Raw genomic sequence first — 70,130 nt, 5'->3', positions numbered from 1 at the left:
TGTACCTCCTGCCCTCCCTTTTATCTCCTAGGCTCCCCAGGAGGGAGGTCTTGCAGTTCCTGGGCAGGGAGCTTGATGGTTCTCCCTGGCTCTGCAGAAATGCACAGGGTCTTAGGGTCTGACTCAAATGTTACCACCATCCAGCAGAATCTGTGTCTCCCTGGCGACAGGGTGGCCACCTGTTTCCTGCTGGCCTAGATTCCTCTGGTGGTGGACCTGCTGGTGTGAGTCATTGTGCTGCCAGGGCAGGCCAGGCCCTGGCTCAGAATGAGGATGAGCATTCCCACAACGGGCGTGGGTCCAGACCCTACTGGTTCCTCCACCTCCTGGCAGATGAGTGAGTTAAGAACCTCAGAGTGGAGCTCGCTGAAGCCCTCATATCCCTTTGCTGTCTCCTTTCTGCTGCTGTCTCGGGAGCAGTCTTGGTGTTCTGCCTGATGTGACCGCAGTCTGTCTGTATCCACTGGTTGCTAGGGATCTCTACCTAATAACATTTTCTTTTTGTTGGTAGAGGGGAAGGAACATAAGACCTTTTGTATGTGAAGCATGTCGTCTATCACTGAGTTACCCCAGTCCTCCCTATAAAAATTGACTTAAAGATAGCCTTTTTCTCTTCCCTTCTCCTCTTCCTTCTTCTCTGCACGGTTTCTTGTAGCCTAGTCTGGCCTTATACTCCTAATCCTCATGCTTCTACCTCCCAAGTACTAGGATTTCAGGTACTTATACCTAGCTGTCTGTCTCCCTTCCCCTTCCCACTTTCTCCTCCCTTCCCCTCTCCTGCTTTCTTTTCTTTTTCCACCCTCTTTCTTCCAAGGATGGATAGCAGGTCCTTTTGAGCTCCACTGAGTCACACTCAAGCCCTTAGCAGCATCCTTTAAGCAGAGCGTTATCTTCACATTCATGGTGGGTACCACTCCTTCCCCCATGGCTTGCACTGAGGGGAAGAGGCCCTCCAAGAATGGCTGGCCTGCCTGAGATAAAGGTATATGGCCTTTTGGAAGACTAAGCCATGTTTGCCCCCAGAGGCTTCCATATACTTCCCAGGAACCTTCCCAGCCCCTATTCAGTGGGTAACAGAGCAGGAGAGAGGAGGCCTGTGTAGGGCCCCACCCTAGTGTAGCTCCTCTGCGGAGGAGGGTGACTGTTGCTGCCCCTTGGACTCATGCAGGACAGAGCTGGCAGAGGATCCATTCCTCCTCTAGTTTCTTGAGTGCACAGATCTAGAGATTTACAATGTGCCCTGTCTGTCTCCTTCCCGGGCACCACCCCAAGCACTGGAAGCTGAGCCTAAGGAAGCAGAAGCCTGACTTAAGAGAAACCGGTGGCAGTGCCCTCTAACCCAGCCAATGCTGCATCATCCTGACCCTCATTCCCAGGGAGCTGAACCAAGAGGAGAAGGCCCAGCCCGAGAACTCTGATTCCTAGTGTTTCCATCATCACCTGCAGTCAGGGCAGCCAGGGCTAACCTTAGACATGGGGAGAACACAAACAGAAACTCAAGAAAACTCAAGAAACAGGCACGCAAAATATTTACTGTTTCCTTAATGTATGCCAAGCATATTTTGAGTGTGTTTCTCTGGGTTAGGAAGTGGGTACATTTATTATATTTTACACACAGGGTACTGAGACACAGAGAAGCACACTTAAGTGGCCCGGGGTGACTCACTTAGCAATCTGTCCAGTGAGGATATGAGCCCTAATGCCCTTAACTCATGAAGTTGTCCTGCCAGAATTATGCTGTCTGCTTCAGAGTACTGCAAACAGCCTGGCACTTGACCCTCTGCTCAGTGACATCTATCTGTGTCCTAGGTCATGACTCTGGTACCTAGCCACTCACGCCACACCCAGCTCTCACTCCCCTCTGCTGGTATTTCCCAAAACATGAGACGTCCCCTGTAGGACTGGAGCCCAGGGACGTTCAGTCAACCAAGGCCACCGAGTGTCCCAGAAGGACGGAAGTGCAGAACTCATGCTATAGGCTGGCTTTTTGACAAACCCACAGCTGCATGCTTTTCTGGGGTGCTGTAGCCTTGGGGTTTATGGGATACTGATTCCTCAGGACCCCAAAGCCATCCCATTCCTGTTTCTCCTTCTCAGGTTTCCACTTTCGTTGGCATTCCAGGGAGAAATCTTAAAGGCGAGCCATCTCCCTCGCCCCAGGAGGAGGGACCAGGGCTGCCTATTTGTAGGGTGCCCTCAAACACTGTGAGGCAGGAGGGTCATGGACACCTGGTTCTGAGAAATCTGTTCCCAGGCCCCCAAGCCCTCTCTCCTGGCAGGAAGTCTGTCAGAAAAACAGAAGCCCCCCCCCCCCATGAGTGAACAACTTGATTTTATTGTGTAGGTGTCGTTCTCACAGGGGGCGGCTAAAATGACCAGTCCTATTTCTGTACTGAGAATGTCTTAATTAGGGTTTGTGCTGGTGTGGTAAACACCATGACCAAAAGCAACTCAGGGAGGAAAGGGTTTATTTCATCTTCCTTAGGCCGGGCTCCAGCACTGGGGCAGGAACCAAAGCAGAAACCACAAGACAATGTACTGGCTCGCTCAGTTTGCTTTCTTAGACACCCAGGACAACCTGCCCGGGGAAGGCACCACCCCAGTGCGCTGGAGCCTCCCCGCCCTTCATCAGTCTCAGAAAGGCCTCTCAGGCCTGCCTGGAAGCCACTCTGATAGGAGGGGGTGTTGAGATTTCCAGTTCCATGGTATGTCTAGGTTTGTGTCAAACTGACACAAACCAACTGGCATGGAGGACCAAACGCTTCTCCTGGGTCACCCTCTCTAGGCAGAGGTCCTGAGGGCTAGCAGCCATCTGGGGTTCTCGTGTTCTCTGACCAGGCCGTGCTTCCTGACCGAGGCCCTAAAGCAGACCCTCAAAATGGTTTCTTAAGCTGTGATGCGGTCACTTCCGAATCATCCCCATGAAGTAAGTGCATGAGATCTCTGCCCTCACCCAGGGCAAGGGCACAGAGCACAGAAGCTTGGCATACAGTGAAGCATCAAAGTATGTCTTATGCACGGGAACTTTGAGTAACTTTGCTTAGGATGTGTGCTTTAGAGTGTCACAGACTTGGGTTCAAATCCCAGCTCTGCCATAGAGTAGTTGTGTGGTCAGAGTTGATTCCTAACCCCCATGAGACTCTATTTCTACATCTCTATAAACTAGGTATTCCTCAAATGTTTTGGTTTTGCTTGTCTTCACAGAGGGACTAATCTCTGTGTGTGTGTGTCTCTGTCTCTATCTCTGTCTCTCTCTTTCTCTCTCCCACACACACAGACACATAGATGGACAGACACACACACACATGACACAGACACACCCAGATCTACACAAACCCTTGCTTGCCTGAAGTGCATGCCTCAGCCTGATAAAGAGAGGCAAAGGCATAAACGCTGTTCTTTCTGGGGGAACAGCTGTGAGCCAGTTACCAGCAGCGCACATTACTCACCCACTGGCAAACACTCCACAACAATTCTAAATTTCCATTTCCTCTGTGATAGATTCAGTGGAGGTTTTGAAGGTGACCAGGTCCTTTCCCATCCTCAGGTGGGAGCCAGCTCAGGTTAGGGGTCAGGAATTGCGAATAAAATACAATGTAACTGTGACTCTTCTGATGTCCCCAGCTGTGTATCTCTATCTGCCCACCAGCTCCCTGCCAGGTGTCCTCTACTTCCCATTCCCAAGCCCCTCGTGGGCTTCAGGCCCAGCCTGGGAGACCTTTGGGGCAAACCCTTAGCTTGTCAAGGTCCTTGGAACCTCCAACTTTGAAGCTGGCCTCCAGGAATTCTGGAGTCTCCTTTGTTGCCCTTCTAGGCTCTAGCAGCCCAGCCAACCCCAAGAAATGGCAGAGCCTGTGAAAGTCTCAGCATTCATAATGGGCCACTCCTCTCCGGAAATGTTCCCTAACTCTGCTGAGAGCCTGCCAGGAGACTTGGTGACGGCGCTCTTGGCACACACAATAGACTGGGGTCAGAACAATGTCGAGGAGAGAAAACATCCGCCTGTCGCCTGTCCATAGGCTACCGTCCTCCTGGGACACCCCTCATCCCATGACCAACTTTAGGCTCCCAGAAGAGGGCGGGGAGTGAACCTCAGGGCGAGAGGCCAGCTGTGGCAGCAAGCAGGGGAGGCGCAGGCTGGATGGGGTGCACAGCTGAAATTCCCCAACTTGACCGCACGCTGAACAGATGTGTGAGTCAGATTAGAAGTCAAATCCGCTTAGTCTGGCTCCCCTGCCAGCCCTGGGACCGCTGCTCACAGCGCCAACACTGGACAGGATTAAAACCCGAGCTAGCACACAAAACAGTCCCGAGTACACGGCTGAGGAAAGCAGGGCTCGGCAGGTGGATACCTGGTGGGCTTGCTTCGTTCACCACGCACGGGGCTCTTGCTCTCGATGGAGTCATTCCGCCTGCCCTTTCTGCCCTGGCAAAGCTCGGGAAGCAAAACTGGGCTACTGTGCATGAGATGCCTCTGTACTTAAAAGGGGCTCCTTGGTCCTCAAGTAGTTGTACCACCCTAACGAAGGCTTCAGGGAAGGGCTTGCCTGAGGAAGAGCACAACCAAATATAGCGCATGCCCTCTTCAGCACAGGAAGATCAGTCCAACAGAGATCCCACAGGTGCCAAAACCCTGGGGACCGGGGGCAGACCACAGTGATAGGGAATTTCGAGATAATCTGGATTCCAGAGCCCTCCTACAGTGTGATTTCTCCCCTAAGTTCTGTGACGTTTAAATTGTGTCGATCTGGGTGGGCTTTGTGATAGTGAGTGGGTCCCATGGCCCTCTGTGCCAGCGTTACTGGAGGATGTACCGCCGAGGAGGGTTTCCTGGTAGAGGGGAGTTTGAGACAAGCTTGAGAGAAAGAGAAGGGGAACGGGCTGAAGCGCTCACTTCACGGCAGCACAGATAGTGAGAATGCAATGGGACGGGGAAGGTTAGTACAGCCAGGGCAAGGACGACATGCAGGGAAAGTGAACATGGCCCCCACACGAGGATGATGTGCAGGGAGGGCGAGCTCGGCCCCCACACGAGAACGACATGCAAACTTACGAAGTAGTCCACATTGTCTTCTAATTCTTTTGTCTGTGTTTGCTGACATAGAAGTGAGTGTAACCAGATGTCACGAAACTAAAAGAAGCCCATGAAGGGTCGGAGGCTGTAAGGTAGAGAAGAGTAAGATGTCATGTGAGCCCTGTGAAAGTGTGAAAGCGAATTCTGGGGTGGAAGGAGAGGAAGTGCAGGGAGCATCTAAAACCAAGGATGCATGAAAATGCCATGGGGCGGGGGGGGGGGGGGCGGGGAGGGGACAGAGAGATGACTCAGCAGTTGAGATCATTGGCCGCTCTTCCAGAGGACCTACATTTGATTCCTAGCACGCACATGGGCGCGCACAACTGTCTCTGACGCCAGGGACTCTGATGGCCTCTTCTCATCTCTGCAGGAACTGCATGCACATGTTACACAGAGATCCTTGCAGGTGAGACATCCACACACATAAAACAAGAGTAACATTTAAAAGAAAGTGCTGTGGGCTTGAGAGGTGGCCCAGTCAGTAAGATGCTGATGGCACAGCATGAAGACCTGAGTTGGAATCCCTAGCACTCAGGTAAAAAGCCAGGATCAGCACTTGGTACTGGGTGGGGTGGACAGCAGATGGGGTAGACACCGGCAGACTCTAGTTCCTAGTTTATTGGCCAGTCAGTGCAGCCAATCAGAGAGCTCCACATCCAGGGAGAGACCCTGCTTCAAAACCAGGTGAGAGCAATTGAGACAATGGTAATGTTGACATCTGGTGAACACATGTGCACCATACACAAACAATATGTGTATGTACATACACACATGCACACACACACACACACATGCAAAGAATATGTCATAAAGAAATCTGTTACTTTGCACGCTAATTAAAAATTAGGTTAAAAGCATTAACATGGGGCTGGCAATGTCGCTCAACGGTAGTATACTTGCCAAGCGTGTGTGAGTCCCTGGGTTCACCCCCAGTACAGGGATAGGTTGGCAGGCTAGTCAAGATGGGAAGGGCATTCTGAAGGGGGGAGCCCAGTTTCGGGAGCCAGGGTTGTATGTTGGTAGAGCTCATTCTTAGCTTGTATAGACCTGGGTTCTATCCTCAGCACTTCCTGGACAACCAGACATCTAGGGCCCATTTTCCTGATAGGGATGTGAGCATTGCGGTCTGGCACACGCAAGGGGCCTGACCAAGGCTCACTGGGTAGGAACTGGGATAGAGGTGCTGCAGAGGGGTGGGCAGGGCATCCAGCAAGGGGTGCAAAGGCTTGAGGAAGGTGGCGCCTTCCGGGTAAGTGGACCATCAGTATGACTGCAAATATGCAAAACAGGACAAGGGCACCTTGCTGAGGAGTGGGTATAGCCCTTACTGATGTTAACAGCTTGCTGAGGAGTGGGTACAGCCCTTACTGATGCTAACAGCTTGCTGAGGAGTGGGCATAGCCCTTACTGATGCTAACAGGCCAGCCAGTAGCGTGTGCTGAAGCTCCCCAAGTCTGTGACTAGGAACACCTGTGGGCATAGACGCACAACGAAGTCTAAAGAGGCAGCACTCAAGGAAGTGGGGTCCCAGCATGCTACCCCACGAGGGGGGCCTGGCTGGCAGGTGGGTTCCAGCAGGTTCCCAGTATAGCAGATGCTTCCTGTTTATGCTAATCCCTTTAGACTTTCAGACACCTTTGAGCCAAGAGGTGTCAAGTCCCATGTAGTTTCAGAGAGTGGAAACACCTGCTATACCACGGGGCTGAGCCCTCTGCAGGAGGGGCTCCGTCTGTATATATCATCTCTGCTCAAACCTGTGGCGCGCACTTGCAGCCATGCTTGTCCTTTCTGAAACAAATGCTTTTCTCCTTGACCGGACTATAAGGAAAGATCCTTCTTTTACTTTTTAACCTCTAGTGTTTTACAGAGCGCTTTGAACCGAGTGGTTTTCTTTTTCAGGTAGGAGTTCACTGTGGTGCCCAAGTTAGTCTCTCTCTCTCTCTCTCTCTCTCTCTCTCTCTCTCTCTCTCTCTCTCTCTCTCTCTCTCTCAGGGTTTCTCTGTGTAACAGCCCTGGTTGTCCTGGAACTCCGTTTATAAACCAGGCTGGTCTCAAACTCATGGAGATCCGCCTGCCTCTGCCTCCTTAGGGCTGGGATAAAGGTGTGCACCACCATGTTGGGCTCTAAAAAGATTTCTAACATTCCTGTTTTAATAAAAATGATTTTGAGCACATGTGGGGGCACACGCCTTTAATCCCAGCCCTGAGGAGACAGAGGCAGGTGGATGTTTGTGAGCTCCGTAGTTTAGGAGGCGCAAGCCTGTTGCTGGCAGACCCAGACTGGCTGGGACTCTGGCCAGAGGATGCCCTCACCAAGCAGGGAATGGGCAGAATGGCAGATGACTGAAGGGGGCCACTTCAGGATGTCTGTCTGAGGTGGGAAGAAAAAGCAGGCCTCAACGTCCTCCCTTCTCCCCCAGCCCTGGCAGCATTCTACTCTCAAGGGGCCTCAGGAACCCCAGAACCTCATGCTAATCTGTGGTCCTCAAAGGCCATCTGGTTGAAAGCCAATACCTGGTCGCATCCTGAAGTCCAGGGAAGAGGGACTTCCACAAGCACAGAAAGCTCACTGGACGTATTCTACCCAGGCTCTGGAGAATGTCTTTCTAGAGAATTCTAGAGAATGTGTCTAACTAGCCAGTTATCCCTGGCTGCCCTGTGAGGCAGCAAATGGGAGAAGCTCAAGCAGCAGGGTCAGGCCAGGCATGGCGGTGCTTGCTTTGGATCCCAGCACTCAGGAGGCTGAGAGATGGATCCCTATGAGTTCCCTGCCAGCCAAGGCTACAGGGTGAGACTCTGTATCAAAATAAAAGGGGGATGGGGGACAGAATCAGAGTAGAAGAGGATCTGCCTGCCTTCCTCAGGACCCTGTTGTGACCCTTTGGGGTCAGTGGTGCCCCCCAAACTCTCAGTCTTTCCACCAGTCTCCATTCTGCTTGGAAGCTCTTAGGGATGGAGCGTTCCCTCCCTCAGAAGGTAGCCAGGCTGCACTGAGGAACCTGTGACCCAATGCTTTTTACTATGAATTTCTTTTCTATGTTTACTTCAGACACATTTAAAGCTCTGGGAAAACAATGCAAAACAAACTAACAAAATCCAGGGCCGTCCAAACGGCTCTGTGGTTAAGAACACGGACTGTCCTTCCGTAGGTTCCAGCTTCATGGCCAGCACCTACAGGGCAGCTCTGCTTCCAGGGATCTGTTGCCCTCTTCTGGCTTCCACAAGAACATGACACGTAAGCACAGCATAGACATACGTGCAGGTAAAACACTCATACACAAAAAATAAAATTTAAATTAAAAGAAACACTCTCAGTCGTCTGGTTTTTAGAATTTTTTGTGTTGTTTTTTGGGGGGTTGGTTTTATTCAAGACGTTTCTCTGTGTGTAGCCCTGGCTGTCCTGGAACTCACTTTGTAGACCAGGCTGGCCTCAAACTTACAAAGATCTGCTTCTGGGATTAAATGTATGTGTCATTACCACCTGGCTCTAAAGTCATCTTTGGAAGCCTCACAATATATTTTAAATAGGTTCTACTAAATACGATCATACCACAGGTAAAGACTGAGAACAGTAAACAAGACTTTCAATTTTAATTCCTGGGCTGGGCTCCCCTGGGAAGAGAGAAAGCTGGAGTTCCTGGTGTAGCCGGGGTAGCAGCATGCAGAGGGAGGGCAGCAAATTTCCCAGAGTTCTCTGGGTGTCGGGCCCCTGTGAAGACTCTGTGAAGGGCACTGGCACGAGCTGTTTACAGAAAAGGAAATGAAGGCTCAGAGCAGTCACAAATCACTCACAGTGATCCAGCATTGGGGATGGTGTGGGACTTGAAGCTGTTGTATCCTAGCAACTCTGTACCCCACAAGCTGGGATGAGTTTGTCCTCGTCAAAGGACCATGCAGACATTGCCACGCGACTCTGTTGCGTCTAAAAGAAGAAACTCTGGCAATTTATTTGTATTACTTATGTGGTGTAAGGGACTGGAACTCAGGGCTTTCCACAGATTAGGTAATTATTCTACCAATGGGCTATACACAGGCTGGGAACTTGTGAAACAGTGACTAATGGACCATTCCTCATCCCTCAAGGCCTGAAGTCTCAGGAGAAGAGGCAAAACCCACATCCTAAAGCCACAGGCTACACAGCTCTTGAGAGTAGGCGGGGCTAAGCCAGAGTGGTGTTTACACAGGGCACTGAGGACAGCCTGGCAGGTGACTGGGCGTGGTGGCAGAGAAGGAGGGAGCTAGGGAGACTTTGGGGGAGGAGGAGGTACTGATGTGATGTTTACAGCCCAGCAGGGAGCAGGGACAGGTGCTCTTGCCTGGTTCTTGCTGTGACATCCACGCCTGCTAAGCCGTGTGCTGACATCACTGGGAAGTGGACAGGGTGCTGAAAGGGTTGATATTTGAGGCTTCTTGGGATTTGAGGGATGGTTACAAAGGTGCAGCTATTAGCTTCTTCCTTGGGGAAGAACCCGGGTTGGGCTATTTATTTATTTTAGAGACAGGCTCTATGCTGTCCAAGCTGGCGCTGAATTTTGCCTCTGCATGCCAAGTAGTTGGCACTGTAACCTGCGCCACTGCGCCCGGGTGGGTCACATGACTGCTATGCTTGGTGTTGTCCTGACACCCTCTAGAACAGTGGCTCTCAACCTGTGGGTCGTGACCCCTTTGGGATTCGACCGACCCTTTCACAGGGGCTGCCTAAGACCATTGGAAAACACAGGTATTTACATTAAGAGTCATAACAGTAGCAAAATTACAGCAAAATTGCTATGGTGTAGCAACAACATAATTTTTTTTTTTTTTTTTTTTTTTTGGATTTTCGAGACAGGGTTTCTCTGTGATTTTTGGAGCCTGTCCTGGAACTAGCTCTTGTAGACCAGGCTGGTCTCGAACTCACAGAGATCCGCCTGTCTCTGCCTCCCGAGTGCTGGGATTAAAGGCGTGCGCCACCACCGCCCGGCGCAACAACATAATTTTGTAGTTGGGGGTCACTGCCACTTGAAGAATGGTATTAAAGGGTCCCAGCACTAGGGAGGTTGAGAACCTCTGCTCTGAACCACTGGGGAGGCAAGCCTCTGGGCACACTTGCAAAGGATTATTTAGCCTCCAGACATGCCTGGATTAGATTACTTGAGGTGTGAGGACCCAGCTCAAAAGTGAGCTTGGGTCCTGGACTGTATAAAAAGGAGACAGCAAGCTGAGCAAAAGCCTCATCACCCTCTGCTTTGTGATGATAGATGGATGAGATGCAACCACCTGCTTTAGGCTTCTTCTGTGTTTTAACTGGTCCTTGAACTAGGGACTGATCTAAATCCTTTCTTCATCGATTTTCCTGTTAGGGCACTTTAAACAAGTATTTATATTATTCTCGTGTGTGAGATGGGGTGTGGGGTTGTGTGCTTGTGTCTTATCCCTGCAATGGGAACGGAAACGAAGACAGAAAATTGATTATCATCACCGTGATGAACCTGACCTTTGGAACTGGTTTGTGGGAGGAATGTGGAACTGTCTGAGAGTTAGGGCTAAAAACGCCCTAGCATGGAGGAAGCAGAGCGTATGGGTCATTCTTGTGGGAGCTTGAGAGACAAGCATGCTAACAGAGACACTGGCAATGGCTCATGAGGTTTCTGAGAGGGACAAAGCTTGTATCAGTGCAGCCGAGGACCACCTGACATTTGGACCCAGAATCTGGTTTCTTTCTACCTGTGTCCTGAGAGTTTGAGTGAAATTGAACTTTAAAAAATGGGCCAATTTGTTTGGCAGAGAACATCTCAGGACAGGTGAGCTCTCAGGCTGGTGCTGAGAAAGCAGCTGTAATTGAGGCCAGCATCACTGAAGAGCAACCTTCTGCGTGGCACTGGAACACTGAGAGAGGTGTCCTGAGAGCAAACCTCACCACCCATGAGAGGTTCCATCCTAAGCTGACGGCAGAGCTTGAAAGGAGTCAAACTCCAAATTCCTCAGACTCCAAAAGGCAGTCCATACATCCGGAAATGAACTGGCAGTTAGATAAAAGCCAAAATTTCTCAGGAGTTCATAAAACCAGTTCCTATCTGCCAAAAGAGGCATTTCCCTTACTTCTGGTAGAAGGGACATGGCTACCCGTGGAGCCTGTCAGAATACCAAAGCTCATGCTGACCAGTATCACAAGTGCTTGTTAACAGATTTCAAAGTTCATGCTAACATCCTAGCCCTTCTCACCTCCCCCCCACCCTAAACTCCCTCCAGCTCACAGGCTTCTCTACCCCTAGCTACTCATTCTTATAGCCTTGCTGTTCTATTATCTATCTATCTCTCTCCCTCCCTCCCTTGTTCTCTTATTCTCTCTCACTATGCTCTAGTCTGCCTCTTGCTATCTCACTATCTCCACTATCCTCTCCCATTTCCCTAGCCCTGGGCCGTGCCCAGTCTACATCTTTCTCAGTTCTGGTCTCTCCAGATGCCTCTGGTTATTTTCTTCAAACCTTAACCTTATCATGGAATGATTGTGATCACGTCAGCAGTTTTTGTTTGTTTTGTTTTGTTTTACTGTGTCCCTTGCATACAAAAGGTACAAAATTGGGGAAGCTACAGGAACTTGCTCCACTGAAGGCCAAAGCAGGGGCAAGAGCAGACATCTAATGTGGAGGGAAGTGGCTGGGGGTGTCTCATCATGTTGCCATACTAAGTGCACCCTGGCCTGTCCATCTGTCTGAGGAAAGTCAGCACACTCACCTGGAGCAAGCCACTGACCATCAGCAATGTCACCACCCAATGTCATAGCAAATGGAACAGGAATAGGGCCTGCTGCCCTTTTAAGTTGATAAGGGGCAGCGGGGCTGGGAACACAGGGGAGGGATGGGTGAGGGTAGGGGCGCCTGATGGAGCAGAGGACAGTGACTTCTGACACTTTGACTTTGCCGCACATCTCCTGGCCATGGCTACTCTCTGTGACAAGTAAGATCCCATCGCTCTGTCCCATTGTTACAGAGAGCAGCTGTGGCCAGATGTGTGGCAGAGTCAAAGTTCCTGCTGGTCAATGTTCCTGTGAAATTGTGAAAGTAAAGCCTAAGTTGCCAGGGAGACGACAGGATATTGGAGATTCGTGAATGTAGGATGTCCACTGAGGAAACCTATATGCAGAGCTGGGCTGACCCAAGAGAGAGATGGAGGGGTGAAGGGCTACCCAATCCTTTAGGAGCCCCATTGATTTCATTAGAAACCCCAAGTGCCAGACACGAAGCTACAGGATTTAGTGTCTGTTGTTTGGGTTTGGGTATTTATTCTGATCATTCCTTGTTAAGTCCTGGTTCTTCCCTTTTAGGATAGGCATGCTAACTCTGCACCATTATGTGTTGGAGGTATGTCACTTATTTCTCATTTTATAGGAACTCACACGGAAGAGATTGCTGTGGGCCTCAGATGAGACTTGGAATTTTAAAGGGCACTAAAATTATTAAAGACTGGGGGTGGCTTTTGAAGTTGAATTAAATAGTGGATTTTTTTGGTGTTATAAATTGGTCATGAGATGGTGGAAGGTTATGATTTAAGTGATGTGTCTGAGCGTCAACTTGACAAAGGGGAGGGTTGTGGTGGTGCCAGCCTGGCATGATCCAGAATCATGTGGGAGGCAAGCCTCCAGGCACACCTGGGATCGATTATTTAGCCTCTGGCATGCCTGATAGTGACTGATAGGTTAATTCAGGAGGGAGGAGCCATTCAAAGTTGGCTTGGGCACGGGACTGCATAAGAGAGAGAAAGTGAAACGGGTCCAGGCACTTATCACCCGGCTTCCTGCTGGTGACATGACTGATATGACCAGCCGCTTCGAGCTCCCATGGCCTTGGCTTTCCCGCCATGGCGGCCCGGGCCACTGAACCGAGAGCTGGAGCTGTGTCTCCTGAGTTACTGTTGTCTGTGTATTTTATCATGGCAACAGGAAGAGAAACTAAGGCAGGGTATGAGTGCTACTCACTGGGTAGGACCTAGCACCACAGGGGGAGAGAGAAAGAAGGTCAAAGCAGGGGCAAGAGCAAACCTCTAATATGGAGGGGAGCGTGGAAGTAGGCTCACTCATTGTGTGGCTGTGGTTGTGCAGGCAGAAGGGTGCCCGAGTCTGTGAGGAGTTGCTTCTGGTTTAGAAGGCTGGCAGGGTCCAGGGAGATGGATCCTTCAGGAGAGGTCTGTGGAAGAATGTGGCAGGGGAGCGCCAACCCTAGGTTCCATCGGTGGGAGCACGGGAGTGTGGGAGCAGCCGCCCAGCTCTGCAGCACTCAACACACAGGATCTTCTCAGCAGCAGCTGGACTTGGGCATGGGGGACCATAGGCCAGATGCGGCCCTGGGCATTCCTGAGCCAGGAATGAGGGCGGTAAATGTGGTACCAGAGGGGACAATGACTCACCAGGGACTCCAGCAAAAGGCTTCTTTTAAGAGTGTCACACAGCATCAGGAAACGACTTCTGGATACCCAGGAAACAGGGCTCCAGGGCCTGGGCTGGGCTGTGGCTCAGCTTTTGGTCCCTTGGGGACCAGCAGAGGCTCCTGCAGGCCACAGCTCTGGCAGCTCATAGCTAGTCACTCGGCCCCGCCTCGCTCCTAGATCCAGCTTCCCTCTCGGAAGCCAACATCTCCCCCAAGTACATGCAAGCCTAGAGTAAGCCTGATCCACAGGGTCTAGGCACACCTCTTCCCCCGTCTGCCTGTTTTTTAGGGTGAAAGTTCCTTGACCCAGACACGCCTCCCTGCACCTTCACAACCACAGCCAAACACAGGGACAGCTGCACAGGAAGGCTCTGGAAGACGCAGGGACTTCCGCACACGCTGGGCCCACAGTGTGGTAAGTGTCCTCCTGCACAGTGGTGCTCTTCCTGGGCCCTTCCTTGTACCTGCTTCGTGCTTCCCTGGCTCACTGTTTACATGACCCCTCTCTTTCCCCTCCCCTCCTTAAAGACCAAGGAGGGCTGAGCCGAACACAGACCCAGGGTTCTAAAATTCTAGGAAGGTTTTTTTTTTTTTTTGTTTTTGTTTTTGTTGTTCCTGAGTTGGTTTTCTCCAGCACTGAGGATGGAACGTGGGGCCCATAGACCTCAAGGGCCTTGTACGTGATAGGCAAAGCCTCTGCCCCTGAGCCACGTCTCTAAGTCTTAACGGATTTGGGATTCTAATTTGTTATGTGACCTGAGGCCAGGCATTTCATCTCAGGGGACTCCAGTGTTTTTGTATGTCATCAGGCAGAAAGAGGTTGTAGCGGCGATTTGGTGAGATGGGTCTAAGCATTGGAGGCGGGCACAGGGAAGGCACCTTAGTATACAGGCTGCACGTTGTGATCTTCTCACGGGAGCTCAGGCTGCGTGTTGCTCGGCCTTTCCCCTACAGAAAGCACTGATTTCTGCCTGAGAGGTTCTGCACGCTGATGCTTTGATGGGGTCTAGTGTGGGAAATGGTGTGTGACCAGGGACCAAGCCCTGGCCTAGCTCAACTTCCATGGTCTTGGTGAGGAAGCAGGAGCCCCCTCAAGTAAAAAAAAAAAAAAAACAACACAGAACAGATAAGGCCAGGAGGCATGCCTTAGGGCATTCTGCATGGGTTTGGAACAAATTTGAGCAGTGAATTGGAAAATAGCTGGATTCTCAGCACTTAAGATCTGTGTGACATGAAGGAGAGCCAGGAAGTGCATTTGAGAGCATCAGGAAGTGCATTCAAGAACTAGTAAGGTCTGCATTTGCCACTGCCCTGGCGTGGCCACCTCAATACCAACTCAGCACTCACTCACAGATTCTCTCTCTCTCTCTCTCTCTCTCTCTCTCTCTCTCTCTCTCTCTCTCTCTCTCTCTCTCCACCTCAATACCAACTCAGCACTCACTCACTCACAGATTCTCTCTCTCTCTCTCCACCTCAATACCAACTCAGCACTCACTCACACATTCTCTCTCTCTCTCTCTCTCTCTCTCTCTCTCTCTCTCTCTCTCTCACACACACACACACACACACACACACACACGGAGAGAGATCCACCTGCTGCTTCCTTAGTGCTAGGGTTAAAGGTATACACTACTACACCTGGCCCAATTCTCTTTTTATCTTTGTGCCTTCCCATCTCATGAAGCCAAGGAGCTGTGTGGTATTGGCAAAGCCGAGTGACCCATGGAAGCCAGACCCCATTTACCTCCTCAGGATTATCTCTGGGTCATCCCCGTTGGTCCCACCTCTCAGGCACACCCTGAGCCAAAGGCAGGACGCAGAATACAGATACCCAGGCCTGTGTGTTTTCTGTCTCACCCATAATCATCAGGTCAGTTGAAATGACCTCGAACATAGCAGGGAGGGTATCAAAGTCCTCCCTCCCCCAGCACGGGGCAGGTTCAGTGATGTCACAGACCAGACTCTTCACTGGTTTGTGTATCTGTACAGGAAGCCCAGACACTTAAGAGTCTTTAGTCCTCTATCTTTGGCATTGTCCTATTAGCCACATTTTCTGAATGAGACTGCTCACTGCTTTCTGTACAACATGAATTAAATATATTCTCTGTTTTTTCTCTGAGTCACAGGACATTCACAGTCAGTGGGGAAGGGGGTTAGGGAGAACCCAGGCTCCAAGGGGTTGGGATGGGCATGGGTCCTGTGGAGAAAACATGGGCTTGACGTCCCCTTGGCCTTTGCCCTTCAAGTTCAGCCAAAGATGGGGAGACTCTGGAACATGAGGTGGGTATGGAGGAAGGGTACCCTCTCCAGCTTACATTGTGGTGCCAGCACCTTTGCTCTCAGGACTACCCTCTTTGGAGGTCGGTGCCAGGATCAGGTAGACAGGACTAGGAAGGAGGTGGGGAAGGCCGCACCAGCCCCAAAGAGCCAAGGCTACCTTGGTACCAGTGTCAGGGTGACCGTGCATATCTGGGTGCCAGCCTCAGGACCCTGAGACAGGGTTGACTTATCATCCCTCAGGGCTGATAACACCCACGGGCGTGGTTTAGGGAGGAAGGGACACAGGGGCTAGGTCAGAGCTCCAGGGACAGTGTACTCTTCCACCTGCCAGTTTAAGGCGACCCTTTCCAGACTGGGGGATGGGCAGGGGGATGGCTGAGGTGGCAGGAGTACAGCTGGGAGTCCCAGATTACCTCCAGGTGCAGCTGGACACGGGCAGCATGCTGTGCTCTTTAGCCTTGGTTCAAGCCAGAGGGCACAGGGCTCTGGCAAGGAGGGGACAACAGCATGGAGGGGTGGTCACAGGAGGGGTCCCTTTTTTCTGATGCTCTAGGGAGGTCTGCCTTGGGGTGGGGTTAGCACACACACTGGCACAATTCCAGGATCCCAGGGCCTTGTTCCTGGAGTAGTCCTTGTTCTTGGAGGGGAAGAAGGTGAAGGAAGAGTGTCCAAAGGCTAAGGAAGGGGTCTGTCAAGCTGATGAGCCAGGCAAACCCAGGCCCCCCCCAACTCCCCCGCACTGCAGCTGGGAAAGGGTCCCAGGTTCCTCCTTGGCCCTCACTTCCTCTCAGGGAAGCAGCTGACGCCCCATCCCACAGTGGGTGACAAAGGGGTTGATGTCCAGGTAGGAACCATCACAGAGGTGCGTGGCAAGCAAGGAAAGGAAGCAACTGCTACCACCAGGGCTGCCAAGTGGTCCTCAGACTGGCCACAGGCGTTCATTGCTCAGCACTCCGACAGCCACACAGGCCCCATACTTCCTGAATTCACGTTCCCTGTGGCCTCCGGTCCCTCGAGTCGCAGCACGGTGGACGCAGCTCAGAAGATGCTCTGTCGCCGGTTCTTCCCTCGCCCTGGAGAATGGAGCAGGACGGGAAGGATTAAAGGGACCTTTGTCCTTCGCACGCTTTGATCCAGGAAGCAAGGGCGTGTACTCGGATTCGGGCCTCCTCCCTGCCGCTTGTGAGCTGTGCGGAATTGGGACTTATCTTCTAGGGGCCTCGGTTTCACTGAAGTGGAAAGCATTTATAGTGCCAGTCCACAGGGTGTTTTAAAGATTACACGAGACCACGCATGGGAAGCACTGTCAGTCCAAGGCCATTGGCTGTGCTAGGGACAAAGTGTGGACTGGCCAGGAGCTCGGGATCTTCAAAGAGAACCCACCAGGGACAGGGTGCACCCCTGTTGGGGCTACTGTAAAAGGCAGTGGGTGAGGGAGGAACCTCGCATAAGGTATGTATGGAGGGGTGTAGACTCCTCATCCCAAGGGTAGACTGCCAGGCCCATCTCTTCCTTAAAGGAGAGTCCTCCCTGGGGAAGGCAGTCTACTTGGTTGCTTCTGACAGAGGGTACAGGGGGAGCCTGTGGCCCTACCTGGGTGCTGGAAGGCCAGGCCACGATAGCCTGGGTCTTTTTGGAGCTGGATCTCTTTCAGGGAGAAGATGGAGGCGGCTGGACAAGAGAAGAGGGAAGGGGAGGTCTCAGGGGAGCCACTCTGCTTGCTCTTGTACCCACTGTCCCCACTTCCACTAAATCCACAGAGCTGAGGCAGCCTCCAGGCAAGACTCAGTTCTCCAAATGAGAATTGGGAAGGGGAAGCCACATGTCCAAGATGACTCGCCTGGACCCAAGGGTCCAGCCCCTGTGACAGCCCCACCCACATCCACTGCCCCTTCCCTTTTTCTGGCCCCGATCCCTTGGGTACTTACTGTCATCAAGCTGGTGTACACGTTCTCCCAGAGACTGGAAGTAGGGGTGACTTAACGCTGCCTCTGCTGACATACGACTCTTGGATTCGTACTGAAAGGCACAGGGTAGGCTCTTGGGCCCTGCTGGAGAACCTTCTAGAAAATGGGCCGAGGTGGGAGAAGCCCCCATCTGACCCAAACCAGGCAGCCTCGGGGCTTAGGATACCAGGATTCAGACATCAGGAAAAAACTAAAATGGGGCTTCACGGGGTGGGAGGGACTGCTTCTTGGGATGGGCATACATGAGCAGACGATGCCAATCATCACCTGAGGGAGTATTGGCACTATTCGCAGATTGCACTGCTAACTACCCTTTACCCTGTGCTTGCTCCCAGGTGGGTGCTGTGCCAGCCCCACAATCTTGGCGTATCCTCAGCATCTTCTAAACCATGAACTGATACCCGCCATGCAGTTGAGAAAACTGAGCCTCCCGTCCCCAGGAAGTGCCCAACCAGGCCTTGAGTACCAAGCACAGGGACCAGTGTCCCTTTGGGGCTTTGGAGCTGCAGGCCTGAGCTACCGGCCGGACTTTCTTTTTTTTTTTTTTTTTTTGTTTTTCGAGACAGGGTTTCTCTGTGGTTTTGGAGCCTGTCCTGGAACTAGCTCTTGTAGACCAGGCTGGTCTCGAACTCACAGAGATCCGCCTGCCTCTGCCTCCCGAGTGCTGGGATTAAAGGCGGGCGCCACCACCGCCCGGCTCGGACTTTCTTTAGTGTCTCTCTCTCTCTGGGTAGGATTGGAGGAGACTCACCAGGAGGAGGCTGGTCAAGAGGTTGATGCCTTCAGTATCCAACCTGCAAGGAGGAGGTGCTGGCACAGGCACAGCCAGGGGCAGGCTGGGGACCCGAACCTCTGGGAGGGAGATCACAGTGGGGAGCCAGGGGCCTGGCAAGGGACTACCTGGGAGCGTTGCTGAGCAGCGGCTGTGGCAGGTACCGGGGGAAGTTGTAGGCTCGAAACTCAGAGAGGGACGTCACACCCGGCCATGTCTCTTCAGTAGGAGTCCCTGGAGAATCGGAATGGTAAGAAGCTTATATTGCAAGGGTTCAACACAGAAGAAGCCAACAAAGAGTAGTTCCCACCCCGCCCAGTCCTCCGTGCTCCTGGGTGGACAGAGTTCTGGTGACCCCTGGTGGCAACGTGGAGGGTACAGAGGGAAACTAACCCAGGAGACGGAAGATGAGGTACAATTCCTCCTTGACAGTAGAGCCTGGGAAGAGGGGCTTCCCGGTGGCCATCTCATAGAGGATGCAGCCCACGCCCCTGGGGAAGCAAGGGCAACAGTGAGGCCAAGAAGCACAACCGTCCCTCCTAAGGCTTCTGTATGAGGGAGTCAATGACACCCTAACACAAGCCTGGGAGGTCACCTCTGGGTCTTGAAAGGCTCCTAGAACCAACCAGACTCCCACTACGATCCCTCTCTGTGAGCCCTTGGTCCCCTAAGTATGCTAGGCAGAAGGACAGGTGCATATTCTCACTCTCTGGGGAGCCTTGGGCTTGGCCAGAAACCTGGGTTGGCTTTCAAGTTGAGCTGGTTTTCATTTTACACTAAATTGCTGTGTGATAATGCTCTTGTACACTGTAAAGATTTGTCACTCATGTTGATTTAATAAAACGCTGATTGGCCAGTAGCCAGGCAGGAAGTAAAGGTGGAGCAACGAAAGTAAGAAAATTCTGGGAAGAGGAAAGGCAGAGACTCAGTCATCAGCCTGATGCAGAGAAAACAAGACGAAAATGTCTTACCAGGAAAAGGTACCAAGCCATGTGGCTAAGCATAGAAAAGAATTATGGGTTAATTTAAGTTGTAAGAGCTAGCTAATAATAAGCCTGAGCTAAGAGACCACACAGTTTGTAATTAATATAAGCCTCTGTGTTTATTTGGAACTGAATGTCTATAGGACCAGGTGGGACAGAAACTTCTGTCTATACCAAACCATACATTTGTCAATTTTAGCAATCAAATAGTATGTCTCTTCCAAATGTTCTGGGAGAAAACTCATCTACCCTCTGGCGATTCCCACCTCTACCCATGGGGAGGCATATCAGAAGTACAGCATTAGAGGGTCTATAAGCTCAGAGACATTGATATATTTCTGATTTAATTTGCTAGCTGTAGCACAGCAGGGAGAAGTGGCACTCTGAGCAAGGTCAGGGTCTTCCTGGACAGGGTCTAAAGTCATGGACAGTCTCTCCTACTCCCCTCTGCTACTCACTCACCACATGTCAATGGGGGTGGAGTACTCTGTGGATCCCAGCAGCACGTCTGGGGGCCTGTACCAGAGAGTCACCACCTCATTGGAATACGTCTTTGTAGGCACTGATTTGGCACGGGCCAGGCCTAGGAACAGACAGGTCGCTGAATCTCTGCTAAAGGGTCCTGAAGAGTCAGGTTCTCAGGCAGCCCTCAGAATCCCTCTGTCCTGAGGAGACTGTGCACCCCAGGGGTCAGACCCACTTGCCAACCCTGAGCCCCGACCCTGGCGTCTGCCTCACCAAAGTCAGCCAGCTTTAGCTCGCCCCTCTCGTTGATGAGCAGGTTCTGGGGCTTCAGGTCCCGGTGCAGGATCTTGCGGCGGTGGCAATAGGCCAGGCCCCGGAGGAGCTGGAACATGAAAATCTGGCGGAGAGAGGGAAACGGGGAAGTGTGATAGGACCAGGTCCTATGTGGGAGACCCTTCGCCTCTGTCTCAGACCGGAGAGGAAGGCTCTAGGAAGGCTCCCTGCTTCTGCTGGCCACCCTGCAGGCCACCTGGGACCTGTGCACACCAGGAGTCACACACGGAGAGGAGGCAGTGAGTGTGAGGGGCTGGCACATGGGAAGCAGGAGAGCAGAGGGAGTGAGGGTCCCCTAGGCGGGGATGGATGTGCTCAATTATTCATCACCAGAGCTGGTCACCCGCCCGCCTCGCTTCTCAGAGGCCTCCCTTACTCTGGCAGGGAGCTCATGCTTGATAGTCAGAGTTAAGAGAGGAATCTGTGCCAGCAGCTAGACAGAAGTGGAGGGCAAGTCAGTTCTCGGCTGGGGTGCTCAGAATGGCTTCTAGACTAGCCGAGTGGCCTTTCCCTCCTTCCTGCGATTGAAGCGCCAAGCAACCTCAGCAGCTGGTGGGAAGAGGAGCACCCCACGCTGGCCTTGATGACAGGTGGCTGCAATGATGAGGTCCCTACCTTAGAGGCCCTCACCTTGACATTGTGCATGCTCATGAGGTTTCCACAGTGGTCTAGATACTGTTTCAGGTCACTGTCCTGGAACAGACAGTCAGGTTCAGTGCTGCCCCCTGCCTGGCCAGTGGTCCAGACCCAGGCTGAAAGGAAGCCCTCTTCAGTCTGGCCCCTGCCTGCTGGCAACACAGGGCCCTGGCTCTGAACCCTTGGCCCTCTTCCGCATGGAACTTCATTGACAAACAAACGCTAGGGTCCTTCCCTTGCCCCACCCTTCCCAGGCCCTCACACCCTCTCTTCCCTACCCACTTCACCCACCACAGGGGAAAAGGCTGCCAGCCCCAGTCCAGCTCACCAGGTACTCAAACACCAGAGTGAGGGACCGATCTGTGTGAATGAGGTCATGCAGGGTCACAATATTGGCGTGTTTCAGGTCCTTCAGCAGAGACACTGGGGAGACAGGCCCACCTGGGTCCCCAGGCCCACCCATACCTCCCCACTATCCCTTCCAGGGGCCAAAGATGGCCCTTCACCCAGGCTCCCACCAGGTGTAGGTTGAGCCCCTCCTCCCAGAGGCCCAGGGTGCAGACCCAGACATTGTACCCTCTCGAATGGCAGTACAGGGTGCTCCCTCCTCATGCTCCAGCCGGATCTCCTTCAGGGCCACAAGGTTCTCTGTCAGCTTGCTGCGCCCCTTGAAGACGGTAGCATAGGTACCCTGGGACAGAGCATCCCTGGTCAGCCCCAGGAGGATCCTGTTCCTGTTCCCAGTTCCACCCTTTAAGTGTCTGCTTGGGTTAGGATTCAAGCTGGGTACCCTACTCCCTCTGTCCAAATGGTCTGCTTTTTCTTAAAGTATCTCAATCAACTCCCCCAGTGGAGTGGGCTGCCCATTCCCCTGCTCCCAGACTGGCTGCCCCTCGGTTATTATAGCCCAGCCTTGCTCTTAGGTCATGATGATATGGCTCTTGAAAGACAGGGCCTTTTCCCCTTCACAAGCCTATACCCACTCCAGTCACAGAGCCTGACACAGTGATGTAGAAGCAGTTTAGTGACAGAGCCCTTGCTGTGTGTCAGACACCAGGAACTTGTACCAGTTTCCTTTGGTAGCCTGCAATCCCCCCAACAATAAAATCACTACTTTCATCCTTTGACAGAGAATGAAACTGAGGTGAGGGGCCATGGGACGTGTCACAGTCATGGGGCTAGCGAGGGTTCAAATCCAGGCCATAACTACTTGACTAGATTCTATCCAGAGACCTCTGTCCTCTAGGCCTCATTCAAGATCAAGGGACATCTCAACAGCTGCTGAAGGCCAGGCCAAGATACTTGGCTGGGACAGTGTGACTCGCAGTGCCAGGAGCCGTGAGGGGCAGAGGAGTCGTCACCAACCCTCCTGCTGCCCAGCCAGAACAACACCGACTCTTACCTCCCCCAGCTTGTCCAGTTTCACATACGTTTCCAGTTTCCCAAAGCCGATATCTGACTGGGAAGGAGACACAGGGGACTATGAGGCTCAAAGCCCCAGCAGATCTTTCTAGTCCATATTCCCTCAGGAGGGAGGGCAGGAAGTGAGACGCCCCCATTGTACAGAGAAGCTCCAAGGCTACAAGCTCCAGGGAGGGCAGCTTCAAAGTCTTCCTTTTCTCCTTATGAGAGTTGAGGGCCCCCTTCGATGGGGCCCCTTCCTCCATGAGTCTGAGATGGACACACCTTGCCGAGCTGCCTTCCCAGCATCCACCTCACTGCCTGCCTGGCTCTCTTGCTCAGGAGGTTACTGGCTCCTCCAGGGCAGGCCTGTCATTCTCTACTTTGTAGAGACACCCTCCCCACACACCCAAAGTCTCTCATCAGTTCATCTCATCTGACTCAGGACAGGACGTATCTTAATAAGACAGGCTCTGAGGCCCACTCATGGGTGAGGCTCCTAGGAGTTCCTCACAGGAAGCTGGGACCTGGAGGCCTGTGATGGGTGTTCTGACAGGCCAGGCTGTCTGTCTGTTTCTTTGTTGTTTTACTGGGGAGGGCTTTCATTGTCATTAAGCATTACATATGTGGGCTATATAAGAGACCGCGTGGCCTTGTAGCAAAAATAGAGGACCATAGTTGAGTGTGTTTGTTTGTTCTTCTCATCAGCAGAAAAATGCTTCCTTAATCCATGTTCTCCAGGCCCCTACGCACAGCACTGACTGACTCCAGAGACGCACCCATCTCTTCCCGTCAAAGGCCACTGGAGAGGAAGTGACAGCTCTCTAGACTTTGCTCCCATTAGTGCATCAGTGAACTTGTGGGTGTGCATATGCCCACGACGGTGAGGCAGGGAGAGTCTCGAACCACATCTCTACACAGCGAAACACCACCTGAACCTTATCTGGCTCCTGGTTTTGTTTTGTTTTTTGAGATATAGTCTTACAGTATACCCTTGACTGTCCTGGAACTGTGCAGCCCAGGCTGACCTTGAATTCTTGTCACCCTGCATCAGCCTCCCAAGGAATGCTGGGAGTACAGATATGACTCACAACACAGGTTTATTGGTCTTAACCTGGGAGACCCTGGAGCCTACCTGTTGTAGGGAGACTATTTATTGGAATCCAGAGAGACCAGCAGGTGGCGCCAGAGGCACAGGACTCTTTCTGCCTCTACCTTGACTGGTGTCTCCCACTCAGCAAACTCTAACCCTCCTTGGACTCACCAGGGAGGCACGACGGGACATTCGGGTAAGTGGCTTGGGCAGCCCTGGGCTCTCCAGTTGTAGCTTCTGCAGGAATTCCTGGGGCAGGCGGATATCCATGGGCAGAGAGAGCCTCTTGTTGAGGTCCTGAGGTGGCAGATGAGAGGGGAATACCACGTTGGCCTCTGGATGTCCCTGCCTTTCACTCTGGATTTATTTGTTCTTATAGAGCAGGGCCAAACCACAGGTTGTGACCTCAGGTTCACGGCTACCTGAAGGATATACATATGTGAACCTACAAGGATTACTGTGTGACCCTTACGAGGTTTCATCCCCTCTCTGGGCCACAGAAGCCGGACTGTAAAGCATGAATCTCACACCCTCACAATGTGATTTCGTAAGCACATTTTTCTATACTTAGCACAGATATGTGGCTCATAACAACAGACAAGCTGTCTAGCCAGGAGTGTTCTAGTCTTTGGCATATATGTGCATGCGGTTCCCTCAATAACCTACTTCGATTTGAGCCCCCAGTGATCGGGGGAACCACTGTGTCATGTCTACGGCTGTGGATGGGCCTGACCTGTGGAGCCTGAAGGGGCTCCCTCACCTCCATGGAGAAGCGGCGCTCACTCTGCCGTTGTTGGTACTGCATGCCAGGGGACAGATGCCCGGGCTCATCCCCGCCATCTGTGGGGGAGAACACGCTCGGTCTCAGTCCACAGCGCTGAGTGGCATGCCTGAGAGGGACAGGCGTCATTCCTACCTCCCACTCCACGGTCTGTGGACAGCCCAGGGCACCTCACCCCCCTCTGGCCCTGATGTACAGCGAATCAGCAGGGCTCACAGGGAGTCTGGGCGGGAAAGAGCGAGGTGGCCTGACCCTTACCCTCGTTCCTCTGGGTGTGCATCTTGTTGAACTGCTCGGTGAACTCAACCAAGGACTCCTCAATGGTCTCTGGGCGGGGCACGGACAGGGAAAGCCTTCGCTTAAAGTTCTTCATCTTGTTCATGGTCAGCAGGGGGTCGTTGTGGATCCTGGGATAGAGAGGAAAGAACAAGGCGATGTGGCCGCTCTATACCCATGGGAGCCAGGCTTTAGGTCATCCTGACCAGAGCCTCAGTTCCATGATGACGGATCTAACCCTGTTCCTTCCTCCATGACTCTCAGCCACCTTCTGTCCATGACTATACCCTCCTCTGCCATTTCAGCATCAACAAGTTCAGCTACAGGTTTGCAAGAGGCCACTTTCGACAGTCAGCCTTCAGCTAGGGTGTCTGGAGATCTCTGAGACAGAATACCATACCTGGATGGCCTTCAGGCCACTGACTCTTCCTAAAAGACCCTAACTGCTTGGTGCCCACTTGTCAATAGTCTTGACACCTGATACTGATGCCAGAATGTCCCCGCTCTCATCCTGGGTCCTCGGGAAGGAGGTCAAGGGAGAGCGAGCACAAAGCCTAACCTCTGCTCCAGCTGCAGTGTGCAAGTCAGGAACAGCGTGGGAAACCCAGGCAGACCAGGAAAAGGGAAGCCTGAACTGCTGGCCCCTCCCTCGCCGCAGTCCTCTGAGCAGGCCTGGGTGCCCTGGGCTGAGGACACAGTGGGGCGGGAGCTGCCCTGTTCTGTTGCCCTCTAAGTTCTGCCCTCCGGAGGGCACCACGAATGTTACTGCTGCTTCCCACAGTGGATGCTCCCCTCCCTCCCTCCCTCCCTCCCTCCCTCCCTCCCTCCCTCCCTCCCTCCCTCCTTCCCTCCCTCCTTTTCTCCCTCCCTCCCTCCCTCCCTCCCTCCCTCCCTCCCTCCCTCCCTCCCTCCTTTATCCCTATTTTGAGACATAGTCTCACTGTGTATTTCTGATGTCTGGCCTGGAACTTATTATATTGACCAGGCTGGCCTCGAACTCACAAAGATTCATCTGCCTCAGCCTCCTGAGTGCTGGGATTAAAAGCCTGTACAACCATGCTTTTCCCACAGGCCCCACCCTCCGTGGGCTTCAAGAGCAGCCATCCACAGCCACATCAACATCCTGCTGGGCCCCATACTGCCTTCAGTTACAGAGGGGCCGCAGGCACCAGAGGCTACACAACCTCCTTAGCTCCCCACCCTGGCCAGGAAGGCATCAGGAGGGCCAACCCTGTGTGAGGGAGCATCTGCACTCCTCCCTGGGCCTACTTATAACCCACTTCTAGAGGATGCTCAGGCTTGTGGCTGGCCAGCACCCAGTTGCCAAGGCAACCAGGCCCCCCCTGAATCATCCTGGTTTAAAGGATTATGGGTCAGTAACATGTTTGCTTTGCTTAACGATCATATCCTCTGTCCTCTGTTAGCCTGGAAAAGGTTCTCTTCCTGGCACTCCATGCTCCTGGCTGCCCCTACCACAACTGAGCTGGGCCCTCAGGCTCTCCTGACCTAAGAGAAGGCTTTGGCCTGCACAGCCCGTTGAGTCCTCCTCTGCTGAGGAGCTTGCAGACCAAGTCAGTCAGGATGGCACACCACCAGTGGGTGGAGCATCTCCTGCATACAGCCTGGCGCCGGACACTCCGTTACAGTAACTAAACAAGATCCCCGCTCCCTCCCGAGGGCTCAGGCTAATGTCAGCGTGCTGCCCAGGGCTCTCCTCAGCTTCCTTGCCTTGCCCACCTGGGCCTACCCCAGCTGGATTCCCACTTATGGCCTCAGCCTGTATGACGTCACAGGCCTGCCCTCTGCAGAACTCAGGGAGCTCCCAGAGGACAGCCGCCCTGCTACATGCTCCCGTGTGTGGCATCTGGCTCAAAGGACCCACAGAGGCTCTGCGATGGTAATGGGACAGACAGGTTCCAGGGACAAGAAGACTCAGTAGTCCTCTGCCTGGTAACCTTCATTCCTAACAAGACCAGAGGGCGGCGAGCACTCCATGTACATGTTCGCTGGTGTGCAGCCGAATGCTGGCGTGACCAGGGTCATCCGAACATATGCTAACTACCAGCTTCTGGAGCTGGAGCCTGGGAAAACGCTTGGGGACTCAGGGCCTTGCTAGTGGTAGGCAAGGAGACTGCTTCCACCTTCTCCTTCAGGGTTCTTAAAGAGTGTGTGTGTCTGTGTGTGTGTGTGTGTGTACGTCACATGTGTACAGGTTCCCCTAGGGGGCAGAAGAGGAAGTTGGATCCTCTGGAGTTGGAATTTCGGGCAGCTGAGAGCTGCCTAAAATGGATTCTGGGAACTGAACCTCTGGGAACCTCTGAAAGAGCAGCAAGCACTCTTAACCACTGAGCCATGGTTCCTACCCACTCTACTGTAGCAATGGGTATTTCAATGTAGTCTTGGCTAGTTTTGCATTTCCAATCTTCCTGCCTCAATCTCTCAAGGGCTAGGATTACAGCCCTGTCTCTCCAAGACAGGCAGAGAAGATGTGTGTTTAAAATAGGGTAGCTGGGCAGTGGTGGCGCACGCCTTTAATCCTAATACTTGGGAGGCAGAGGCAGGTGGATCTTTTGTGAGTTCAAGGCCAGCCTGGTCTAGAGTTAGTTCCAGGACAGCTAGGGCTGTTACAGAGAGAAACCCTGTCTCAAGAAAACAAAAACAAAACAAAAAATAGAGTCCCTGATAATCAGCATGTGTAGACATGGCTGGCAGCATCTGGGGTTCAGGTGAGGTGGGGTTCCAATCTGCCATCTGGGCTAGGAGGGGAGCCCTCAGAGCTGCAGAGGGTCCAGGAAAGAGACAGACACAGCTGCAGGAGCCCCACAGGGAAGCTGCTAGGATTGGGGAACGCACACATATGCTTCATAAGCTCTAGGAGAGAGCTGAGTAGAACAGTGTGTGTGTGTGTGTGTGTGCGTGCGTGCATGTGCGTGTGTGTGTATGTGTGTGTGTGTGTGCATGCACGCACGCTGCCAGAGCTATCTGAGAGGACATGGGGCACAAGGCCAAGGCTGTTCAAGGGATGCAGGGGACACACACACTTGGCTGTTCCTGGTGTCAGCTCTACCAAGAGGGACCAGCTGTGTCTGAAAGCAGCTCTCCCATAAGGCCACCCTACAGTGTGGGCTTACGAGATGGTGGGATGGGTTGCTGGCTAAGTAACTCCCGGTAGCTGCCATGATTTACACCCTGGCTTTTGTTCAGGGCGGATAATTTCTATCAGACAAAGATCAAGCCAAAATCCCATCTGCTCTCTCTAGGGTTCAATTGGGAGTAAAGAGCCTATAGCTGGCCTAGGATGGAGCGGAGGGCAGAGCAGGGAGGAAGAGCTGGAAAAGCGGAACAGAACCGAGGCTCCAGGCTCCAGGCTCGACCTGAGCAGTGTGATGGATGACTGCATAGCAACAGCAACCAGCTGTTCTCTGTACTGGAGAAGTGGCCAAGAGGAAATGGCTGTCACTACAGCATGAGGAACGGAGGTCAGACGTTAGGATGGACTTCCTGATGGTGACATGGGAACAGGCAGCAGGAATGGTGACCAGAGCAGAGAGTGGCTACTTCTCTCTGGTAGGGACAATTAGGGCATTGAACCCAATAGGGTCTTGGGTGTGACAGGGCACCCGGGGCACTGAATGGTTTGTTGTTCCCCGGCTCAAGACACAAGATGCTCTGTCACTCTTGCCTTGGGAGAATCAGCTCCTCAGATTTGGGGGCTGAGGGGGAAGGGAGACAGGAAAAGGGTCTGTCACCTTGGTGCTGTCTGCCTCTCGTCCCCAACTAGAGACAGAAAGGCCCAGTGTGACCCAGTCTGAGGCCCGCCCAGGGCCAGGCACAGTGTGGCCTTTGTCCCCAGGCCAAAGAGCCATCTGGGTCTGTCCCGTGCAACTGGTGCCAGGGTAAGAGACGTGTGGTGTAGGGGTGTCACCCGGCAGGGTGGCATGGGGGAGGTCACGGCAGAGGCCCCTCTGAGACTGTGGGCTGGGTAGGCAGACCCTAGCCAGCTGGCCTCCCGCCTCCTGCCCAGGTAAGCCTCTGTCTCCTCAGCGCGCACCAGCTGCCAGCACTTCCTGTTGGTGCCAGAGACAAGGGTGTCACAGGGGACGGGAGGAGGAGCCAGACCTGGAGGAAAGGGGCCAGACTCCCAGGCCAGCAGGGAGCCAGCGAGGAAGGAGAAGGTGCTTACGGAGAGTTTCAGTCTGCATCATAGATGCCCGCAAGAAGGGACTGTCCTGCTCAAACCAAGTGCACAACAGTGACCACATCACTCCTCTCTGCCAGCTGAGGTTCTCCCCACTCCTGTCCCCTCCCTGAGCCCGGGAGTCACAAATGTTCTTCTCCACCTCAGTCAACAGTCAGGCAGGCAGTCTCCAGCTGAGCCACCCTCCAGCCTGGCCTTGTGCCTTCTGATGGGTAGGGAGATAAACAGTCAGGGAAACAGGCAGGGTTGTAGACGCAAGAAGGGCAAGAAGGGAGGAGGGGTGGGGAAGAGGGATGGGTTTTAAAGGGTGGATGGGAAAGGGCCCCCTGGGGCTGGAGAGATGAGTCAGTAGCTGCTCTTCCAGAGGACCTTAGGCTCAACTCCCAGCACCCACAAGGCAGCTCACCACTGTAACTCCAGTTCCAGAGGATCTGCCACCCTCACACAGACATACATGCAGGCAACACGCCAGTGCACATAAAATAAAAATAATAAATGTTAAAATGAAGATGAAGCCTCAGAAGTAGTTCAGAGTAGAATGTAAGGGAGCAGGTCAGCATGGGGCGGGAGGTCAGTGGGGGAAGTGGGGGCAGTCAGTGAGGATGCGGGGGGGGGGGAGGTAAGTTAGTGAGGGTGAAGGGGGGGAGCAGGTCAGCATGGGGTGGGAGGTCAGTGGGGAAGTGGGGGCAGTCAGCGAGGACAGGGTGGGAGAAGCAGGTCAGCGAGGATGGGGGGAGTAAGTCAGTGAGGGGGGGAGCAGGTCAGCAGGGACTTGGGGGGAGCAGGTCAGCAGGGACTGGGGGGATCAGGTCAGCGGGGGTGGGGGGAGCAGGTGCAAAGGTCCTGAGGCAGACCTGAGCGCTAGCATTTTGAGCAGTCCTATGCAGTCCAGGGAATGCAGAGCAGCTGCTGTGTCGGGAATCTTGGCGTCCTGGAGGGTGCGAACAGAGGAGTGGCAAGATCCCACCCGTGTTTGAATGGACTCCCTCTGGCTGCTATGCTAATAACAGCCCTGTCAGGCAGCTCCAGTAGAGACCCAAGTGAGAGACAGATGACTGGGCCCGTCATGGCAGCCGTGGAGGAGGGAAGCAGTGGCTGGCGGGTAGGTTTTATGTGGGGTGAGAAAGCAGTCAAGGACATGAGGCTGAGCAGTCAGAGTGCGGAGCAGTGGGGGGCAGGGAGAGGCTGGGAACTTAGGTTTGTGTGGAAAGATCAGGAGCTGGATGGAGAGGTAAGGTTTTGGTATCAGATGACCTCGGGTAGCATCAGCACAGCCCACGGTGGCTCTGGCTCTCGGTGCAGCTGCAACCTAACCACACAGCCCCGCCCACTGTCTCCCCAGTGGCCCAGATGCCAGCAGGGAAGAGAGCAGGCACTGGGGGCAAGAAGTTCCGTACCCGGGAAGAGTGGATGCTGAAGTCCCCCTCTTCAGACAGCTCTGCAGGTCACATATGGCAGGGCCAGGGCAAAGCAGGGGAGAGGTCTTAACGCCCCTCTTAAGAGGAAACAAGCGCCACAGAGTAGCTCAGGCCAGCTACAGGGTCCCATGGTCCAGATGGAGGGTACACTTAACCTGCTGTCCCCTAGCTTAGGACAACCTCAGGTATCTCCTATCCCTGTCCTGAGCTTGGAACCCTGGCCAGGAGAACATGGAGGCTGAGGAGGTTTGCAGAACAGACGGGCACTAGGAAGGAGCTAAAGGTAGGGATAAGCATGACTTTTTAACTTCAGAGGCCAGCCCTGAGCTCAGCGGGCCCTCTGGAGCCTCCCACCTAGACAGGACTGCCGATACCCAGCCTGCACCAAGCTCTGTCAGGATCTGGGTCCTCCTGACTGGCCTCCTGTCTCACCAGCCCTGCTCCATGGGCTCTGCCTCCAGCGAGCTTTGCACATGTGCTCTCTGGGTCTCTTGAGTCTTCAGTTTTGTCAACCCAGCCCAGGGCAGCTGGGTGCCCTGCTTCTAATGGGGCCTGACTTACTACTGTCCCACACCAGGGCATGGTGGTTCTTGTGCTTTGCTGGCACAGGACAGTAGGCACGCGTGGACACCTACTCTGTTTGGGGCACCACTCACTGGGAGGGTGAGGCTTTGTTCTGGAGTCAGTTTCTGGGCCTACGGCCAGAGGCTGAAAGATATAACGAGGGGCTACTCCATTCCTAAAGCCCAAGAGGGTCTGACCCTCGGTCTCAAAGGCAGACCAACAACTGGGGACTTCCTGACACCCTCTGCTCCCCTGCCCTGTCCTTATCTCAGGCACCCAGCCACTGTGTGCCTTGGGGAAATTTCAAAGAACCAGAGGCAACAGCTGACCAAGTTTGCAGACGTCATAAGCAGGGACTCAAAGGCATTCACCTTCAGGGAAAGCTGTACTTCAGGGAGCTGGCAGATCCCATCTTCCTCTGCCAGTCACCAGGCCCTGCAGGAGGATGAGGCACAGGGAAGCTGGCTGCCCCTGCTGCCTGGGGCAAGAGCGGCAGCCGGAACTCGCTTCCCTAACACCCTGTCCCAGCTGGATGAGAAAGGCTGTGGGTCTGGATCCTTCAGGGTGGCCAGAGCTGAGGAGGACAGACAGGCCTGCGGTCACCGTGCCAAGGAACAGATGCTGTGGACAGTGACTGAACTCAAAGAACATTCCTACAGATTCTGGAATGCAGGAAACAGGAGAAGGCCTTCTGGGACCAAGCTGGGCAAAGCCTAGAGGAAGCCGGCTCTGGAGGCTAAGTGTTGGGCTCTGGGCCCTGCAGCGTCTTTCGTCTGGCTTTGGTGCTGGGATGTGGCTCAGTGGTCAAATGTGGGCAGTGTCTCATTCTGACCAGAAGGATCCTATGGTGAGAGCCACATGCCATGAGACCCAATCTCCAAAGGTCTCCATCTGTGTCTAAGAATGTGCACATGCTGGCAGTGTGAGCCAGAAGGTACCCTGTGTCTTAGTCTTGCCTCTAATCCTACCATGACGGGCACCTATGCTCCACCTTGGCACGCTTGCAACATGATGCCCTGACATGCTAGACATCCCTCAAGTGTGCAGAGCCTTCACAGGAAGCACAAACTCCAGGGTCTGGCACACAGGACTCTGGTGCCTGGATTCCTTGTCTCCTCATCCTCTTTTTCTTTTGGTGCTGTTTTAGAGATAGGGTCTCTCTATGCAGTCCTGGAGCCCACTATGTAGACCAGGCTGGCATTGAACTCACAGAGGTCCTCCTTCTGTGTCCCAAGTACGAGATCAAAGGTGTGCACCACCACATCCAGCCCTCTTGTCTTCTCAACAGCTCCCAACCCTTCCAAGGGGGTCCCATTCGGTTGACCGTCCTTGCCACACTCAAACCCCACTGCACTGCATACAGCACCCTTCTGGAATGCTCTTCCTCATTCCCCACCTCCTGGGGAAGCTATACATGAGCACACCTCCTTCCTCCATGGAAAACGAGAGGCTTTCTCTTGCCGTCATCCGAGCAGCCTGCATATACTCAGAACCAAGCCTGATGTTGGTCAGGACAGGTATGGGGCCTTACTCACTCAGTGTTTCCCTTATACCCAGCAGTGCCTGGACTCAGCAGCTCCTCAGAAGGAATAAACACGGAAGTGAGAAGCCCACTGAGCTCCAAGTCACAGTGCTTAAAACACCTTTCTTCCTAGATACACACAAACACTAGACTCCTTAAGGACAAAGATGGTACCTTGGTCAAATGTGAGTTCCAGGACCCACTGCCACACGCAGTCAGGGACTGCTGTCCTTCCTACTACCTATTTCAGGCAGCCTGAGACCTGTTTCTAGGCCTATCATCCCCTTGGTAGAGTCACAGGAGGGCTAGCCTGGCCCTGCTCTCTCCTTGGGTACCCTAGAATAAGCTGTACAGCTCCCCAACACTGGACACTCTTCCTTGGCTCTCTGTGGCTAGAAAGGGAACTGGATGGCAGTGGCAGGTGGACCAGGGACCAGAGGAGAGCCAGCAACTGACCCTCCAGACCCACGTCAACTGTGACCTCTCCCCACAGTGATATCTCCTCCAGTCTGGGACTTTGGGGTCCCCACCATATCATTCTGGCATACCTGGCAGATAGAGCACCTGACTCGGCCCAGGAGCTGTCTGATCCTTCACTTCCCTTTCTTGCCTGTGCATAGACAAAGGCCGGGTCTAACCCACCATCATGGTCTACCCAGAGCCACCGGTGAACATGCAAAGGCTGGGCTCAAGGCTTGCATTATGCCCTAGCCCTCCTCGTCTGCATCTATGGCTGTGGGGATGGGAGGATGGGGCAGAAGGGACAGCTTCCTGGCCAGTAGAAATTCTCACAGGAAGTCACAGTGTCGAATCTGGAGGTGTTCCAATGAGGGCGGACAGTGAAAAGAACCAAATGCATCTGGCTGCTTCCAGGGCTGTGGGATGCGGCGGGTGCTGTTCTGAGGCCTCGTCTTAGCCTCCCATCTCTTGCAGGCAGGTTATACCAGAGACTCACAGGGCAAGCGCTCCGCTAGGCACAGCCCTGGCTCCATCTCCACTTCTAGCCCTCCATGCGGACACCTCAGCCCTCCTGATGTCCCTCTTTAGCCTCTGGCTTCTCGGAGCACAGGGACCTCTGCACATATAAAATCTAATAGTTTTCTTTTGAAGGGGGAGTGAGTGGTACTCGGTTAAGGTCTGCCTGTAATTTTCAAGGAGGTTCTGGGTTTCCTGGCGATGAGTTAGGACAAGCTGCCTTCTCTCCTCTGTCAGCTCTGGGCCTGGTAGACAGAACAAACCATCTATCGGGGCTGACAGGGCCTTCCTCAATCTTTCTCTTGTCAAAACCACTCCCAAACTCAACTAAAGTGCCACTTCCCTGAGAAGCAGTCAGTACGTGACCACGCCACAGCCAGGAGCAGGGGCAGGGCTGGTCCAGCCTCCATCTCCCCCACCCCTCTGCTCCCACTCTCCATCCTCTCCTGCTCCTCCTGGCCCTCCACCTTAAAGGGCCTCCCTCAGACGCCCCTCAAATCTGTGACCCCGCAATCCTGCTGCGAGGTGTATACCCAAGGGAAGGGAAAGCTGTCTGAGGAGCCACTTCCCTGCAGCGTTACTCTTAGAGCCCACGAAATACGACAGTCAGTGCCCAGGGCACGTGCGTGGATTTTAAAACTGGGAACGCTATTCAACGGTTAAGAAGAAAATCTTGCCGGTTAGGCCACGGGCGAGCCAAGTGGATAAGACAAGACACGGAGACACACAGAAAGCTGCTGTTATGGAAAAGGACAGAAGAATGGTGGGTCCCGGGTCTGGGGCAGAGAGACGGCAGGAGAAGGAGAGCCAGCGGGGCAGAGTTGGAGCAGGGCGCGTAAATCCTGCTGCTGCGCACAGGATAGAGACTAGCACTGGCTAGGAAAGACTCTGAGCATTCCCACCGCTGAGTAACGGTTATGCCCAGATTTAATCACTAGGCGACAGCTACATGCAACATCACATCACAACGCGTCCTCAAAACGTGTAATTCTTACTAGACAATTCAAAATGAATCTGTGTATTTTCTAATTATCTGGGGTTTTCTTTAAGCCCTAAAGGCACAGCTGTTTTCCCTCCTTCTACATCTGCAGACACTGCCACCGACACCTTCGGAACAAACAGCAGAAACACAGGACATTGAGTTCCGGCCCCTCTGGTTTTCCCTGGTAGCTTATGGCGTCTCACGTTTTTGTCTCCATGCCTAACTTTAGCGCAGAACTGCAGGGGCCTTTGAACGCTAGTGTCCCTGGGGACCTCAGAGTCCTAGAAGCAGGGAGCGAGTATATAAGGGAATTTCCTGGCGTCTTTTAGCCACGGTCCTGTTTATTTTCCACCCCCACCAGCCTGGCCCACACTAACCCCTAGGCATATTTTGACGGGTCACTCTATTCTAATGCCCCCTGTTCCCATCAGAGTGGTAGGCCACTCCCACAACCACCGCCAGGTTCACTGACCAGCCCAGGCTCTCCTTGGGACTGTCCCAGGTGACCACCCTGACCTGGGCTCTCCCATGCCTCCTCTCTGGGTGGCCCTGGCTATTCCACAGTTCCCTAAATATCCCCGTCAGTGTCACTCACCAGCCAGGTCACAGGCCCCTCGAGGGCTCCCTTCTGCTTCCTGGGCTCACAAGCTCATGTTCAGCTCCAGGCCCTCTCCCATGCTTTGTGCTGCTTGGTCTCAATATCAGCTCAACTGCCGGGTCCCCTCCATTTCTTCCCCTCACCCTGCTCCCCCCCCATCTAGTGAACTCACTTCCTCACCTGTCCCTGAATGACAGCACACCCCAAGTTCCCTCTTTGGCCCTTTGTTCTTCCCCTCTACAGTAGATTTCCTGGGTGATCTCATCCTCTCCCAGGTCCACCCCCACAACCCCCGTGCTGGTGACTCTCAGACCCACAGCTCCAGGCCCCCTCAACCCTGGGCCTCGGCATGCAAGGGCCAACTATCTACCAGGAACCTCTGGCCGAATGTCTCCCATGAGTCCAGTCTGAGAGGCATTTTCAAGTAAAAAGGGCAGCTGTGTACAACCCGGGGAAGCTGCATGTCAGGGTACAGACACGCCAGCCCACCTGCATATACAAACACCATTGCAGCAGGTGGAGAGCGGGCAGTTGGTCCCCATGCCACGAGTGGTCGCCTGGCTTCTAGAGCCGTGGGTGGTTTTCACTGCCCCTCAACTGTGCCTTCTACCATTCCCATACTGAACACTTACCACTCACCTAGCAAGGAAACAGCCATACCTCTTTGTAAATAAAGAGTATTTTTAGCTTGAGATTCCAGAGCAATTTAGTGCAAGGCCCAGAGAATAGCATGATTACTTTGAGCAAGGGTCAGAAAGCTTTTCCTATAAAAAGACAGCCAGCCACTCTTCCCAGGCTCACGGGTTCCGTTCCCTGCTGCAGTCATGCAATGCCACCCTTGTGAAGGATGATCGTGTCTTGCATTTTAGGAAACTTTAAGGACACTAAGATCTCAATTTTACAAATTTAAGTGCCATAAAACATTCTTTTCTTTTGAGTTTTTCCCAACCACTTTAAAAAAATACCTAAGAACGTCTCTTAGGTCTGGAGCGGTAGTGCATGTCTATAATTCTAATACTCGTGAGTGAGAAATAGGAAGATTGTCACAAGTTGGAGGCCAACCTGGTCTACAAGTTCCAGGCCAGCCAGAGCTACATAGCAAGACATTGTCATGAAAAGTCAAATCAGGCCTACAGATAAAGTTCAGTGGGCAAAGTTCTGGCATGCATGAGGCCCTGGGTTCAATCCTAGTACTACATAAACTATAGAAGTTGCATATGCCAAGGGAAATGAGGATTAGAATTTCAAGTTGCTCTCAGCTATATAGCGAGTTCCAGGCTAGCATGGGAATACATAAGACCCTGGCTCAATAAACAAACAAACAAATAAAACCATTCTTATTTCATAGACCATTCTAAAGTAGGCGAGATTTAAAAGGGGCCCGTACCTTACAACCCCTGCCTTTGAGTATCCAATATACACAATATTTGAATCCTGCATCTACTTCCTTGCTCATACTTTTCTCCTCCTACCTGACTGGAGGGTGAGGCTCCTGGAGATTCCTTGCCTCTCTGAACCATGGCAAGGACTAGGAACCCAGACTCAGTGGAACGAAGTTTCTGGGCTGTGAAATTTGGAGGGTCGCAAGGCTAAGACCCTGCTGGGGTCTCACCAGCAAAAGATGGTGGCATAAGACGGGGCTTGACGGAGCGTAGGAATCTGTGGCCTGTGTTTCTATGTCTCAAGCAAGCCAGTTTTCTGACAAGGTTCTTTTCTTTTTTTTTTTTTAAAGATTTATTTATTTATTATGAATACAATATTCTGCCTGTATGTGTACCTGTACCCCTGAAGAGGGCACCAGATCTCATTACAGATGGTTGTGAGCCACCATGTGGTTGCTGGGAATTGAACTCAGGACCTTGGGAAGAGCAGGCAATGCTCTTAACCGCTGAGCCATCTCTCCAGCCCCTTCTGTCAAGGTTCTTGAGAGTGACAGAGCAGAGCTGAGACCAGAAGTGAACTTGTGACATGGAGCTCAATGTCCTTTCTGCTCCCCACAGCTACTAGGTACCACTGTCAAGGAAGCCAACAACCCACTCTGCCTGCCTGGCTTGGTGATGAAGCTGCATGAGAGAATCAGCTCAGAAAATGGCACCCAGCTCAAATGCAACAATTAGATCAGGGGAAGGCTCTATTGACCCCCTGGCTGGCCGTAGCTAGTCTGGAGACCCTGCCTCCAGCCACACACCTGCCTCCTGGCAGTGAATCCCACCAGCACATGGAAAAAACAGCTATGTCCCTTACGTCTTTCCTTGGCTGGATGGCTGTCACCAGAGGAAAGAAAGGCCTGGTTCCTGAAGGGACTCCCTAGACAGAAGAGGGAGTGATATAAAGTGTGTAGGCAGAAATCAGCAATGCTCTCAGGATTTCCTTTAGAGAAGATTCAGGTGCAGCCCCGGCAACCCCGTTCACCATCACCCCTCAATAATGACAACAGGTAAGGCACGAAGCTGAGGCCCAGGGAAGACATGATGTCACTGCAATCCTCACAGCCACAGGAACCACTGCAAAGCCGGGGAGGCTGAGGCTAGCAGGGAGCAGATTGCTTGCCCAAAGGCAACCAGTCATTGAGTGTAGGGGCGGATTTTATACTAAGCATCAGCCTGTGCCAGCGGCCAGCAGGAGACACACACATGTAAATGGTAAGTGAAGAAGTCAACCCGCCTCTTCTGGGCCATTCTTTCTGCTTCAGCTGTTTCCAGGGAAGACCAGCTAATGGTGGGGAGAGGGAGGACATGAGTTCAAATCTCCGGGATCTATGGAAAAGCCAGACACAGAGGAGTAGGCTTAAAATCCCATCAGGTGGCGGGCCAGTCAGCCTGACCTGAGCTCCAGGCTCAGCAAGAGACTCTGATAAAAAAAAAAAAAAAAAAAAAAAAAAAAAAAAAAAAAGGTGGTGCAGACATCTGACATCAGTCTCCGGTCTAAACACAGTGGTTTTTTTGTTTGTTTGTTTTTTGTTAAAGAAGGGTCAGTTTAGCATGGTGCCATACGTCTTTAGTTCCAGCATTTGAGTGGCAAAGGCAGGCCAATCTCTGTGAGTTCGAATCCAGCCTGGTCTACATAGTGAATCTGAGGACAGCCAGGGGTTTGTAGAAAGACCCTTCCTCAAAAGGGGAATTCAGTATATCCAGGGTGTACATACGCAGGAAGAGAGTATGTATCACCATGGTCCCTTCCAAAGTTTGGGACAATGTCTTCCACCGCAGAGTGTCCTGACTTACCAGGGTCCTGCTTGCTGTCGGGCAACTGTGTGACCCTGACCTGCCTCCCAAACCCACCTCCTCAGCTGATAGGGCCTTGGGAGCATTGGGGGCAGACACTTCCTGCAGGCAGTAGGTCAGGTAGAAAAGCACCCACTGTCTCCCTCCTTCTCCCTCCTACTGTGCCACAGGCTAGCTCAGGCCTGGCCACCAGCCCTATAGTGATCCTGGGCCTCTGGCCACCTGGGAGCTGCAGTGTGTGTGTGTGTGTGTGTGTGTGTGTGTATGCACGCACATGCTCATGTGCACTCATAAGCACATGCCGCTGTAGGAGCCGGGGCTAACCTTGGTGTGTTCCCACCCTCTGAGACGGGGAAGTGCCTACTCAGCAGCCAGTACCCAGAGAGCGAAGGTGAAGGGTCCAGGGAAGGAGAGAGAAAGGGTTACTGGGGGACACAAAGCCCAGGGAGAGAAAAGTGACTGATTCTCAAAGGAGTGAAGCCAAGCAGGTAGGTCTGGAACCCAGCCAGCCAGTCCCTCGTGGACAGCGGAGCAGAGCAGGGACCTGCTAAAAGGCTGAAGCCCCGCAGCTCCATGCCTACCTGACCCACCGGGCCTAGCCAAGAGCGCTGGCCCTTCCTGGCATGCTTCCATTCCGCTCCCCCACTCTCTTATAGAGAACCCTCCTCTCCAACCTAAAGGGATGAAACTTCCAGTCCAGACTCCAGGGCATCGCTGAGAGACTGACTTTCCCAATTCTTACCACACACGGCTTCCATGTGTTATCTTACACAGCTCACATAATAGCCTCCTTATCAGAAGGCCCTCTTCACACAGGACACCGAGGAAGTTCAGGCTGGGAGGACATGGGGCCCAATAATGGCTTAGGTGTGCCCATCCTTCTTCCCCTCCAGGTCCCAAACTCAGGAAAGGAAAGGAGGATCAGAGGAGGAGGAGGAAGAGGGATGAAGGGGGAGCCTAGAGCCAGAAGACATGTATCAGGCAGGCTCTGGGAGCAGGATGGAGTAACTAGCAGAGAACACAGTCTGTAGAGAAACTCAGCCCCATTCCCTCTAGATCCTAGAGCAGGGAGCCCCTCCGTGCACAGTCCCAGACTAGGAACCGACTTGCTTCTCAGATCTTGTCCCTCTAGTAAAGCCTGGTTCTGCCTGGCACAGGACAGGGGAGCCCGATCACTGAGAGAACTACCCCAATCATCTTTTCTGAGGATTCCAGCACAGGGTGGGTCCTGCCCAGGTGGAGCAGGGTTGAGAGCAGCTTGGGATCAGCTAGAAGGAGACAGATCACACCTCTACATCCCCTTGGGAGCATTCATCCCCCGGGGTCTGTTCCCTGGCTGGCGAAATGGTGATAACAGCAATCATGAAATATCATGAGATTATTGTGACACCTTGCTTGGCACACAGCAGGGACTGGAGGGAGACAGGAGCTTGGGTGGGGCAAAGGAAACCTCTCTCTGGGTCTTTTACCATGCACACCAAGCCTACAACCGCAGTTGCCTGTTGGCCACACCCCAGAAGATATCCCAAGCCCAAGGCATGATAAATACAAGAGCTGTCCAGGATACAAGGATTTGTCTCCCCCAGCACCCTCACCCCCACCTCACTGTGTGCTATGTGTCTATGCTGAATCTCACATCTAATGTGGTGGGGCCAGCTGGTAGTGAACCACAGAGCCTAGGCCACAGACTGCAGCAGGGTAGGATGGGGAAGGTTGTTGTGGGTTGAGCTGGGATGGGAAAGTCAAAAGGTTCTGAGGACAGCCTTTATCCTACAATTCTATCCACCCCTGTTCCTGTGAAAGGTTTCTGGAGAAATAAATGAGGCCACTGGGGCCTAGAGGGGCGCTGACCCCTCAGTACAGAAAAAACAAAAAAGCAAACCACAAGGCATTCAGAAGCCAGTGGCCTGTCCCGCAACAGGGTGGAATAGGGCCTCTGAGCCACCCCATTTTCAGAGTCCTGTTTGCGTCCTCCAAACACAGCAAGCTACGATTTCTTAGCCCAAACCATCCACCCCCCTTTTCCACACTCTATCATCCCTATCCCTAGCTCATGAAGGGGGAGGGTCACTGCCTCTCTGGACTTCCCCAAGAGAGAAGAGACACGTTCTCTAGCGATCTTATTTACCACGGAGCCAACGCTGGAAGCTGCGTGCTTCACCTGTCCTCGGTTTGCCCCAGGTCTCTGGCCTACCACCCACGGCCCCTGGGGTTGGAAAGTTCACTAAGGCCCAGATAGCCCTTCAACAAGGCATTCCGGCCCTACACTCCAGGGCCCTATCGTTAGCCGGGACTCCTGACCCTTGTCCTTTCCATAAGGAACGCACTTAGCGTCCGGCTTGCGCCTGGGTGGGAACTTTTGCTTTTGTAGGCTTCCGACGGAGCCCGGGGCCAAAGGGAGTCCCTGATCAAGAGTCCCCGCGGGGCACGCATTCTACCTCAGCACCTGGAACTTGGGAGTGGCTTTCCCAGGGCATCCTTCACCCCCCAAAACACAAGCGCGCCCAGTTATCGCCAATCGCCCACAACAGCTAGGGAATTTTGCTCGAATCGCTCTCTCTAGCGCAAAGGCAGACGGCCCCTTTAAGGGCTGCCCGGCTTACCTTTGCTCAGCTTGCCCGGCGCTGTGCCCCTCTCTGGTCGCCGCGGTCTCAGCGCGTGTCCGGGTCGCGGCGAGCCGACTCCCGCCCGCCGCGGCCGCGCTGCCAAGGCTGGGTGACCTGCCCCGCGCCCCACGCCCTGCCGGGGTCCCTACTCGGGACCCTGACTCTCCTGGCTCTCGAAAGGTGAGTGGTATCCCCCCCCCCCAAAGAAGCTGCAACCTGAGCTGCGGGAGGAGGGAGAAGGGAGGGGTGCAGGAAGGTGGGTAAGAGGAGGAGGAGGAGGAGGAGGAGGAAGGCAAAAGCCCGGCCCCAGCCAGAGTTTTTCACGTGTACAAGTTGACTCCGCCCTTGTCCGGACCGGCCCTGCCCACAGCCGCTGCCAATCCCCTGCTCTCCCTCTGTCCTTGTGGCCACCCCTTTCTCCCACTCTGAAAAGTAGGGCCGGTGCGTCTTCCTGTTCCCCTCACAAGCTGCCCCTGGGTACATGGTGAGGCCCTCTGGTTTGGACCACAAGGGGACAGGTCTCTAAATGCCCCTACCCAACCTGCTGTGTGCCAACTCGCCGCCCCCTCCTGCCCAGTACCTATCACCTAAGACTAATATTCAAGCACAGGGCCTAGGGCATTGGCCATTCTCCTGTCTCTGAATTCCCCCTCCCTGCCCCCAGCTCTGCCTCTCCGTGGCCTTGAGGAAGAGTTCCTTCCCCGACAGCACTCCACTTCCACTGTGAAGAGGAACTGTCTTTTTTGGCCAACTGAGTCATCTAAGAAGCTCTGCAGATAGCCAATGCTAATTCAGTTCTCATTTTACACAAGGGGAAACTGAGTCTCAAAAAGGAGACTGAAGAGGCCCAAAGTCCTGCAAGGTATTCATAGGGAGTCAAGATGAGAAGCAGGTCAATGATCATCCTACCTGCACCATCTAACTTCAGGGGTCAAAAGAACAACTGCCCCCTGGGGGTACTGGAGAGATGGTCCAACGGTTAAGGGCACTGACTGCTCTTGCAGAGGACCTAGGTTCAGTTCCCAGTACCTATATGGCAACTCATAACTGTCTATGACTCCTGTTCTAAAGGATATGGCCCCTTCGTCTGGTCTCCATGGCACCGAGAACATATGTGGTACACATGCATAGACGTAGGTAAAACACATATACACATAAGCTAAAAATAAATATCTTTTTTTTAAAGCACACAACATCAAAAAGCTGAAACGGCTTGAAGGACAGTGCTCTCAGGCAGGGCCCTCTAGTCTTCCTTCCTGTGCTCTGAGGGGTCCTCCGACACAGGCCTATGCCCTAGAAGACATAACTTCTACAACCAGGTGCTCTTGAGAAGGGTGCTTTGAATCCAACTCTTGGCTTAAGGAGGGTGTGGTGTTGGGAGTAGGGCAGTCTCCTGAAAGACATGGGCCTGAGGTCACAACCACAGCTGGAGACTGGAGAAAGAAGACACGGGGCCTAGGTCTGAGAGTGACCTCGGGGGGTTGATATCCCACAAAGGGCCTCCCAACTCTAGGCTACCTGTTTTTTCTACCAGGGCATAGAGATTTCTCTGGGCATGAGTGCTTTATAAAACTGTGTCTGCCACAAACTGAAGGCTGCAAAGAGCGGCTGTGTAGATAAGGGGAAAAGGAGTGAGGTGTAGTGGCCCAGGCCTGTAAACCCAGCGGGCAGGAGGAAAAGACAGGTCAGCCTGGTCTCCAGAGTGAGTTCCAGGCCAGTCAAGGCTGCCCAGTGAGGCCCAGTCTCAAGAAGACGAGGAGGAGGAAGCTGAGGAGGAAGCTGAGGAGGAAGAGAACAGTAACAGCAGGGAGTAGGGAGGCAATGCCAAGTTCAGGCAGGGCTGGAGGGGTGGACTATGGCTAAGTATCTAGGGGATTAGATGATGGGGCCAAAGGGTAGAGATTCAGAGAGCCAGGAGGGTAAGATCAAAAGGTCTCAACAAGCAGTTTCTGAGGATCTTCTACATGTCAAACAGTAGTCAGGCCTCTGAGCGCAGAGGATATATAAAACCCAGACCCTAGCCTCCTCCAGAAGCTCGTGGGGAAGGGAAGCAAATGGGTGCTCAAGTCTGCTTTCCGTTGCTGTATCAAATGACTGAGATAGCCATCTTATAAAGGGAACATGGGAGGGAGGAAGAGAGAGAGAGAGGAGGAGAGCAAGCAAACAAGGTTTTGGAGATCCCAGTCCATGACAGCATAGTACGTCACGGTTAGGAGCAGGTGGAAGAGCAACGCCACTCGTCTCAGGGCTTGGAAGTCACAGAGGGCAAAGAATAGAGCTGGGGTCCTACTGTCCCCTCAGGGGTACAAGTTCAGCGGCCACCAAGCCCTGAAGTGTGGCCACGGGATGGCAACTGGCATTGTGACACTTCTGCAGCCCAGGGGTCAGTGTTGGATGGCCCAGGGACAGTCCCTGTGCTCCGCCTGAGCTGAGGGTTACTGGAAGGGAAGCGGGGAGGGAAGAAGGGTCGTTCTCTTTTCCCAGGATGACATGGAGCAGCGTAGAGCATCTCAGGAAAGAGATCTCACCAAGTCACCTTGGGTCACTCCAGTGACCGCGTGGATGGCTGCTTGAGGGGGCGAAGCCAGAGATGGCAATCCCAGTGAAAAGAGAGGCCGCCATAGACTGTGACAGTCCCAGACGTGGAGAGAGGGGACCTGATTTGAGAGCTGGTTAGAACACTCACAGAACCGTGTGTCTGTTTGTGCCGCAAGATCAAAGAGTTAAGAGAGTCAAGGTTGGGGGCAGCAGTGTGATGGGCTAGACAGGGCCTTGAGGCTTCTTCAGTGTGCCTGCATACCCGGCCCTCCTTTGGACCACTATGTGATCTTGGGCCTAATTTTGCAAATCTATAGGAGAAAGACACTAAAGTCAATCTTACAGTCATGGTATATATCAGAGATCATGTATGCTAAAGGCCTAGCCCAGGGCTTGGCTCACAAGGACTCCGTAAGCCATAGAGGTAACTACCATCATTTGCCTACCCAAGAAACATTTATGAAGTGCTTGCTGTATGTAAGATGCTGGGTCGTTGGGCTCAGCCCATTCTCATGCGACTCATTGTCTGCTGGGAGAGAGGCGTGCAGAGGGACTGTCACATGCCGAGACAACGTTGGCCGGGGCGGAGGACAGAAGCTTTATTCTGCCCCAGCATCCCTTGACAAAGGACAATGACAGTGTAAACAATACAAGGCCAGTTGCCTGGCTCAAGACTGTCAAATCATCCCATCTTCATTCGGGAGTTCCATTCAGAATTTTGAAGTCACCCCTTTAAAGGGGGCGATTTCAAAAGGTCTTAGAGGGGCTCAGGGCTGCAATCCCAGCTCCTCCGAAGGCTGAAGCAAGAGGATGAAAAGTTCAAACACATGCCTGGTCTACATGTGGAGTCCAGTCTGGGTGTCTAAATAATACAAAGGGCTAGGGGTATAATTCAGTGGTAGAGTACTGCATAGCAGGCATAAGGCCCTAGATTCAGTTTCTAGTGCCAATAATAAAAATAATATTAAAAAAAATAGTCATTGTCTCAGCTGGCGTGGTGATCCCAACACCGGGGACATTGAGGCAAGAGGAGAAAATGAGCTGGAAGCTAGCTTAGACTAGTCGGTGAGACCTTGTCTCCAAAAACCGAAACAAAGGCGGCACCCGTGGCTGTAATGGGAATCTAGACACACAGAGAATGACACACAGAGCGTCAACAGTCCCAGAAAAAGCCCTGGGAAGAAGGGTTAGCTAAATAAGAGTGAAGGTCTGACGTGGCAGAGCCCCAGCTGAGTCCTGGGTATGCCGTGGGCACTTCATGTCCACCCAGGCATAGGAGCTGACGATGTGACTCTTGAGACACCCTCATCTGCTCCCCATCTGTGTCCTCCCGAGACCCCTTCCAAAGCTTTCGCTGTCCTCCCTCAGTTCTACCAGTTTCCTTGTACGCATCTCTCCAGACAGTTCGGTAGCTGCAACACTACCTGGCACTAAGGCAGGACGGCCATTCTGCTAGCCTCTAATCAAGACCTCCGGCTGTAAAGCCCCAAAGACCGAGTGACCTTGGCTTGTTGTTTTCTATCTGTGCAGGAGATAGTAACAGACCCTCTCTCATGAGTGAGTTCAGAGAGATGTAAACTTGGAACCCGACACCCCATCAATATTCCTTCCCTTCTCTGCAGCCCATATGTCTCCATCCTCACAGAGGATCAGACAACAGGCTCTCAACTGGGAGTGTTCCTAGCAGCCCCACTCCTGGGGTCTCTCCTTCAGCATCCCCTTCCTTCTATCTGGAGAACTTGGAGTATCCCTGGGAGGCCCGGGGTGGTCCTTGCAGCGGCATGATTCCGGCAGACCTGAGCAGCAAAGGGTGGGAGTGAGGAGCAGCCCAACTCCCCCCTTTCTGTTCTGAGCTCTGCAGATAGGATGGTGTCCTGAGGTGCCTGAGGGATATGTGGGGGATCTGGAAACTGCTCTCCCTCACAGACTGTGTGGGCAGCACATTTGAATAATTTCTGTAAACCCAAAGTTCAAGCTTGTTCCATTTCTTTCCCCAGAAGGCTACAGGGAGAGCTTGGCCGGCTGTGAAGCTCTTCTGGTGTGCACGTGCGCATGTGTGCACACACATACATGCACACAGACACACACACACAGACACACAGACACACACACACATGTAGGTGGTCTCCAGAAGCCCTTCAGGGACCCTTGGAAGGCTAGAGACCCAAGCCTTCCATGAAGATGCAAGACTACTCTAGTTCTCCATGGCCCAATCTCAATTTTTTCTTCAGCAGAATGGTGCGGTAGGAATATCCATATCTTGGGACATCAGGATTTAAAGGGGCAAGGCTCCCATAGACTGAACGAGCTGCAAAACCGTCTGCTTGAGACTAGGGAGTCGAAGGTTTCGGAAGTAGGAAATGACAGTCAGAGAGGTTTACCCTAAGAACAGTCATGTCCTTGGCAGGGAGGACAGAGAGGGACTGCAGAGACCTGAGGATAGACCAACCTGCCTCAGCCCAAGTGGCCTCAGATCTAATAATCAGTGGGGACAACAGGACAAGCTGGACAGAGCCCGTTTTAATCCCTGGTCATTGTTTTCCAATGATGTGCAGAGATAGGGAATAATTTGCAGAAAAATGTCATTCCAGTGTGATTTCAGCTGAGTTCAGGATTTCTGGTTTTATCACTGTACCAGGTATCCCATCCTGCCTTCCGCATTGTGCTAAATGCCCAGGCATGTGTATGTTCATGTATGTACACATACACACACACACACACACACTCCTTGCATAACTACTCTAGACTTCATTGGAATGACAGCTTCATCCCCAGAGGGCTTTGCGGCAGGGTAGACACACCTGTCTTGTTGACCCTGGCAATCATCAAATTAGAACCCCACCCCTGCATTCAGCAGCAGTCCCAACACTTACCTCTCTCTCCCTCTCCCTTTCCAGATTGATGCATTACCATGGCAACAAAGCCATCCCACAGAGCCTGAGTAAATGGGAAGGTGTCCCTTAGCAACAAGACTGGAGCAGTGGTTGGGGAGGATGCTGGTGAGGTTGGCGGGGAGGGCAGGCCACTGAGAGGATCTCCCGGCAGGGTCCAGAGGAACAGTTCTTGGAGCTGGGTCTGGGGCTTGCCCATTCCTGGAATGGGGCTGAAGATGCGTCCCTGTATTACAGGGATGTATAGTCACTTTCCGACTTGGGAGCAACAGATTCGTCTTCTTAAGAAAACCTTAAGAAATTTGAAAACTTTTGGGAACAAGAGTTGATTGATTGCTATAAAGTCGTAAACCAAACCCTAAGACTCATCGTGTAACTTCACTTTAGAGCTGGCCTCAAGTCCAGTAGGGAACACCTACTCAGTTATGTGCCCTGTGAAGAAGCCAGGTATTTGTTTCAGATGTGAGGACGTCCTGCTGGAAGCCTGTGGACATGTCCAGGAGAGTATTGGGTGGACCAGGAGGTGGGAGATGGAGGTGCCTCACTGCTCTGGAGAGGCCAAGAACCCGAGGGCTGCACTTGGAAGCTGGCCCCGACTTTCACCTCTTATAACTCTCGCTCCAGTTAGCCACCAGAGACTGTAACTGAAAGCAGGTCTCTGACAGCGGCTTCCTCCGCTCAGCAGCTTCCAGCAGTTCCTGATAGAGCCTGGAGTCGCCAAGTTGCCTTTGGAATCTGATGGCCCCCTTACCAAAGTCAAAGCCACAGAAGCACAGCCTTTTCATTTTGGGGGGCTGTGGGCCTCTTCAAGCTCAAGCAGGGACTTTGTCATAGAGGCGTGACACACCAGGTCCTTTGTGACCTGTCCGTGCCTTCCTCCTCAACTCCTCTTGACTTTCTCCCTCTTACGGTGCATGTCCAGGTGCATAAATCTATGTCTACCTCCGTGGTGTGCAACTCTACCGCTCTCATTCCTACCTACTAGGGAAGCTTTCTCCTTCCCCTCTAGCCAACTAGACTCTTGTTCATTCTTTAAAGCCCAGCTCAGTGACTGTCTCCCTGGCACACATGGCCCCTGATACTGTGTACACAGGCTTGGTCTCTACCTTCCATCTCTGTGTGTCTTTTACTGGGTTGTGAGTCACTCAAGATCAGAGACTATGTCTTGGCCCAGCAACCAGCACAGAACAAACAGGGTTCTCCAGATCCTGGAGAACCAAGATGGGGAACTAAAGAACAAGAGCTAACCTGAGAAGAGGGGGAGCAAACCGGAAGGTAGGACAAGAGCCAAGAGGAGGGGAGACGGTGAGGGGAGTCGGGAGGAGTGGAAGGTCCAGTCTGTTAATGACCACAAGGCATCATTGGAAACTCTGGGTAGATGGCCTGCTGCCTTGGTTTGCCCAGGACTTGCTCAGTCCTGGCGTGAGATGGGCCTTATCACCTGATTGGTGACCTTTTCCCGGGCAGGTCTGGAATTAGGACTGAGTACTAGTCTAAGAGGTGAATGGAGAGCGGGGAAGGAAGACTGAGGGCATTGTGGATGCTAAGTCACTCAGACCTAAAGGAGGAGGAACCTGACAGTGTGCCAGCCTCCCAGGCTGGCTCCTGCCTTCTACCCTGCAGAGAAAGCAAACAAAGCGAATTGCAGGACATCCTGTTCACGCTTCTTCCTTAACACCAGGCCCCAAGCCCACTACCTGGGTCACTCAACTTATCACGTCACTGCCCCAGTCCCCAGAAGTCGAGTGACCCTGTGCCTTCTGACGGGCTGGGCAGGCATTGGAGGCTTTATTCGGTTTGCACCGTAGTTCCTGCTTAGATTAAGGCAGGTCTTCTCTGTAGACCTGTTATCTAGAATCTCATTTGGGGGCTGGAGTGTGGCTCATCAGTTGACCTGGCCTGCTGAATGAAGGCTTTGTGTTGCATCTGGTCCCAGCACTATGCAAGTGCACACGCACTGCATTGTATAGAAGACCCAACTTGAAAGCAGGGATGGGCCTCCCTGGTTCTCTCGCCCTCACTTGTTTTCTTCCCTTAGTAGATACTAACTGCTACTTTTTGAGTGGTGGAACACTTCTGGGGCCCCAGCCTCCTGACTTCCTAAGGACTTCCTAAGGGTGGGGAACATTACACCCTGAGCTTAGGAGGGCTGTAGATGTGACTTCATCTCTTTGTAAAAACAGTTTACAAACCTATCCTATGGACTAAGAAAGAGGGACATATGAAACGCAGGGGCAAGAGACGCATTCATCTAAGAAGAGAGTCTCCACACACTAGCATGCTAGAGCAGTCCTGCTGGCTTATGCTCTATCTGTGTGATAAACTGCTACTTTGTGCCTCGGCCTCTTCATCTGTAGAATGGGTAGAATGGTGCCATTCTTCTGGGGTCATGTGCTGACGGATGGACAGTGACTGAAAATAGCTCAGTGTGGTTCTTGAAATATGTAAGGCTCTGTTCTCTGAGCCACACTGCCATCATTTCCTGAGAGTCCACCATGTTCAAGACCTGCGGACCACCGGTAGGTGGGGAGGGCCATTGAACCAACCACTCTCTCAGCCAATCATACGCAGTTCTGCCCAAATTATATGCAGGCCTGGGGGTCTCAGGTAAGGAACCAGAGTACACAGACTGGGAAAGGCTAGGGGAGAGGGGTTCATCCATGCAGCTCTAGGGAAAGGTCATTCATGCTGGGTACAGACCTTCTAGTCCGCCTGCTTTGGGGGTCACCTGTGCTCCTGTCAGGAGCCCCCCCCCCCGTGCTGTATGAGCCAACCCGAGAAACTCATTGGATGAGCTGTGGTGGAATCTAACTTTGGTTTGTCACTGGGACATCAGGAGGAAGGAGCTGGTGTCGTTTACATTGTCCCCCAGGGAAGGAATTTTAGCTTTTAGTGGCAGACTAATGAGGTGAATCATTAGTTGTTGTCAGTTTTCAGAGAGAAAATTTTTCTGAGGGTCTCGGAAAGGTTCTAAGAGCTTCCCCATGTAGGTGACAGACACCCCCTACATACAATGTGGCAGCCTCTGAGGCAGGTGCGGAGGAGGAATTGTCGGGAGATGGCTTTGAGATTCTGACTTTCCTCTCTGCGTCATCCTGTGCCAAACAGTGTCCAAACACGGCACAGCTCTAAACAGCCGCGTGGAGTTAGAGGCCGCTGAACTCACCCACTGGGCCACTGAAAAGCGTGCCATGTTGCAACACGTTGAGAGAGACCAGAACTCAACTCCCCGACCCCTCAGTTGAGTCAGAAAAAGTCAAAGAGGCTTTTGCTCTGATGAAGCTAAAGGTGCTCACCGCCACTGCAATCAGGCCCCTAAATTACAGAGCCCACCTGCCAACCGCCTGGTACCATCTCATTAGATGGGTGCCGCGAGAAGGTGCCATATGCCCTGTGGGAGCACCTGACCGCCAAGTTCCTGCTCCATAATTAAACCCCAAACCCCAACCTCACCCCCTCCTAACCCCCTCTCAGGAAACAACAAAGTTGCCTCCCCTGCCCCAGGCAAGAGAAACTCAAGCTGAGAATCACATGCGCTTTCAGCTTGGCCCTTCCATGACTATGGGGTTCTGGGAGACTTGGGGAGATCAAGTAAAACAGAGGGAGCCCCACATCTTGCCACATGGCTACCCAGAACCCAGCAAAACCAGCAGGACACACTGGCTTCCAGGGGATTCTGAGGCTGGACTTTAGGAAGTGAGGTAGAAAGAGGCATGGTGGGGCACTGAGACGGCTCAGTGGGTAAAAACCCTTTTCATGTAAACTGATCTCCTGATATCCATCTCCAGGGAAAGGGAGAATCAATCAACCCTGGCAAGGTGTCCTCTGAATTCCACACGTGTGCCATGGCATGTACCTGAGGGCACACACACACACACAGGGGCGGAAGTAATCCTGGCTCAAAGTCCACCCTAGAACACCCACACACACCCACACACACCCTCATCCCCTCCCCACTCCACTGAAAGATGCTTGGATACCAGTGACGGACAGAGTCAGCTGGGATACTCTCAGAGCCTTCTGGCCAAAGCTGTGTGAGACGTGTCTGGCTGACAGGTCCACCCTGGCATGGAGGCAGATGTGTGGTAGGAGAAATGGATTGGCAGGCGAGGTCCCTCACTAGAGAGGCTTCCATAGCGACAGAGTGGTGGGCTGACCGGACAGCGGGGAGGTACCAAGCGATTAGCTTGGCATAAATGCCCTCATGGCTCCAGGCAGCAGTGACCACTAGCCATAGACTAGAGGAATGGACAAGGCCAGCAGTCCTATGCAAATACTGCTGCCCGGGGCGAGGGTATGGGGCTGGAGGAAGGCCAGAAGCAGCCTGGGCTGGGAGGGAAGCACCTCTTCCCCATCCTTACCCCGAGGTCTCTGGTCTCCTGTCTGAGCCTCCTGGGCCTGTATGATGCCAAGTTGTATGGGAAGAACAGAACTATAAAGAAAGCTGCCCAGCCTAAAGGTGGTGAGTTTACCGGGACAGACAGGATCAGGGCTTCCAGTCCTCTATAGTAGAAACAAAAGATATGACTGTGGCTAGCTTTGTTTTGTTTTGTTTTTTGTTTTTTTCAAGACAGGGTTTCTCTGTGTAGCTTTGGAGCCTCTCCTGGAACTAGCTCTTGTAGACCAGGCTGGTCTCGAACTCACAGAGATCCACCTGTTTCTGCCTCCTGAGTGCTGGGATTAAAGGTGTGCACCACCACCCAGCTCGGCTAGAATTTTATATTAAAGTCAAGCACTAGATTGTATAAAGCTCCTAGCCAGAGCCCAGGAATTTGTCTCCACTGTTACAGCCAGGAAGTGCTCAGAACCCTCTCCAGCCCTGCCACTCCCCAAAGTGATGTTTGGCACCATGCCAGTGCTGATTTTGCCCTCTACCCCCAATCTGGGGATGGAGAGGTACAAACAGCCTTGTGGTCATGAGTCATGGCCTCTGAGGGTTAGCACAACCCAGAGAAATGCCTAGGCAGGTTGTGTCCCCTTACCACTTATTCAAGTCCCAGCTGTCGGACAGGGCTGGGTCCAACCAGACACGTACCAAGGGCCAGTGGGAAAGCTACTGTCTGAGGCCCAGCATTAGAGAGACAGCAAGGTGTCTTTGCAGTCACCCCAAATGAACCCAGCCCTGGGAAGATTGTAGTCTGGAGTTGATTTCCCTAATTTCCTCTCAGGCCAACTTCCTCTTTTCCTGCAGCCTGGGAGCCCCTGGGGCCCCAGCACAGCCAGGTGTGGCTTGAGTGATCACAGGGCCTGTAGAACAGGGAGGGGCGAGCAGGGGTCAGCATCTGGGGTCACCGTGGACAGGCACAGGGCACTGAGGAGTGAGGAAGAGGAAAAGGCCTAGCCTTATATCGGGTTTCTTCCGGGATGAGCCACGTGACCCAGTACCGTGAGCCCCTAGAGTTTCCCCGGAGTAGAACCTGGCTATACAGTGTGACAGATTCCAGACCTACTCACTGGAACCCATCTGAGTGATCAGCTTGGTCCACAGACCTTCTGCCTGAATGATTCAGGCATGTCTGAATGTGCGGTCACTGACAGGTGACCAAACAATGATGGCGTGACCGGGTACAATACCTAAAATACCAGGCCGTCCTGAATCAGACAAGTGCCAAACGAACTGGCAAGAAACCAGCCCCTCCAGAGGCCTGCATTCCAAGTGCCCAGCCCAGCCTCACAAGTTGGTGGCACCAGACAGAAGCTCATGTAGCCAGGGCCAGGAAGGAATCTGTGGCTTGTACTTCCCCAGAGCTACCGTTGGCCTAAGGAGTCTGCCAACACAACAACTCCCGTGGGCACTGCTATCTTTGAGCGTTTCTTCCCAGGATCCCTACCACTCATGAGCCATGACTGACTGCTCTTAATTAAACAACTGCTGAATGAATTTAAGCCAATATTTACTCCTGGAGAGATAGAAGGAGCGCACATCATCAGGGCAGCTGGAGGTCAGTGGGCCAGGCTTCTCTCTTCTCTAGAATGGCGGGAGGTTCTCAGACATGAACCCACCCCTTTGCCTTCTCTTCCCTCCAGGATAGGAAAGTCTGGAGGGGGATCTTTGTCCCTGAGAAGAATGAGAGGAGGCTGAACAGAGGAGGGATTTCAAGGCAGGACTCAGCAGAAACACAAACCACCCTCTTGAGACCCAAAGGCACCCAGAACAGTCCTGACCAGGAACCCAGATGGAAGCTTCCAGAAAAGGAGGCATCCCACAAGAAAGGATTGGCCTCTTTTCCCTGAGAGGAGGCGAGGGGCAAGGCGGGGACCTGGGTGAGACTTTGTTGAGTGATAGGATAAAAGAGGGCCCTCCATGAGCACAAGCAGGCAGCTGCCTCCTCAGAAGGACTGTGGTGCTGTAAGAATCCAGCAATGGGCCAGGCACTGGCACACGCCTTTCATCCCAGCGCTCGGGAGGCAGAGGCAGGCAGATCTCTGTGAGTTTGAGGCCAGCCTGGTCTACAAGAGCTAGTTCCAGTACAGGCTCCAAAGCTACAGAGAAACCCTGTCTCGAAAAAACAAACAAATAAAAAAAGGAATCCAGCAATGGCCGGTTTCCCTCATTCCCTCACAGCTGGCATTTTCTTTTACCCCCCCCCCCCCCGGCCGCCACCCTGCTGGTGTGAGTAGCAGTAACCCTTGAAATCCAGGAGGCATCAGCAGCTAACTCCCTGGCCCATGCACTTGGAGGAGAAGCAAGCAGAGAGCAAACAGATCAGAGAAGGGCTGGACAGCGACCGTGCAGACTGGAAGACTGAGCTCAGGCGCTGCCCAGAAGAGGTGCGAATGGCAATTATGTAGCAGGTCACATTTACCCCGAGGGTTAAACAAATGCTATAATTTCATTTTAGGGATGAGAAGACGGAGGCTAGCAGAGGCCAGTGACTTTCTCTGTCACTCATGTCATGCAGAAATGTCTATCCGCCGCAGGTGTGCTTTTCGTCTGCGACTGAAGCTAGGCTCCACAGCAAGGCAGCCTGGAGCAGGTCCGGCTCCAGGATGTGTGTGGCGGATTTCTGTCACACACCAGGATGCAGCCCCATCCCCACTGAGATTCTGTGAGTCATAGACCACAGAGTCACTCAAGAATGGCATAGATGCTCTCGGGATTGCCTGTGGCCTTGGGCTCTGGATTGACTCCATAAGCTTTGCTTTGCGTGGAGGAAATGTGGTCTGTTTCTACAGTTGTTTGAAAGTTAAATGTAATCTTGTTTACAAAACATCTAGCATGAGCTGGGGGCATGGTTCACTGCTGTGCAATTATGAGGACCTGAGTTAGAAATTCCAGCAGTCACATTAAAAGCCCAGTGTGCACACATGCCTCTAACCCTAGTTCTGGGCTGTGCTGGGGCAGAGATGGGGGGACCCCTGAGGCATGCTGACTAGCTCCAGGTTTCGGTGAGAGACCCTGTCTCAAAAGAATAAGGTGGGAAAAAAAAAAAAAATAAGGTGGAGGGTAATAGAGGAGGACACCCATGGTCTTCCTCTGGCCTTGTGCACACACTTCAACACACACACACACACACACACACACACACACACTGTAGATTGCTTAAGAAATGGCAATTCTCACCAGGAGGTAATGGTGCACACCTTTTATCCAGCGTTCAGGAGGCAGAGGCAGGCAGATTTCTGAGTTCAAGGCCAACCTGGTCTATATCGTGAGTTCCAGGACAGCCAGGACTACACAGAGAAACCCCATCTCAAAACACCAAAACCAAACCAAACCAAACAAAAACAACAAAAGAGAAGTAATTCTCAGAGCTAGAGAGATGGAGGCAAGAGCACTTGATCCTTTTGAAGAGGACCCAGATTCACTTTCCAGTACCTTCATGGTAAGTCACAACTTTTTCAACTTCAATTCCAGAGGATTCAATGGCCTCTCCTGGCCTCTTCAGGTACCAGACTTTGATGCTCATACATACACGTAGGCAAACACTCATACACACAAAATAAAAATAAATAAAATCTTTAAAGGGAAAAGAAAGAGTTCTCAGCCTCAGAGTGAGGCTCATCCTGCACTCACCTGGACCCGACTCAGCAGGGTCTCTCAGTGGTCCCAAGCCTGGCTGAGTGCCCTATTGCTAACTTCTTGAGAGTCTTGGTGCTGTTGTTTTGAGACAGTCTTTCTACGGAGCCCGGGCTGGCCTTGAACTTTTTCTTCTTCCTTGTCTTAGCCTCTGAAGGTATGGAATGACCGGTATGTAACCACCACACCTGGCTAAATTAATTATTTTTTGCTTTCTTCTTCTTCTTCTTCTTCTTCTTCTTCTTCTTCTTCTTCTTCTTCTTCTTCTTCTTCTTCTTCTTCTTCTTCTTCTTCTTCTTCTTCTTCTTCTTCTTCTTCTTCTTCTTTTTCTGAGACAGGGTCTCTTTGTGTAGCCCTGGCTGGCCTAGAACTTGTTATGTAGGTTCTGCTGGCACCAAACTCACAGAGATCTGCCTGCCTCTGTCTCCAGAGTGTTGCGATTAAAAACTAAAGGTGTGCTTCCCCTCCCCCACCCCCTCTCCTCCCACCCCCAGGTTTCTGATTAAATTCTTTTTATAAAAAACAGATTTATTTATTATGTATACAGTGTTCTGTATGCATGTACACCTGATGGCCAGAAGAGGGCACCATATATCTTTGTGAATGGTTGTGAAACACCATGTGGGTGTGTGACTTGAACTCAGGACCTCTGGAAGAGCAGCCAGTGCTCTTAACCTCTGAGCCATCTCTCCAGCCCCTCTTGGTTCAATTCTTAATACACTGAACAAAAAGCCCTGGCTTCTTTCATTTTCCAGTGGGTCCCCCAAATTATCTAGCTCATCCTGGATCTCACTTTGGGTTCAGTTCCCTGAATGCAGAAGGATTATGGTGTTCAGCTCTAAACCAAGCCCCGTCTCCCCGTCATGATGCCCTACTCTGTGTCACTCAGCCCCTCCCAGTGTACCTCTGTCACTTACATGAAATCGAAGCTCGGTGCAATTACACCTCTCTTTGGCCTCTGGTTCCTGCAGAATGATGCTTCCGAGAAGAGGGACTTCATTCGGAGCTTGAGTCCTGGTACCTGGACATCAAGGGGCATTTCCCCTGTGCCACCAGCTCAATTAGGGATCAAGTGTCTGTCCAAGTGAGGAGTCTGCCAGTCTCAGGGTGTTGTGGCCACTCCCCACCAGCTGGAGCAAGGGCTGCAGGAACAAGGTCGGGAGCCAGTTTGCAGACCTGCAGAAGGCGAGCTAGCCCACTGCCTTCTCAGTTCATACTGCTCTAGGCCTCTGACCTCCTAGGTTGCCCCTTAGTTGTTTTTAGACCGCTGCTCCCAGGGGTCCTTGAGCTTGCTAATTTGGTAGCCTGCGCCTCCTGATTTCTGAGAAGCAATACTGCCTGAGAGAGGGGAGAAGGGAGGTGCACTCTCAGGCTGGGGACTGAATTACTCTCCATTTTAACCCATTTCTAGCTCCGGGGACATCGGAGTGCCAGCTTTCACTTTTCACAGTGCCACCCACTGTGAGGGCTGAGAGAGGAGGCAGAGGAAAGTGCCTGGGGAGAAGCCGCAAGGCCTAGGGGAAGGAAGCTCGGTATTTCAACAGGGGAAATTCTTGAGCAGAAAGTCACTGCTCTTGGATCTAAAGCCTGCCTCTTCTCCAGCCAGCACAGGTGCTGTGTGTGTGTGTGTGTGTGTGTGTGTGTGTGTGTGTGTGTGATCTAAAGCCTGCCTCTCCTCCAGCCAGCACAGGTGCTGTGTGTGTGTGTGTGTGTGATCTAAAGCCTGCCTCTCCTCCAGCCAGCACAGGTGCTGTGTGTGTGTGTGTGTGTGTGTGTGTGTGTGTGTGTGATCTAAAGCCTGCCTCTCCTCCAGCCAGCACAGGTGCTGTGTGTGTGTGTGTGTGTGTGTGTGATCTAAAGCCTGCCTCTCCTCCAGCCAGCACAGGTGCCGTGTGTGTATGTGTGTGTGTGTGCGTGTGTGTGTGTGTGATCTAAAGCCTGCCTCTCTTCCAGCCAGCACAGGTGCTGTGTGTGTGTGTGTGTGATCTAAAGCCTGCCTCTCCTCCAGCCAGCACAGGTGCCGTGTGTGTGTGTGCGTGCGTGTGTGTGTGTGTGTGTGTGTGTGTGATCTAAAGCCTGCCTCTCCTCCAGCCAGCACAGGTGCTGTGTGTGTGTGTGTGTGTGTGTGTGATCTAAAGCCTGCCTCTCCTCCAGCCAGCACAGGTGCCGTGTGTGTGTGGGGGGGGGGGGGGGCTGATGCGGGCCACTAGGAAAGCAATGTATGGGGCAGGAGACCTGAGGGCAGCTTCCAACCTCCAAGTCCTGGAACAGGAAGGAGCCTAGGCAAAGAACATCCCTAAGGGTCCAGAACAGTGAGAGGGTGAGGCTGGGAGGGGGAGTTGACCCCAGCCAGACAGCTGGCTCATCCCACTGTGCCATCCAGATGCTGAGGCTCCGGGGCAGTATGGTGCTGCTGCTTCTGCCCGTGTCTCATGCTTAGATCTTGGGGCATCCTCCTGGACCGGAGAGACCTGAGGGTTCCCATTCAGGAATGATCTTAAAGATAAACATCCTATAGTGGACCTCAGCATCCTAAGTCTGTAACCTCAGCAACTCAGGATGCTGAGGCAGGAGAATCACAAGTTCAAGGCCTGCCTGGGCTACCGAATGAATTTCAGTTCAGTTTAGGTAACTGAATGAGACTTTCTTAGAATAAAAGTGAAAAATTGTAAATAGCCGTATTAATTGTTGTTAAATGTTTCTGAACATTCTCCAAGTGCCAAACACTTCCACGTACACCCAGCACTCACCCAACTCCAGGAGGTAATGCCATCAGCATTGTCCTGCATGTACTCAATCATTGCCTATATATCCATTTAGTTCATATATATTTTAAAGTTGTATTTCTTTGTTTGAGACACTGTGTAGTCCAAGCTGCCCCACCTGCCTTAACCTCCGTAGCGCTGGGGTCACACACATGCACCACTGAAATAAATAAAACATAGACACAAGGCCACACAGCTCGTAGCCCAGCCGGCTGGGATTTGGGCCCTGGCAACCTCAGAGTGGGTAGCCCACTCTCCCCAGCTCTGCTCCAAAGATCATGGCTTTGAGTTTCTGCTTCACTGTTCTTGTCAATGCATCCATGGAGCTGATCCAGAAGGTTTTTAGTTGAAAAGCCCCAGGAGAACCACTTCCTTTTGATTTGGTGTCCCTTTTTCCTGCCCAACACAGGAGGCAAACCTTAAGTTTGGGACAACAGCTTCGCTTCCCAGTCTCCAAGAACCTCCTCGGTGACCTCTGCTGCCACCTGCTGGCCGCCAGTCTTGGGGTGTTGGAAAGTTCTTTTTCTCTAAGGGACGTCATCCTTTCCCCAGGGCTAAGGGATCATTTCCCATGCCTACGGGACTATCTGACTCGACAGCCTTCTTCTCTTCTGAGATCCAGGGTGGCATATCCCAGTGCAAAAGGCTCTAACCCAGGGTCGGAGAGGTGGCTCAGCGGTTAAGAGGACTGACTAGTCTTCCAGAGGATCCGGGTTCAATTCCAGCACCTACATGGCAGCTTACAGCTGTCTGTGACTCCAGTTCCAGGGGACCTCACACCCATGGCAAACACCAGTGCACATGAACTGAAAGGTGAAAAAGACTCTAACCCTCCAGCACCCCATAACTCCTCCCGAGTAACACACCCCTGAGTGTAGAACAGGCCAATGTGTTGACAGAGGTTTCTGTCCCAAAAAGCTACAAGTCCCAGGCGCCCCTGAACCGCAGTACAGTGATGGAAGTGTGACCCCAAGCTCTTTGGAGGGCTGGGTGCAGGCTCTGCGGCTGAGGCATGGCCTGAAGGGGGCATGTGGGGGTTCCCAGTCAGTGGAAACTAGAAGTGAATGAGTGGCATGAAGAGAAGACAGAGTGGGGGCAGGACCGTGGGTGGGTTCTGATGAGGGGAATGGATAAGGAAATGAAGCAATGGAAAGGCCTTAGAAGGAGCCATCAGACCGGAGCTGAGCAAGGATGAATATGGGGAGACTCCCACGTCTTAGGGCAAAGGTCGGAGGCAGTTTGGTGCCTGTTTCTGTTCACCTGCAAGCTAAGAGCGGTAGCTCTTTCTCTTTGGATGCTAAGGATTGAACTCAAGGCCTTGGACAAGACTTTTCGTTGTTTAAATGCTTAAAAAAGATACACTAGATAACATTTTTTGTAAGGAATGAAAATAGTAGAAGGTTCCAAATTTCAACATCTCTAAATAAAGTTTTATTGACACACAACCATGCTGTTAGCTAGGCTATGTCTTTGACTGCTGCCTGTGGACAGAGGTCGGTAGTCGTGGTGCAGGCCTCACGGGCTTAAAGCATTCATTATTTATCCCTTTACCAAAAAGCTGACAGTCCTATGCCCTAGAAGAAAAGGGGGTGGGCCTTGGAGAAGAGCCGTGGGAAAGAAGGGAGACCTTAGGCTCCTGGGGGAGGGGGAGGGCACAGGAGCTGTGCCTAGGCTGGGCTCCCCAAGAGCCTTTCTAGACCCTGCCACAGTAAGAATGTTCCCGTAACAATGAGCCCGTGTCTTCCCAACCCTGTTTTGCACAGCTTGCTCCACTACTGTGAAAGCAAATTTTATACCTCTAAGCGAGAACATCTCTATCTTTACTACGGGAACCACGATGCAGACCTTGAAGGTTTGTGGAAACTTTTGTAAGATAACAGCCTCTTGTGGCCTTGGTAGTGTAACACCAACAGGCAAGGTTGTGAGGTGACTGTACTTTCCAGTTAGACCACTAGAGGGCAGGAAGGCCCTGCTGGCTGCTCGGAGGTCTGCAGGGTACCCAGCCTGGGGAGAAAGGCCCTCCCCTGCTGTTTACAACCGTGCCCTTTGATCAGCTCCTGTTCTCACAACCTGCCCAGGACCCGGCTAAGGCAGAGCTTCCCGCTGGGGCGAGCCAGGCTTCCTTCTGGCCCTTTCTCCGTTTCTGCCTGGCAGAACAGACTGAGGTGAGGCCTCAGGGTAAATGCTCTCTGCCCACATCTGTTTGCAGTTTGCAAAGCCCCTTGCAGAATCCTCCAGTGTCCTCTCATTTAGCAGAGCAGGTGACATAATAGTCTTTCATTCAGGTGAAGGACGTGAGGTTCGGAGAGATTGAGTGACTTGCCCAAACCTGTGAGCCGGAGAGCAGGGTGTGGGCATCAGAGCTGGAATAGTGATGCCCTGCAGAAGACTACGCTTACTGACTGTACTTTCCAAGGAGTCTGCCTCCATCTTCCACAGTTCTTTGTGCTCCTGCTCCCACATCGGGAGGAAAACTGGTAGAACTTCCCAACTTCCCTTTCCATACCACCCACAGATGCTTCAGACATATGAGCTTATTTCTGCAGACTTCAGCTCCCCTGGGAATTAGTGGACAGGGGTGGAAGTTGGGAACACAAAGGCAGATACACATTCATTCACACACTCATATATTCTAATATTTACACACATACACACACAAAAAAAATCCTCCAAGTCACAAACACTCATCTATAGTCACACACACACACACATATTCACATATACTTTTAGACACATGCACACTTACATACACAAATCGGCACACAAATGGGCACACACTCTCACACATACACCCACTTGCAAATGCACACAGTTACACACACTTTCAGAAACACACACATGTCTAAGTTCAGACAGAAACAAAGAAGCCATGGGCTGAAGTGGTCAGGGAAGGTGGCCTGGGCAGGGAATTGGTCTATGTCAGACAGGAAAACATATCTGTATATTTGCGAGTATCTCCAGGCAAAAGGACACACTCCTCTTTACTCACACTCAACGCTGGGACAGTTCTGTGGCTGTATAGCTCCATCCCCTCCCACTGGCCCTTCAGGCATGTCGGGAACTGCAGACATGCTGGCTGGAGGAGATCAGGAAGAGGAGGGAGGCAGGTAGCTGCCATCTCAGTAGGCACTCTGCCCTCGACATGGCTCACAGCTTGGCATTGTGGTCTACGTGGCTGCCGAGAATGTTCCTGCATCGAGGGCTTCCCCACACACAAATGCCCGCCCTGGCATGGCCTAACAGGCAAGGAAAGTAGAATAGCTCTAGGAAACAACTGCTTTATCTTAGAGTATTCTAGAAACGGTTCACTGAGCCCTCAACCAAGGGTGCCCCCTGTAGAATTGTGCTCCAGGTCCTATGGGTTCCCGGCCCTACGGCATTGTGAGCCAGGCTGAGTCAGGAGAGTCTAGGCTATCTGTCCTTAGAGAAAGCCCCTCTTAGTCCAAAGTGCTGCCTGTCTTCCCACCCTCTCCCCACATTCCCAGCTTCCCCTACCCACGCACAGACATAGGAGTGCCCTCTGGGCTTCTCAGTGGGTCGCCTTGCTACTCGTGGGGCAGATCACCAGAGTCTCCTTCAGTTTGGTACAGGTTCACTGCTGGGGTTAGGGTCCCCCACCATGATCTTAGCACATGGAAGGATATAACACCCCAGTGTCAGGAGAAAGCTTGGGAAACTCCATCCTACACTCTGAAGAGCTCAGGGGCCAGCAGGACCTGGTGGAAGGCCTGAAGCGGAGGCACAGACTGCAGGAGAAGATGAGCAAAGGGTCTGGGGAATCTAGGGTTCTTTAAGAAACAGTGACTCTGGAAGTTTCATCGGGACGGAACCTTCATCTGGCGATGGATCGAGGTAGAGACAGAGTCTCAATTTGGAGCAACGGTCTGAGCTCTTAAGGTCCAAATGAGGAGCAGAAGGAGGGAGAACATGAGCAAAAAATCAGGACCACGAGGGATGCACCCACCCACTGTGACAGTGGAACTGATTTATTGGGAGCCCACCAAGGCCAGCTGGTCTGGGACTGAATAAGCATGGGTTGATTCCGGACTCTCTGAGCATGGCGGTCAATGAAGACTGATGAGAAGCCAAGGACAATGGCACTAGGTTTTGATCCTAATACATGAACTGGCTTTGTGGGAGCTTAGCCTGTTTGGACGCTCACCTTTCTGGACGTAGATAGAAGGACCTTGGTCTTCCCGCAGGGCAGGGAATTTGGACTGCTCTTCAGTATCGAGAGGGAGGGGGAATGGAGTGGGGGGAGGAGAAGAGGAGTGGGGATAGGGGGAGGGAAGTGGGGGGAGGGCAATATTTGGGAGGAGGGGAGGGAAATGGGAAATGGGGAGCAGATGGAAATTTTAATTAAAAAAGAATAAAAATAAATAAATAAGTAAAAAAAAAGTATAATAAAATAACAAAAAAAAAAAAAAAGAAACAGTGACTCTGCTGCGAGGTATCAGGGGACCTGGGGAAAATGGGACAGGGAGGAGAGGTCCAGGGGAGCATGAGGCAGCACCTCTACCTGGGTGTCCCACAGATACCTCCCAGGTAAATGTATCCCAGCCGGAACCAGGTGACCTCCTGAAAGCCTTTCTCTGTTCCTACAGCTTGGCTGGCTGGTGGCATGTAAACCCTCCCCTAAGCACCCTGCCAGAAACAGGCAAATCCCCCTCACACCCCCCCCTCCCAGCTTTGCACTCCCTGCCAGCTCCACAGTGTGCCAAGTTTACCACTCAGTTTTCTCAGATCTACCATTCGCTCTCCCAGCTCCTCAGCCTTCTTCCTGCCTGATTGGAGCAATGGCCTCCTCCCTCCCTCCCCTAACTGCTCCCGTCCCTGCGGGGTGGCAGGAGGCGCTTCAGCGCTGCTGAAGGGGTTCTGTGCTTCCCCTTCTGTCTGCCTAGGTAGCACAGTGTGGGGTGAGATGCTGAAGCCAGACATCGTAGGTTCAAACCCAGCCTGCAGATTTAGAGCCGGGCAAGCCTACTTTATATCTAGAGAAAGTGAGAGTCTCTCTGTCACCATCCCTCTCTAGTGAGCCAGAATTTAACAAAATAGGTCTCAGGCCCACCATGGGGAGTAATTAGATTTTCCTTGTGTGAGTTCCTAGCTCCGCCCATTTCCTCTCCTGCTCCCCCTGGGCTCCCTCTTCTTCCTCACCTGTCTCACCCACCTCAGCGGTTCAGCGTGTCTGCCTCCTCCTCCTCCTCCCTCATTGCATGCTGCTCCGCCCCTCCATGCTGCCCACCTCAACCCTGCTTCCCTGGCCAGTGGCCACCATTCTTCTTGGTCTCCCCTTGCGAGATTGAATGCTGCTGTGGGCAGACCTGGCTCCCCAGAGCTCTCATTCTGGTCTGTGCTGCAGCCATAGCACCAGCCAGTACTACAGTACTGGGAGACTTGGTGAGCTGTGGTCCAGGTGCGCTCACAGCATCTGTGCCTGCTCCACCGCTTAGGGAACTGGGGATGCAGTGAGGACCAAACAGGAAGGGACTACATCATAGCCTCGGGATCCTGGGGACTTCTGAGCAGAGTGGCCAGCAGTGGGACGGGACAAAGGGAAAGGAGAGAGCGGCTGGTTCTGCTTTTTCCCAGGGCCATGAGGGGTTCCCAGAATCCTTAGGACTGGTCCCACGGTGACACAAAAGTGTTTTCTGAGCTGGAGTCAGAGCCAGCCCAGCCCAGCGCCCCTAGATGGGTGGTGACTGCTGGATTAGCTTCCTGTGGGGCTGGGATTCATCCATATGCTTCTTCACCCATCCAATCCATCCTTCAGAACTTTGTGCATAGTGTATGTGTACATGTGTGTAAGTGTGCCATGAACACGGAGATGCCAGACATCAACTTTGGGTGTCTTTTCCTCTATCCCAGGATCCGCCTCTCCTTCTTCCACGTGGCCCTGCCCTCTGAGTGCTAGGAATCCCAACTCATGCCCTCACCCTTGACCATGACCTCAGCAATGTTTCTGTCGTCATTGCCACCATCCTCAGGCACTCGGGCAATGGAACCTACGGCCTCTTGCTGGCACACTCTACTGAGGATTCACCCCCAGTCTCACTCACTAACTTTATTGTATCACTGTATGAGCAGACAGGCATGGCACGAAAGACAAGACACAGGCCATTGCTAAGATACATTCAGAGTTGGGCGGTGGTGGCGCACACCTTTGATCCCAGCACTCGGGAGGCAGAGGCAGTCAGATCTCTGTGATTCTGAGGCCAGCCTGGTCTACAGAGCAAGTTCCAGGACAGCTAAAGCTATAGAAAGAAACTTTGTCTCGAAAAATCAAAATAAATAATAAATCAATGGCACCTTCGGCGCTGGCACCTGGTGAGTGTGACGTCATGAGAGACAGGCATCACAGAAGGAAGCTGCATCATGCACGTCACCATTGACACAGTGTGGAGCACAGTGTTTTAATGGGACGGTTGTCTGCCGCTGTCCAAGTGATACAGTTGCTTAAGACAGTCTCTGTAGCCATCCCTGTGACAGCACTGCTTCCTGACCCTAGGGGCTAAACGTGAAGCCACCAGGCCCCTCCAGCTCCAAGTGTCCAGAGCCAGGTTCAAGTCAGTCGGGGTGACTGCAAAGTGAAACCTAAGTTCCACCCATCCCCAGTTGTCCCCACCCCACCCCCACCCATCCCCAGTTGTCCCCACCCCACCCCCACCCATCCCCAGTTGTCCCCACCCCACCCATCCCCAGTTGTCCCCACCCCACCCCCACCCATCCCCAGTTGTCCCCACCCCACCCATCCCCAGTTGTCCCCACCCCACCCATCCCCAGTTGTCCCCACCCCACCCCCAGCCATCCCCAGTTGTCCCCACCCCACCCCCAGCCATCCCCAGTTGTCCCCACCCCACCCCCACCCATCCCCAGTTGTCCCCACCCCACCCCCACCCATCCCCAGTTGTCCCCACCCCACCCCCACCCATCCCCAGTTGTCCCCACCCCACCCCCACCCATGCCCAGTTGTCCCCACCCCACCCCCACCCATCCCCAGTTGTCCCCACCCCACCCCCACCCATCCCCAGTTGTCCCCACCCCACCCCCACCCATCCCCAGTTGTCCCCACCCCACCCCCACCCATTCCCCAGTTGTCCCCACCCCTGCCCCAGGCAGCTGTGACACCTGTTTCTGGGCCCCTTCCCGTTACCCATCTAGAATAGATCAAATATTTTTTTAAAATCTTGGCCCTGAAGCTGGACAGCCTGGATTTCAGTCCCACTTCAACACTTCAGTGGCTGAGTGACCTTGGGCAAGCCTCCTGTGTGACCTCAGACAAAGCTCCTAACCTCTCTGAGCTGCAGCTTCTATGTTTGCCACAATTGCCAGCCGTGCCTGTGCTTGGCTAGCGCTCTGTTTTTTGGGGTGCCTCCTTTGCCTTTGCTACCTCGTGTGCTGAGGGACTTGTCTTCCCGTCTTAAGGTTCTGGAGAGGAAGGGTAGTTTGACTTCTTCATCATCTTGGTATCCCCAGGGAGGGACACAGAGCTTCACTCAGAGCAGGCAGGCCCAAAATACTTGTTGAATGGTCAGTATGGGTGCTGAGTGAGGACAGAGCACCCTGGCTGTCAGGGAGTGGGCGGTGGCCCTCTGCAAGTCACAGGGTGCTGGTGGGGCCGGGCATGGTAGGGCCACCCTCTGAAGCAGATACGCAGGGAAGGGAACTCTGCAGCCAGTCTAGAGGACTAACTGGCCACCACTGAGCTTCTGGACCAGGAACAGCTGAAGGGACCGTCTACATGGTCCTGCTCAGATGAGGGGCTCTCTGCCAGTTAGGTATGGGAAAAGGGTACCCAAGGAATTTTGAGGTTCCAAGAAATACGGTACACTTGGTAGTCACCACAGTAGAGTGGGAAGGAGGGTTGGACCTTCTGGGACAGAACACTCAGCTCTGGCAGAACAGGCTCCGTGAGGAGACCCTGCTTCAAAATAAGATGAGGAAAAAAAAATGCAAGCAGGTAAGTGCGCAGAAGTCAGAGTGGGGGAGTGCATGAGCCATGGCAGGTGTCTGTGGCATCTTTCAGAAAGAGAGATTTCAACAGAGACCCCAGTGAGTGGCAGCTTGCAGGAAGCCCCATGTGTCTGTCTGAGAGGCCAGGCTGTGGACTGGCAAGAACTGAAGCAATGGGCAGAAGAGATCTGGGGAGCCAGAGAGGCAGAAGCAAGAAGAGAGAGCAGAGCTGACGGTGGGGCCCTCAGTGGGGTCAGGGACAGTTGGGTTAGATTGGGGAACCCTTTTCTTGATTTGTATGTTGGTTGGTGTTGTTTTTGAGACATCATCTCACTATGGAGCCTTGGCTGGTTGCAAATTCTCAGCTTTTCTCCAGCCTCGGTGCCCCTACCCCCCAGTGCTTAGATTACAGGCATGGGTCATCATGGTAGCAATCATTTGGATTTTGTTGTTATTTTGGTTTGGTTTTGGTTTTGGTTTTTCCAGACAGGGTTTCTCTGTGTAGCCCTGGCTGTCCTGGAACTCGCTCTCAACTAGGCTGGCCTCGAACTCACAGATCCACCTGCCTCTGCTTCCTGAATGCTGGGATTAAAGGTGTGCACCCTCACTACCCAGCTTGTCATTTGGATTTTGCTCTAAAGGTAACCAGCCAGCTGGTAGCTAAGATTGAACAAGTTTGTATTTTTACTTTTTGCTATTGGGTTTTAGGAACTCAGGCGCCAACCTTTAGTTAGCCTGTTAGGCCCTCGGGCCACACTAACACCTTGCTCTCCAAGGCTCATCACCGTCACTCTGAGCCTGACACAGCTCTGTTGTCTGAGGCATTGTGTCTGCCTCAGGGACTGCACACCTGCCAGGAGCTGGCCCTCAGGGGGTGGGGCGGGTGAGGGGTGGAAAGGAGCACAGAGCAAGCCTGGCCAGCAGCAGGTTCCTTCTTGAGAAGAAGCCTTTGTCTCCCCTCCAAAGGTGTCCCTTGGGAGAGTTTCTAGCAGGGACCCTGTAGCATAGGGAGAGTCACAATGGAAATCTCCAGAGGTGAAAGGAGGCAGGGACCTAACAGTGCAGGGCCAGGCTGGGTTTTTCTGCTGATCCAGGCATATCACGTAACGTTGAGGGGAAGAGTGTGTGTTTGTGTGTGTGTCTGTGTTTGTGTGTCTGTGAATAGGGGAAGGGGAGGAAGAAAGTAGGGCAGGAGTGGGGAGAGAAAAGAGGAAGAAAGCAGAATGGGGAGGAAACGGAGGAAGAGAGGAAGGAGAAGGAGGAGGAGAAAGAAGGAGAGGAAGAAGGGAAAGAGGAGGGGTGGAAGAGGAGGAAGTGGCTGGAAGGGGAGATGGAGAGGAGAGGAGGGAGAGGGAAGAAGGGAAGGAAAGGGAGGCGGGGAGGGGGAGAGGCGAGGAAGGGCCTCAGGGCTGACAACCACAGGGGAATATTGATGCATTTTCTGGCAAGAAGTGACAGGGCCGGTAGGGACGGTGTAATGAAGACAGATGATCCCAGGCCAGCCCTGCCAGCTCCCCATGGGGAGGAGAGCCACAACTTAGGGTGGGGTGGGCGGGAAGGGCTTGCCAAGCGCCTGCCATGCCCTGTTCTCTGGCGTCTCAGCTCCGCAGCTGCCCCAGCTTCAGGCTGCTAGCCTGCTATCTCTCAGTCAGCCTCCCTCTCCTCTCCCGCTCGCCCCTCCGTACTCCTCCCCTCTCCACCTCACAACCTCCAGATAATTCCAGAAGAGCCCTTTGCTTTTCCTCTGGGGGACCAAGGAGCAGCCAGTTCTCACACCTGTCAATGATGTATTGACTGCCCTGTGTGGTAGCGCTCACCGCAGCCTATAAAGAGGAGGGAAGAGTCTGGAATCTCATTTTCCCCTTATCCATTTACCTTCTGTGCTTTGCCCCTTCCTTCCTTCCATATATATATTAAAGACAAAGTCTTTTGTAACCTGGTCTCAAACCCTCAAAACCCAGGATGACCTTGAATTTCTGAACTTCCGGCTTCATCTTCCTAAGTGCTGGAATTGCAGGCACGCATTGCCAAGCATGGGATGGGATGCGGGGCTCTGTGCATGCCAGGTAAGCACTCTGCCAGCTGAACGACACCTCCAGTCCTCCCCTTGTTTTCTTTACAAAAACATTTAAATATTTTATTTTATTTTTTTTTAAGATTTTATTTATTTATTATGTATACAACATTCTGCCTCCATGTATGCCTGAATGCCAGAAGAGGGCGCCAGATCTCATTACAGATGGCTGTGAGCCATCATGTGGTTGCTGGGAATTGAACTCAGGACCTCTGGAAGAGCAGCCAGGGCTGCTTAACCACTGAGCCATCTCTCCAGCCCCCTAAATATTTTATTTTCTAAACAAAGTCTGCTACTTAGCCAGAGCTGGCTTGGATCTAGCTGTGGAAATTATGCTGGCCATGATCTTGTAGGAATCCTCCTGTTCCTGCCTCCCAAGTACTGGCATTACAGATGAGCCTCACACTCCTAGCCTGTCTTTTTATAATGTCTGCAGGTCTGTATGTACACCACATGCATGCAGTACCCTCAGAGGCCAGAAGAGGGCTCAAAACCCCTGGATCTGGAGATCTAGAGACTTGTGAGTCAGTGTGTGGGTGCTAGGAGCCACTCTACAAGAGCAGCAAATGCTCTTAAAGGCCCCCTTTCTTCCTTTTAACAGTGATAAAAACACTCTTAATATAAAACTGACTCTGGGTAGCATTATTATGTTTGCAATTGCTGTGGTCTGTAACCTGTGTGACCCTCAAAGGCTCAATCCACGATGGCACAGGCCTTTAATCCCAGTACTTAGGAGCAGATACAAATGGGCCGCCTGGTCTATGTAATGAGTTGCAGGACAGCCTGGGTTACATAGTGAGACCTTGTCTCAGGAAGAAAACTTAATCCCAGAGTGGCATCACTGGGAGGTAGTGGGGCCTAGTTGGATGTCTTTGAGGCATAGTGGCTTTTCCTTGAAGCAGAGTGTAGCACCCAGAGTGTTTCATTTCTTTCTCTCTCTCTCTCTCTCTCTCTCTCTCTCTCTCTCTCTCTCTCTCTCTCTCTCTCTCGTTCATGAAATGAGTGGTTTTGTGTTCATCCCTACCCCGGGTATTTCTCCAGTCTAAAACAACTGAGCCAACAGGCAATTCATTCAAGGATTTTGTCAGGAGCCGTGTCCCCCCAAAATTTACAGGAAGCACCGCTGCGAGGAGCTTTTGCAGAGGGCTTCACTTTCCAATTGTATTGAGAATAGTCTTATTGAGCAAGCCTATCTCATACCCTATCTCACACCCAAATTAACTGTTAATAGAGAGCCTCTGTTAAGGGAACCTGCCTTACATTCCAAACTATCTAGGCAACTAGGTGTGTCACCTTGTGACTTCCCGACCAAGGAATCGTGACCTGACTCATCGTAACCTCTCGGACTACGTGACGGGCGTGACGGGCGTGATGAGCGTGGACCACGTAGCAAGACCCCATGCCCCAGCCCCCCAAGCTCCCCATCCAGGGGCTATATAAGCTGTAACCATGACCCTAATAAAGAGAGGCTTTGACAACATAAGCAGAGCCTCCTTTCTCTCATCAGCCCTTGCCTTTCAGGTGGTGCCTCTCCGTGACCCTGGAATAACTGGCCAGCCAGGCGGGTTACAAACCCTAGACAGAGTAACCCGCCGAGGCGGCCAACAGGATTTCTTATCGTGAGGGAAGGAAAGCTGACAAGACATTGTGGTGCATTGCCACCACTATGTATGTTTAACTTCTCATGTCCAACTTCTTATATTTAGTATGGCAATTTAAGAGTTTGCCCATGTTTTAATACATGTCAGTATATTATTCTTTTTCTGTCTGTCTGAAAAATATTTCACTATAGGATTATGCCGATGATGGATGCTATAAAATAATCGCACTCTAGCTCAGAATTGAAGATAATAAAGGGTTATTTATTTAGGGGTGGACTCACAGTTCTCTGCACAAATGGGGAACAAGAACCAAATCCAGAAGCTGGGAGAGAGAGCAAGCACACACTTTATGTTGGCATTTATAGTGTAAGAGCCCACGCCCAAGTGGGCTGGTATCTTAAAGGTTACTAGCTGAAAGAGTTCCCACAGCACCTCCCCATCTTGTTTAAATAAAAGAGTTCTAAGCCTAATACAAAACTATATATGATAAGAACCAATATCACGTATAAAAATTAGAATTACAACCAGCATAAACAATATCAAGCAAGAAACATATGCTACAGGTTTCAATAATTATCCTAACCTAAGGAGTCTAAGTCTTGCATTTGAAATAGCTTGGCCAAGTTATGAGAGGAAAGTAACTATGACTATCTAATCTTCAACCACATTGAAGATCTGAGAAGGGAAATAATATTACTTGACTGCTGTGGGCAATGGTTTTACCCTGTAAACATTTGTTTCTTGTACTTGTTTAATAAAATGCTGATTGGCTGGTAGCCAGGCAGGAAGTATACATGGGGCAACCATGCAGGAAGTAGAGGTGGGGCAATGAGAACAGAGAATTCTGGGAAGAGGATTCTGCAGTCTGCTGTCATGACCCAGCCACAGAGAAAGTAAGATGTGACTGCCTTGCCAAAAAAAGGTACCAAGCCATGTGGCTAACTCAGACAAGAATTATGGGCTAATGTAAGTTATAAGAATTAGTTAATAAGAAGTCTGAATTAATGGGCCAGTTTATAACTAATGTAGACCTCTGTGTGATTCTTTGGGACTTAATGACTGCAGGACCAGGTGGGACACTTGAGTAGACAGACAGTGCAAACAAGAAACTTCCAAAATGTGCAATAAATGATAGAGACAACTGGCTACCTATGTAATGACCCAGATTCTCATTTGCAACATTGGAGCAACCAACTTTGGCTATACTTATAGACCATTTTCGGAAGCAGGAAAATTTTCAGTACTGTCTTACCCTGTCTTGGCAAGGTTTAACAGTCTTTTTTCTTGTATCTTGCTTGTCCTGTCCAGGCACCATGCATAAGACATGAGCAGTTCCTTGCTCAAATGTCACTTTTGCCAAGAAGAAAACAAGCTCCAAGTGGAGTGTCTTCAGTGCTCAACATTCTCTTGAGAATAGATCAATGTTGCTAGGAGCAATCATGTCTCATGTCAACAGAACTCTAAGTTATTTAAATGACATATTCTACAGTTCTTTGAAGTGGTTGAAGATTGCCTATCTATGCAGAATACAATCTCTATGTATCTAAAGAACATGATTAGTCTAACTATAAGTATGACAAATATGAATGACTATTGACATATAATACTTAATACCTGTATAACTTAAAAACTAATACTTCATATTAGAATATTAAACAATCTTTAAGTTCTTTAAGCAACTGTGCAACAAATGAGGACAATGACCTCAAAATGTAAACAATATATAAGTATATTAATC

At 52.4% G+C, this 70,130-nt stretch overlaps 1 protein-coding gene across 3 annotated transcripts; it reads right to left on the bottom strand.

Moving 5' to 3' along the window:
• Positions 1–15,556: 15,556 nt before the first annotated feature.
• Cdk18 (cyclin dependent kinase 18) lies at positions 15,557–45,972 on the bottom strand. 3 transcript variants are annotated; one of them, XM_057770223.1, is made up of 16 exons: positions 45,962–45,972; positions 24,446–24,594; positions 24,167–24,246; positions 23,578–23,703; positions 22,315–22,371; positions 21,489–21,603; positions 21,241–21,335; positions 20,907–20,969; positions 20,217–20,340; positions 19,941–20,061; positions 18,889–18,986; positions 18,624–18,729; positions 18,475–18,517; positions 17,685–17,775; positions 17,350–17,427; positions 15,557–16,829 (listed from the first exon to the last, which is right to left on the bottom strand). In XM_057770223.1, exons 2-16 carry the CDS (start codon positions 24,567–24,569, stop codon positions 16,795–16,797), a joined length of 1,356 nt encoding a protein of 451 aa, XP_057626206.1. In that variant the 5' UTR covers positions 24,570–24,594; positions 45,962–45,972; the 3' UTR covers positions 15,557–16,794. The 3 variants fall into 3 exon arrangements, 2 of the variants coding, with proteins under 2 accessions (XP_057626206.1, XP_057626205.1); XM_057770222.1 differs by lacking the exon at positions 45,962–45,972 and adding an exon at positions 40,548–40,835; XR_009057149.1 differs by lacking the exons at positions 15,557–16,829; positions 18,475–18,517; positions 45,962–45,972 and adding an exon at positions 40,548–40,835 and having other exon boundaries at positions 17,348–17,427.
• Positions 45,973–70,130: the final 24,158 nt, after the last annotated feature.

Source organism: Chionomys nivalis, chromosome 5 (genome assembly GCF_950005125.1).
Source record: "Chionomys nivalis chromosome 5, mChiNiv1.1, whole genome shotgun sequence".
NCBI lineage: Eukaryota > Metazoa > Chordata > Mammalia > Rodentia > Cricetidae > Chionomys > Chionomys nivalis.
Note: the sequence above shows the minus strand (reverse complement) of the source record. Positions and strands in the feature narration are given on the sequence as shown.

Excerpts from the sequence above, each read along its gene's own strand:
- Cdk18 (XM_057770223.1), bottom strand. The coding sequence starts at position 24,569 with ATGAACAAGATGAAGAACTTTAAGCGAAGGCTTTCCCTGTCCGTGCCC. Across the intron at positions 22,372-23,577 it reads TGTCCCGTCGTGCCTCCCTG|TCAGATATCGGCTTTGGGAA; the intron begins GTGAGTCCAAGG and ends TCTCCTTCCCAG. Across the intron at positions 16,830-17,349 it reads CCTGGCCTTCCAGCACCCAG|GGCGAGGGAAGAACCGGCGA; the intron begins GTAGGGCCACAG and ends TCCATTCTCCAG.